Source organism: Trichomycterus rosablanca, chromosome 23 (genome assembly GCF_030014385.1).
Source record: "Trichomycterus rosablanca isolate fTriRos1 chromosome 23, fTriRos1.hap1, whole genome shotgun sequence".
NCBI lineage: Eukaryota > Metazoa > Chordata > Actinopteri > Siluriformes > Trichomycteridae > Trichomycterus > Trichomycterus rosablanca.
The window spans coordinates 4,304,701-4,376,789 of NC_086010.1; the positions used below are offsets into that span (position 1 = coordinate 4,304,701).

The following is a 72,089-nucleotide window of genomic DNA, read 5'->3' on the forward strand; positions in this document are numbered from 1 at the left end:
GGCTACTCTGGTTTTTTACATTAAAAAATATGCCAGTAAGTGCACTAGTTTTACTAAAATGCACCTTGGTGTGAGCAAATCAAGAAGTGTGTTGACCAGCAATGCACTGGCTATTTCAGCTGCCATATGAGTAACTGAGTGCCTTCATGGTTTGGTCACTACCATGATGTGAAAATGCATTTGATCCAAATCCTGTTGAGCAGAGCGTCAAAACAAACAGCCTGCAGTATAAGTTATTTGGGATAGAGGAAACAGTATTGCATAGGTCATCAAACCCCCTACTTACACTATAAAGAATCTCCACTGCATGGAGCCGTGTAAGAGTCAGAGGGTTCTTGCTGAAGGCCCTGCAAAAGCACAGGCATGTTACCACACTTGCTACTATTGTTACTATTAGAAATGTGTGCTTTTTGGGCAACAGGGAAAATGTTGATTATTATGTGATTCAAACGTGTGTTCTAATTTAGGCTTGTACTTCAGGCGATTTGTTCAGGCTTGAATTGGATAGATTTCAAAGCTAATGTAAACAACTTTCAAATAAATTTGAGCAAGGAATTAGGTAGTTGTTTACAGTTTTAACTTGGCTTTAGACGTAAGCTTTTAAAAAATTGTTATGGCTGAAGCCCTGTGATTGATTGGCGTCTTGTTCAGGGTATTCCTGCCTCGGACGCAGTCTTTCTAGATGGAATCAGACCCACTGCGACCCTGACCAGAATATAGCCATTAATAAAAATAAAATAAAATAAAAATAAAGAGTTAAATATATTGTTTAACTTGGTGTAAGATCTAGATTTAGTTAACACCTACAACAAACAGTTGCTTTTGAATTCTGCCACTGATTAGTTTATAATTAAAAAAGAAAGTAGTTCCTATACATTATATAATCAGATAAAGTGCTATTATTAGTCATGGCTTTTAATTTGTTTAATCATGGCAGCAGGATGTTTTATTGGTTAGTTTGAAAGTGACCTTTCATCTAAGGACAAAGAGCTTTAAATCATTTTGTTCTCGCTGCACGCGGAGGCTTCTGAGAACTAAAAAGGGCTGCACACTTGCGGAAATGAGCACAGCAACAACTGGGCCAGAGCGGCCATGAGATTGGAACAGGTGTGTTAGAGCTGAGCAACACTAACAATACCACACACACACACACTGTAGGAAACAGCAGTGGGACAGGTGGAGAAGGCAATAGAGGCTACAGCATGCCTCAGAATCAGGTTTCAGATCTACCATAGGGTCAGAGACCCTCGCAGCCTTGAGATGAAAAGATGATTTATGAACAGACATAGACAATTGATTATGTATGTTCACTTCTGGGATGCACAGTTGCAACAAAGTCCTTAAGGACCTGCTTTGATCCTCACTTTCAGTTACTATCTGTCAGATGTTTTGCATGTTCTTTCTTGTCCAGTTGTTTTGTTTTCTACACAGAAGTTGTACTAGCTGCTCTCTCTAGGTGTAAGCGTGCAAGTGAATGTGTGTGTTGCCCTTTTTAAGTGCCTTGTGTATTTCTGCCTTGTGCCCAGTGTTTTAGGTGGTGTCAAATTCACAGTGCCTCTGAAAATGATAAAGAATTAAAATCAGTAAAAAAGAACCAATAAAAGAATGCAGGAAAAGAGAACTACTGTACATTACTTTACATTACATTATATAATAAAAAGTAGGTACAACAAAACAAATAAAATATGATCAAGAATGATTGTATTGTGAGAAGAGTTTAAAGACAATGATGTTGCTAGCTATATGTTTTTAAAATAGACCAGGATGAATGTATCCTTGATGGGTACAGTATGTATTATGTAAATGATTGGCTTATTTGTTCAGTCTAACTGTAATGAAAATGCAGACAATAAAACAGCTGTATGTATATTTCTGCTTTGCATTTCTCCCAGTTTTTTCCCTAATTTGTCCCAAGTGTGTTCCAATTTTGTCCCGATGCACAGATGCCAGCACAAAGCAGTACACAAAAATGCATGCATTCATCCGCATGTAACACGTCAACACGCACAGAGTGAGAACACAAGAAAAAAACACTGTGAATCATGCAGCTGCAGCACCCCGCACCATTTAACATGCCTGTGACCTCACACGTCCGGGTCAGTGAATTTAAACGGTGAACAAAGACAAAGCTGGTCCCAGAATGTGAGTCCCCAATTATCTTTTGAATAATCTGCAGGACACAATACTGCAGGTGAGATGTTAGAGCAAGCTTTCAGTTAGCCATTAGCACTTACATACGTACTACAGACCTCAGTTGTTTAGCTTGCAAGATCCTAATGTGTATGATAAAATACAGCCATTAAATCTATAATGTAAAGTCTGTTGCTGTTATTACTACTCTAATATTAACAAGCTATGATAAATCAAAACTTTCACAGGCTGTAAGCTATAAGCACATTGGATGCAACGGAAAAGTATTCACCCAATCATCTGGAGGTTATGAGTTTGAGTCCAAATGATGCCACAAGCTGTTTGGTCTTTCTAGGCAGGAGGGATGGCATTCCTCAGGTGAACTCCAGTGAGTCTCTAGGTGCAGGAATCTATCCCTTGGTATTAATTGGCTTTAGCTTTTAAACTGGCAATTGTGGGCTTTGCATGTCTCAGAGGAAGCACATGCTAGCCTTTCTCTTACAGATTGGTTGCTGTTGTGTGCTGTAGGACATTCTTTTAATAAATGGTAATGATACCATTTGATTTTGGTCAAAACAAAATTGCTATATCTTCTTTATTATTATTATTAATAATAATAATAATAATAATATGTGTATATACATATATATGTAAACGACATGTTTTAAAGTATTTTAAAGTGGCATGATAATTCCCGAGAGCTGTCACAGAAGCAGCTATGAAAGTAACTAATTGTTTGAAATTGATTATACATACTACAAAAAATATGATCAGGTATTAAGAGAGGATTTCATTTTTCCTTTAACGATGTTCTGTAATCATTTGGTAAATAATTATGCAATTGTTGTGGTTAATTTCATTAACATTCTTGATATAACATTTTACCTGCTCCGGCAGCTCCATTGTTGATTATAGTGCTTTACGGAGCTTTACATGTTGTCAGTGGAAGGCAGGTCTGGATTGCAGTCAGGCCTGTCTAGCACCTACAGTACATTCTCTTACTACAGAGCAATGCTGTTGTATCACGTACAGAATGTAGCTTGGCATTGTTTTGCTGAAACAAGCAAGGATGTCCCCAAAACAGGTTGCTCCAAAATTCATATGTTTTAATGCATGTCTAAAGGATCAAAGGTTAAAATGTTAAAAATGTTATGGACTGTATATGGTGAAAAAACTTAAATAAGTCAAAAGAAAATGAATAAATTTAAATATAAAATATATATATTTTGTATTATGTTCTATTGAATACCTGAAAAAGGTAAATCACTGCTTTTGTATTTTATCTACGTCCCACTTTTAATAGGTCTGTAAAATAATGCTATTATTTTATAGGACAGCAAATCTGAAAACCTCAGGTTCAGCTAAATGGATTTTTATTGTATAGTTTGGTGACTAAGTCACTTCTCATTCATTTTGAATGATATTTCTTCTTTTCATCCATATACCACCTACTTTCTGCAGGCCTTATGACTAAGAGTTAGTGGGTCAAATGGGGCCTTGGGGCAAAGCAACCGCTGGGGCGAGTCACAACCCCCACAGGAGAATAACATGACGCAAGTGAAAACAGATGTGTCTAAAATTATATTAATATCCAATTTCATGTCCAAGAAACATGCACACTATAGTCATATTGGTGCTTCAGTAAAAGAAACCATACTGAAACATCATAATAATTCATTGAGGTAAATGTTTAATTCACAATTAATTCATATTTAGCTACTATATACAGTACTGTAAAAATCCATGTCATTACATGGTTTTGAATAATTAAAAAACATTATATTACACAAAAATGTCAAACCATGTTATTTATTACCTATATTAAAAAATAACCTATTATTTATATCCTTGCAAGAAGCACACTTTCACTTCAGCTTACAAAAAGATGACTTAAAGTTCTGCCCAAGACTTTTTTAACATAGAGTGACATTTATTATTCCCTTAATAAAGTTACCAGGTTCTGAGACAGCAAAACAATTCAATACCACACTATCACCATGTTTGGCTTTTGACTTAATGTTGTTACTGTGATATGCTGTATTTTCTTTTTGCTAGATCTAATAAGAATGTATTAAATGATTTAGGTGTTAAGTTGTTGCTTAGCCCTTACATTTTTTTCTACAGGTCAGCCACTCTTAAGTAGATTTTCCACATTTCTTTGTTTCCACTATTTGGTGATAACTGCTCTGTGATTTCTTAAGTTTCTATAGCTTTAGATATTTCTAAGCTCTTAAGTACTCTCCCTAAATTGCTGATGTCAGGGTTGCCTCCAGGGTTCAGGACTGGATCTTTGGCTCTGGTTTATCTATTTGAGGAATTTGCTATGTTCTTCCTGTGTCAACATTGGCTTCCTCTGAGCTTCAGTTTTCTCCCACTTTTCAAAAACATGCCAGTAAGTGGAGTGACTACTGTTAATTGGTATAATGGTACAAGATATCTAGATAGAATGTAATGTTGGTGCCTCAGACTAATCACAGACGTATCTGTAAGGTGTGTGGAATTTGTCTTGTTCTTATTAACCACATAAACTGCATAATTTTTGGGCCGTTACTACGTTGAAGTGTGTGTTCCAATCACAAGGAACAGTTGCAGAAATCTTTGAAACTCCAGGACTAACATAAATGTTCTGTAGCAGTGTATGTACACTTTTGACTTTAATAGGTTTTTTTCTCTAATTAATGTCTTTCACATATTTCTGTTCAACTACATACTGTAAAATCTACTGCTAATGCAATGTAAAGCACAAAACCAGAAATCTAAACGTATGTCAAAGCTCCAGCAGGTGGCAGAAATGTAGCACAGCTCATTGATATTGATGCTGTGGTGTTTAACTGGCTTTGGAAAATCTTCCTCCCAGGTTAATATTAAGGTTGGCTCATTTTGAGCAAAAAAAAAACTAAGGCTTTTCGTTTTTTTTTATTTTTTATTGTTTAGGTTTCTGGCAAGGCAATTTTTATCTGGAGAACAGTTGGAATTCCCATGTGGAAAGTTGAACACAAAGTGTGTGTTTGTCATTAATTATTGTTCAGTATCGTGTACCATGAAACACGAAATGGCATTTAGATTGGGTAAAGAGCTAGGAGGCTTTTCCACAAACACAAACATCTGTCCTATAGCACGTCAAGTGGCTTATTCATTTGCAGCTGATGCTAATTTGGGCCAGATTACTGTATGCTAAAAACAGCAATATCAGTCTGTATTCTGTACTCAAATCCATATACACCAGTAAATAATAGTAGCAATAAAACAAGGTATCTCAACAGAAAATTGTCATATCCATTAATAGTGGTGCCTTAAAAGTCAATGAATGCTGGTTTACCACAATGAGTCTATAAAAATTAGTCAACATCCTCTACAACCAGGACTTGTGGTGGTAACTGCGACTAATGCAGGAATAACTTAAAACGGTTAATAAAGAGTCTGAAAGGCAGATTTTAGAAAAGCCTTTTTAAGCAATTTAAAGCAATTGCTGTAAATAAGGAAATGACAAAGCAGAAGACAACATAAGCACATTCGTAGTCTGTAGATGACTGTAAAACCATGATATGGTCATATTTTACCTGCAAACAGAAGGTAAATATCCTCTTTTGCATATTTATGCAAAGTAGAAACAAAATAGAGTACTGAATGATTTTCCTTTTTTTTTTAATTTTGTCTTTATTTGGAAAAAAGTGTTCAATCTATTCATCTGTCTGTCTGTCTTTTGTAGAAAGAAGTCCACTGAAAAAATCCCTCTCTATTCCTGCCCAGCTGGCTTTTTAACAGTCAGCCAAAAAAGAGGACCCCTTATAGACAAACAGTGACCTCAATTCAATTTGTCTATTGATCTGAACACTACACACTGGGAAGTGCAGTCACGGTGCCTTGCCCTTGTGACTAGCATTCACGTTTAAAAGCAATAGCCGCAGGCCATCTTTATTAATCTATTTAACATACAGAACACACTTGTGTTGGTACCGTGCCCCTCTACCTCAGACTCACTATAGTACGTTCATGTCTTTCAGCAAATTGAAACCATGTCATAACAGATTGAGGTGCAGAGGTTAAACGTGAGTGACTGTTTAGTCAGGGCCAAATGCTGCAATCTGTTTGTTGGTGATAGTGGAGTCTGGAACTATTAGAACTAGGTGTGAATGATTTATAGGCAGAGATACAAGGTTTGGCATGTCAATTGTAGGCTTTCTTGGACTCTGTTCTGCTTAAAGAACCTTAATTCACCTGAATGAACAATTTATATGTTGGGTCGTATATGCTAGTGACAAATGGGCAAAGGTAAAAGATGCACTATATATATTATGATACACTATATATGTATTGATTAAATGCCCACCCAAACTCTACTGTACATATGTACAGTAAATGTGAATATAAACCATATGTACCACATGTGGTTTATATTCATAGCAAGATAACATTCATGGGACAGGCACGGGAGAGGTCACTGTGTCCGGCTGGGACTGACAGCTTTGAAATGAAAGCATAACTCATCCTCATATAAGCTGTCCTCAAAGACATAAGACAACCTGCATGATAGAAAAGTGGGGGTTGGAAAAGAACAAAACCGGTTACATGTCTCCAATTGGACTGAAATGACAAAAAATATAAACAGCGAACTTTAAAACTACAACTACTACTACTAACTCCACTGCTACTACCACTACAGCTGCCAATAATAATAATATCTAAATAAAATCTGCAAATGGCTATTTAATTCTTTAAGTCATCTCAGTTTTTTTGCAGTGTGCAATGTTCTCCTACTGTCCACACTGTCTTTTTCCAGGTTCTCTGATTTACCTCTCCACTACATACAAAATGGCAAAGGTTTACTCTAAAACATCTACTGACTGATTCATTATTTAATTAAGTCTGTTTTGATACTGAAATAAGTTTGACAGAGGACGAGGCTGTGTTTCAAACCAGTATTTGCTAATTAGTGGATGCTCCATATTAAGTGAGGAACAAGAAAACTCCACACACAAAGGACCAGGACCGCTCCACTCCAACAGTGCTACCCACTGCACCACTATGCCACCCTCTCCCATTTCCATTACTTTTTATTAGTTGTACCATATAACAGTATTTGTACTTTAACAGGCAAATACAAAATAAATCACTTGTCTGTTTAAGTTTCCTTGTTTAAGAAACTTTTGATCTTGAATAATTTTAGTTGTAACAAATAATTCCAGTAACAAAAACCAGAAACAGTTTAATGTTGTGAATGAAAACTTTTATTTCACTGATTCTTTTCTTTCAAACCTAAAATACAGAAAAAACTCTTATAGAAATATTCTGTGAACTAATATAACAGGTCGTGCTTTCTTAGGCCCCTGTGGTTTATACATCCAAGTGTTGCCTTTAAAAGCTGTAGTGCCATGTTACAACTGTGACAGCTGAACTTCAACAGACTCGAACAAAATGCTAGAAAAATTACAAAATACTGTTGCTTCATATAGCTTGGAGTTCTGTTCTTAAGAGCCGACTATATGTTTAGCTGAGGTCCCGACTGATATATTGTTTTGTGTTTTGCTTAATAACATAAAAAAAATATGGACTAAGACCTTTTTTGGCAACTATATTGTTTCTACCTACCTGTGCTAGTTTTTTGGTGGTAGCTGAAAAGAGCATAGAGAAAATGGGTTGACTGAAGTGCCTCTTTCATGTTTTAAATTCCTTCAGAGACCTAAAATAACACTGAGACGAATACAAACTTTTGTCACCAATACTGGCACACAGTTCTCATACCATTTTTGATTTGGCAATGGCTCTAAAGCTGGCTTACATATTCAGTCTCACTTGTCACTTTACTAACCAGCTTTAATGTTTCTCACATAAATGCAGTACAGCTGCACACTTTCTGAGTTCTTCAGTCTCTTTAGGATAAAAGTTCTCTTTAAACCCCACACAGACCAAATGTCTCAAAATCTCCTGGTAAAAAAGATGCCCACTTTGGTATCTGCTTTAATGGCTTCTGGTTTGTTTAAAAATCAGAAATGGACTCCGAAAATTACTTGTCAGTCAGCACTGATGCAAGCTCTCAGTCACGATCGTAAACATTACAGAGCGACTGCTGAACAGCTCTCGTGAGTTCCATTCCCAACCACAGACTTGACTGTTGGCTCATTTGAATGTCAAACAGATGCTGATGAGAACTAGAAGATGTTCTGCTAAGGATGAGGTCAAGGCCCGTTCTCATTGTAGTGAAGGGAAAGTGGCCGTTCTCTCTGGACGGGCATGTAGGGCCAGTTGTAGCTAGAACCAGAAAGCAGCATGTCCCTGAGCAGTGTCTCAATTGGTGTTTTGCCCACTAGGCGCACAAAGAAGAGCTGCTCGATGACGGGCGATGAGACGATGCGCAGTGACGGAAGCCGCAGCAGCAGTCGCCCGAAACGGTTGGGCTGGTTGGGGTACTGGTTTCTTACATACTCCTCAAGGGCACACTGAGACTTCTCCTGTATGCTCTCCACATGGGCAACATCTGACAGACCCATAGCATCTGAAAAAAGCCAAGAGGAATTGAAAATGAGGTTAGTACATACTTGGCACTTTTGAGAGCAGAGAAAGGACGGCTTAAAATTTAATTTAATTATTATTACAGACAATGAGTCATGATATAATTTAATGTAAACATCTTAAAGTTGCATATGAAATCTAGCTTCCTAAAAATGAACTGAACTCAGTATCTGGTTTATTACAATTTAAACAGTCAAAACATAGCCAAAAAGCCTTGTCAACAAAACAATAATAAAATATGTCTCCAACATCTCAGAACTGGTACTGTGAGAGCTCTATCCACAGGTATATCCATTACAAAATGACTACAATTAATAGAAGCATTCTTATAAAGTGAGGAATTCAGCTTAATTTAAAGAAGTCAGTCATTTGATTAGGCTATGCCAAATATAATACCATATTAATTTTTAAATAAACAACCTTCTGCATGGGTGTAAACATTATTAGGACTGTTTCTAATTTGCTCCCCCAGTGATGCATTTCTAATCTGAACTCCGTGACTGCTGAGTTTTAGTTCAGAGAAACAAAAGACATTTTGTTGATACTTCTGTGAAGATTACCCCACCCATTCCCAGCTACAGGAAATACATAACTCTCATGTATGTCCTTGTTGCAGTGGCTCACATAAAGATGCTGTAAGTAATTGTACGTAATATCTTGGAGGGAATGGGTAATGCATCAGACTCAATACAATACTGGTGCTGGAAAATGTGTGTGTGTGTGTGTGTGTGTATGTTTCTTCTGAGGTTAACTGTGTGATAGCAGGTTCGCTCTCATTTCCTTTGTGTTGTGCGGTAAGGGCACGCATGGACAAGCCCCTACCGCTACTACTCCAGGCAAAAGGTGGGGCCAACATTAGACCCCTGGCGGGAGGTTTGGGCCAATCGTGGTGGGGTGCAAAGCCCTCTGGGAAGGAGGCGACGGGTTATGTAGGTCAGGACTGGGCTGCATCAAATCCCTCTTACTGTAACCAAGCATGCATAATTCAGGCGTGTTGGTGGGAGTAGGGGGGAGGGGCGAGAGTCTGCCCAGCTGGTTTCAATAATAGATACAAGCATGAAGAACTGAAGAAACGAGCTCATGGCACATTAGGGAGTGTGTGTTTCTATTGTAGAACTAGGAAAGTGTGTGTTGTGGGAGTTGGGAATAGCAGGAAACAATGTGCTTGAAGAACAGATCATAAGTGGAGGTCTGGAAGATGAGCATGTGAGGTCCAGCTAGTGACCTATCGCTCTGTACTTGGATGACTTTGACTGGGTTTGGTGGATAATATGTACAGTATTCTGAGCAATGTCACATTTTCTCCACCCATGAAGAAATACACTAGATAATAAAAATCCCAGCTTGTGTGTTTTTCTTCAGTTAAGAATCAGTTTAGAATTCCTTACTGCTGCATAAACCTGAAACTTAATAATATACTTTATCAACTTCAACACATATGAATATAAACTGCACTTAATACCCGTGCCTGGGCCCTCGTATCGCACTAGAATAGGTTTAGCTTGTGTCCTGCCTGCAGTGTAAGGGTTATTCCCACCAAATACATTTACCAGTGCTGACTTGGACATACCTTTATTATGACAGATTCAATTAGTTGTTTATCACAGCTGTGAGTGTTTTACTGACTTCACATTTTACCACTGCAGTAAACCAAGTGTAACAGAGGAGGCTTTTCGAGTGCTTGTGTACAGTTACTATGCATCTTTAAATCTTAAGCACATTCTGTGCATCCTTGTATACAAGTCAGTGTGGTCTGATTAGCTGAAATAGAAATAAGCTTCATGCTAAGGATAAAATTTTTGCAAAAGGTTATTCAGTATTCAAGGCTCAGAAGTTAAGGTACCTGACCAGTAATCAGAAGGTTGCTGGTTAAAGCCCCACCACTGCCAAGTTGTCACAGTTGGGCCCCTGGGCAGGGTTCTCAACCCTCAATTGCTCAAATTGTTTTCAATGATAATTGTAAATCACTTTGGATAAAAGCGTCTGCTAAATGCAGAAAATGTAAGTGTAAGTAAAGCAGGCTTAATTATATTCAAAATGTAGTACATTTCATTCACAAAACTCAGTAGTATTTTTCAATACTTCTTGCAAGTGTTTCTCCTGCAACTCATGACCTTTAACTATGTTTGAATTTGAAGCAAAAACAGTGAGTTGCTTGCATTGACATTCCCCTACTAAAGGGGTCTTAAAATCCCTTAATCTTCAAAAGTACAACTGTAGCTTTAATTATTAAGTCAATCTGCTATAGCAGGTGATTCTTACCTGAAGTAAACAGCACAATGGATTTAAGGCAGGAGTACTCAGCAGTGTCCACCTGCAAGGCCTTCAGCTTCTCCACCTGCTCCTGAAAGACGCGGATATGGTCCATGAAGGCCACCACGCGCTCGGCCGACATAGGGGAGGCATGCAGGCCAGCAGCAGCCAGCAGGGGTGCTACATGTAGTGGCATGGAACACTGCGCAGCATTTAGCACAAACAGCTCGCTCCACGACATCCGCAACAGTGCCACCTAGAAGCCAACAACACAGTGATGAGGACATTTTCAATAATTTTTAAGAGTGAGATCAAGTTGTCAAGGCATCTCTGCCCTGCTATAGGCACAACAGATCTCCTCTAATACCATAACATAAAAAAGCACTATAAAACAATCCTGTGAGTCCATGAGAGTATTGTTTTGGATTCAAATGTATCAAAACTACAAATTCTCAATGGTACTCTGGTGAATTTACCTGGTCCATAAGTTGCAGGTCTGGAAAGAAGGGAATGTTCTTGGCCCACTCTACAGCGCTGAAAAGAAGACGAGCCGCTAACTCGCAGATATTCTCGATGCCCATCAGATTGTTTGACTGCATGCACTGAGCACCATAGCGGGACGTGGGGTATGGCTCCGCTCGCAGCAACAGTGAGATAAAGCCTGACAGGTAAGGCTGTCCATTGTAAGGGTCATTTCCATTGGCTAGGTACTGGCCTGGACTTGACTGAGAGCTGGACATGCGTCCTCGCTGGACAGCTGAAGATAAAAGCAGAAGAGAGCACAAATAATGTAAACAACTGGAAATACTAAAAGTATTGATATAGTTATTAAATAATGCATTCATACAACAATTGAGGTTTGATTTACTAGAAATTTATAGATATTTTCCGAAAGACAAAAACCTTATTTACGCTGTGGAAAAGATTTATCCAAATTATCCTGCTGCTGTATGGGGTTCTATAGGAGATAAAACTAAAAAAATTCCTCCTTTGCTCCATATCAATGAGTAATGAGTGAGCAAGTGCTTTCTAAAGTGGAATGGTTTTTCACACCTCCTCCTGACAAATGGATCAGCTGGAGGCCAAGGGCCAAACGGACCATTTTTGCCACCATACACTCAAAGGCCATTTGGAAAACACCTGTTCGGCCATGCCGCTGTCTAATAACTCCATCTACTGTTACATACAATGATCACGGACAGAACAGACAGAGAGGTGGAAGGAAAACCTGTCCCATTTGCTCCTAGAATAGAACAGCTGTGTCGCTTAAGGACTGCAAAGTATGGCAAGGGTCATGCCCTTCTGCCTAATCAAAGTAGAGATTAGTGTTAATTATCACGTTGCTTTCAGACGTCATGTTGAAAACAGATACTGTACTGTAGCAAACAGAAAAGTCCACCCTAGACAAACCTATTATATTTCTAGTGACAATAATAGATGTCAGGACGGATTTGTGAATTCTGGGGTGAAGCTCTAAAATAATTTTTGACCAGGTCATACTAACTTTAATTACACTGTTTATTGTCAAGATTATAATATATACATTGTCTATAAATTACATCAATAGTTTACATATGTGTTAAGTAAAGCATATGCACAAATGAGCAGCAACCCTGTTGAGTTGTACCAGCAGATAAATTAAGTCTTCTACAGGAGTCAGGCCTACTCAAGCCAATAATAGAAATGTGACATGGTACAAGAACCAGGGCAGTACAAATACCACTATGGAAGAGTCAGGGGACTGAGCACAACACTGCTAATGGCTCACGGCTGAATCAAACTGTAAAAAGGTTAAAGGATGAGTCTGGGGAAAAATAATGATGGATTCTGATCCTGCATAGGGCTAGAAAAGCAAGCCAGACATTAGGGAAGGCTCAGGGTTAAGCCTGACACTGGGGAAAGCTCAAGAACTGAGACAGATGGTCAGGAGGGTTTAGGGACCAGGTCTGACACTGGGAAGGGCTTAATGAATGTGCCTGACAATGGGCTGGAGACACTGGCGTGTCCAACACTGGGAGAGGTTCAGGGACTTTAGCCTGATTTCAGGTGAAGTTTAGAGGCTCATATCAAAAGTCCTGTAAAATAGGTGTCTAAATAGGCTTGCAGAGCCACATCAGGCTGACTTTATTGTCAAGAAAGCCAACATGAAAATGTGGGAAGATGGAATGGACATAAAAGTTTATAAAATACCAGAGATCAGATGTAAGGACTAATTCTGGTACAAATCAAAACTCTTCTCATACACTATATCATATATTTATTGGAGTGGTAGTGGATGCCACATCCCTGCACATTTTGATCCAACAAAACAATTTACAGTAAAGCTTTACACTGTGAACATTGTCTCAGACAGGAGATGGGAAATGCTTAGTAAGAGGTCAAAGGCTACAGTCCAGATAAAAAGGTGACGGAGTATGTGGGGAAAAATTGGCCTTGTTCCAGTTTCTGTGGGTGGCAAGTGGTGGCATGGAGCCAGCAATCTGAGCAAGACTCTTTACATAGGAAACTTCAAAGTGACAGGCAGATACTCTAAAATACTAAGTCAATCACCCCAGGCTTCTTCTACAATAGGTAGAAAGAACAGGGCTTTAAAAAGGTGAATCAGGTGGAAAATTTTAAATTCATGTCTGGACTGGAGCTGTGCAACACAACAGGGGGGCTTTTCCTGACCTTATAACCCTACATTAAAAACACATGTGAACACACTGGGGGTTGACAATGCAGCACATGATCTGCAGAACTGTTTATTTTACCAGTAGTCATCTGTTCTTTCCAGGTGACCTAAACCCTAACAAATTCCTGTAAATATGATGTCATTTCTGCTACAGATTCCACTGAACAAAGTTCAGTGAGTCATAATAGGAATGACCCTGAACACAGAAGTGTTGTCAGTTCACTGTTGCCTGATCCATGTCCTTGTGCTTTATTTGATGGCCATGTGAACAGTCAAATGAAGTAGGGGAAAAGGATGTCCGGTCTGTGCAGTTGAATACAAATTTGCCCTAGTGTTTAAGCTTTTATTCTAAATCAGAGCAGTACTGATGGCACATTTTTGTGAAAAATAGAAATATGCAATGCATGGGGCCTCAAGTCTGGGACAGAGAACCTTTGTGCCAAATAAGTTAAATGAGGTCAAATGGTAGTGAATCTGACTTTTGACACTTTGAATCCATTGATGACGTCTATCTCTGCAACATGAAGACACTTTGTGTGAACAGATTTTGGCCAACAGGCCTTTGCACATCCTATAATAGCAACCGCCACATGGTGTTCTAATGGAGCACTGATGAATTAATAAGGAAGTATGCAAAACACATTGTGGGAAGGTGGGGAAATCTCTAGCTATAGGTCAAGTGTCTTAGCAACTCGACTTCCCCATTTTTCTCTTGCTCCCACTCTGCCTTTTTTTCTGGTGTTCTATTTTTTCCAACCCTAAGTTCCACACAGTGAGTGAAGGATAATATGAAGGATTTCATATGAACTAGTGACAAAATAAGGAGGGTTAAGCTGATAATGTGGGCGCATTCTAAGAAACCGCTATTTGAGGCAAGATAATTAGGACACTGCCAAACACGCCTGAGCCTGGAGGAAATGTTTTAAGAAACATTCTAATAATGCCAGGAGTTCATATTATAAAAATTAAGGATAAAAAATGAGTAAGTCTTCCTCTGTTGAGCTAACTGCATGAGTAGCAAGGTGATATTAACCCAAACCCTGCTAAGAGCTGTCACATTTGGACTTTGTCTTAAACCTGTCTATTATTAATGTTTACCTTCCATTGACCTATATCTCACCTCTTGTTACGGGTCACAGGATGAGGCCTCTGTATGTGAGTGAATGCTGGAATTTCAGCACTAGCATGTGTACGTTGTTATTATTCGCATGCTGGCCTACCAAGATGTTTTTTTTTTTACACTGTTACACTTTTACACTTATATGCATTAGAGCACTTACTATGAGCTGAAAGAACTGTTGACTAGAGTCTCAATGGACATAACTGACAAGAAAATGTAAGACAGATCATGAGTAGAGCCTTTTGTATGGGAATGCCAAACTTCATCCCGTCTATATCTATATCCTTGCCTTAAAAAAGGTCATGCATGGCATTACATGCGGGACATTCCAGCAAACGAACACACACTTTGCTCAAGGCCACTGTCAGCCGGTCACACTTGCTCTTTCTCCATCACATGAGCCCTCTGTCAGACTAGAATGTCAGTCATGTCAAAGAGGAGCCTAAAGTGCGAAAACAGGTAGAGCAGTTGAGAAGCTTGGTGTTGTGCCAAAAGGGAAGCAAAGCTCACAAATCTGTCCTTTGACCTATTTTTGTTAAATCACACAATGTTCAAACCCATCCGGGGTTTTGTCCGTCTGTCCAAAGCTCTCTTATGTAAAAAACATATACAGTACATATAAAAAGCAGAAAATGGTGTTCCAGGAACAAGGTTAAACTGAGAGTATTTGTGAGGCATAATGAAGCCTGTGTCATGCTTCAGGCCCATTCATCAGCAAACACGTGATTTGTCAGTAGGAGTAGTGAGTGGGATTTCTGAACACTTCAGATTACAAAGAACTTACTGAATCGACTCGCTTCAGAAACAATCATAAACTTCACAATAATTCTGTCACGCCCTTTTGAGGATGGTCCTTCGGAGACAAGTGGCCTATTTGTACGTCTATTAATCATATCTATTGATGTAATCATATCTATTGATTTCAACAACTACACACGTCACTCAAGCAGTATTTTGAGACTCATCAAAGATATTTTATAACCTTTAAAGACATGTAAAGTTAGTCAAAATTATATGATCTTAGATTTTTTTAGGGTTACCACAATATGTTCAGTAAAATAAGTTTAATAAAAACTTTTTATGACAGTAGTTCAACAAATCAGTCATTTCTAATGTTGGTATTTAGGCCAGATTTGTTCCAGTCCATTGTGAGTAAAGTCTTTTCTAATAGATAATGATATGTATAAAATAGATAGACTTTTACACAGATTTATAGATAATTATTATATGTTAAGCATCTTAGCAGGTTTAACCACAGTTTTAAATATCATTCCTTTATTTACATAAAGGCCTATTAGTTCACATTCATGTGATGTAACTGGTGCATTTAGATGTATTTTAGTCAATATATATGTCCAGATTGGTAACTTAATATCACCATTGGAGCTGATACTGGCCTTACTGATCAGAATCAGTAATTTAACATATTTTCTGATTTCATACACAGACTTAATTTCTCAACATGTGGCTCATAAGCCTTTTGTGGCTTGTTATACATTAATGATCTGTGCCGCATACAAGACCGGATTTAGTTTACTGTTGTGACCCAGTGCTACCCAGTTAACAAGAAAAGTGGACAACTGTTCTCAAATGTCATTAAATAAAAAATTACAAACATAGTAAACATAGAACACAAACTATCTGAAAGCCTGTCCCTATCACATTTTGAATAACTTGCTTGATAAAAATGGACTTGGTTACTGTGAAGATGTCAGTATCAAATCAATCCTCTATCAGCAAACACTCTGAGCTCTAATATCTGTATTTTATGAGAAATAAACAAAAGCTGCAATCAGGATACCAAGTCAATTTACTTTTATATAATGCCTATAGATTAGCACAGAAATTAGAAATGCATGTATACAAGGTACTTCTCTGTTTCTCTTATCTATTTCTTGTAAGGCAACACTACATAGTTCAGAGGAAGCTTAACTAATTTATGAACACAGGACGGAGTGAGAAGAATATCTGTAAGCCAAAAGTTTACATACACACAAGTATATTTTCAGAAAACAATACAAGACAATACAATAAATCAATATGCGTTAATAGTCTAGTGCAAAATTTAAAAAAGCTTGACAATGTGATTGTCTAATAACAGCTGTATCAAATGTGGCTCTAATGCAGGTAACCAGACTCAGTTAAAATCAGTCCATTTATAGCAGTCAATTCTACTAATGAAATACAAGAAAAAATCCTGGCTGCACAAAGAAACAGACTAAGAACAACAACAAAAAAACAATATAGATGTCCACTCAGCATGACAAATTTAAATTAAATGTTAAAAGTTAAATCAGGACATCAGGAATGATTATTCCCTACTGCAGAACACTAAAAGAGCAACCACACAAACAGTACATCTACCATACTTACCCTATGTGATTTGTAATACACATAATACAACAAATGGTGTTTACTGGGTCACTTTGGATGCAGGCAAAGAGCAAAACAACCAAAAAACTTACTCCTTTATCAATGCTCTTCATATCCTGTGGGGATTAAGATCTGACCTGACAAAGTGACATTGTCCACTTTATTAGGACATAGTGGTTTTTCATTCCACTTTAACCCTACAAAGTGACATTTAGATTCACTTGATAGCCTCAGATAAGCTCGGATGTGTTTGATTTTTTTCGTGTATTTATATTTGATGATAGACAGGTAATAGATTGGTTTAATTCATATTGTTACATCTGGTTAATGCACACAATGAATAATTTACGTAAAGAAGTAGATTTACCCATTTTTTTCAATATAGTGCCATACATTTTTTAGTAATTTTATACTCAGACAGAAAGTTTCACAATTTATTCACATCATGGTTATTAAACTAATGTGAAAAGTTGGTATGGCAAGTGTTCATGTATTTGGTATATCTCTGATCATGGTATAAAAACAACTATTACAGTTCTGTTACTGTAAGACCTCAAAAAGAAGTGAGGACTATTTTAATGTCTCATTTTTTTGTAACCATAATATGACTATTTTGCAGTACTACACAAGCCAACCTTACTTAAAATATTATAATTAAACCCTATTAAACTACTGTATAATAAATATGAACAATTAATCAATATGTTAAATAGAACTGGCAAATATTTGCCATTATATTTATTTATTGGAGTAAATAGAGCTTTTTATTTCTTTTAGCCCACAAAACCCAAACCAAATACACTCGATATTGTCTCAAAATATTGTTGTTTCAGATATAAACTGCTGCATCACATGATTTCAATAAAAAAAGGAGTTACTTTTAAGTTACACCAACTACAACCAAAGTTGAATACAGTTTAGTGATCCTAACTGTCATCACGTCATTGAGAAGTCACAATTAGATAAAATAGCCAGCATTAAAATAATTATGCAGTAGAATTGGTTTGCAGTTTTTTATGGACACTTAAAATAACACAACAGAATAATTAGTTTAATTTAACTTTAGAACAAACTTTTACCCTGAAAATGCTTACACAACTGTTGAGATGGATTTAGCTATATACTTAAACACTACATTTATGTGTATTTAATTGTCACTTACAACAAAACTACAAGATTAATCTAGAGGTAAAATTACACACTAGCTTTAATTTGATTGTAATATATAATACTATTTTACTAATAAACTTTTTAGCCTATTTGGGTGAACAGCTGCAGAACGTAATTATGTACAGAATATTGTGTCTATTTACTATGAATGTTAAATTATACTTAAGAATTTTAAGATATGTATTGCAGATTAAATAGCTACACATCAACCTATATGGGACATAATGTTTTCTTAATTGCAATGACATTTTAAACAGAAGTTTGATTATCCTCAATAGTTAATGCAGCCTTGACGTTGTTTAAACCCATTTAGTTTACTTGATTACTTAGTAGCCGATAACAAACTAGATAATAACATCAGCAATTAATTGATCCCCACTATCATGGCATCATTAAAAGTAATCAAGTCGAACTCACCTTCTCTCCTCATGCCCACTTTAAGGCATTTCTTGAGGCGGCAGTACTGGCACTGGTTGCGGTGGTGCTGGTCCACAGGACAGTCCCGGTTCCCGCGGCAGCTGTAGGTCAGGTTGCGTCGCACAGAGCGCTTAAAAAAGCTCTTGCAGCCCTCACATGTGAACTGGCCGTAGTGTTTACCGCTCGATTTGTCCCCGCACACCATGCAGTCCACGTTGGTAAGCTTGTCTGCTCCCAGCGCGTCGGTCCCCGGCGTGGAGCCGGACGGGGTGGTAGGGGCTCCGCCGGGCTCCTGGCCGCACATCTGCAGCTGAGAGCTGGGGTCTGCTGCGATGCTTTCCTGCCACTGGTTTACTACCATTGCCATGCTATCCCGTAGCGTTGTGGGTTAAATGTTAAATCTGCTTGCGGGACCCCGTTACGCCGGAGATTGCAAATCCAACGCGTGCGTCCGTCGAGATTTTTGCTAGATTTAAAAATGATTCACCAACAAAAAAAAGTTTTTTCGTAAAAATAAATAAGCCCTTGTTTATTTTAATGATGAAGGTCGTAAAGTTTGTAATGTGCGCGCAACGGTGACATGATCAAAAGTCCAGAACGCGGCTCCTTAGCGCACAAACTAGACGCAAAGATGTGATCTGTCCAGAGTTTGTGTTGCATGCGCAAAAGTTTCTGTTCCAAGGCAAAGTCCAGTTTAAACTTTCACGCATTTCAGACGTTTAAAAAAAATGTCAGGAGAGATTTTATTCTTAACTCATTTTACAAAACAGCGCAAAACATGCATGCAAAACAAGCAGGTAATTAAACTCGCATGCGCGCTCCCCGTAGCAACGCGTTGAACGTCCTTAAACCTCTAAGTCTATAAAAGTTTCACGAACAATTCGTGAACCACAATACTGCAAACGTGGTAAAGTAGTAAAGTAATTCTGCGATAAGAAATCGAGGTTCTCGCTAAAGACGCGCTGCTCATCCGCCAGCTGTCAGTTCACCTCTCGTACTCCCGAGTTCGGCGAAAGTGACACTAAACAGCCGTAGCTGTCCAAGCCCCGCCCATTAAGTTTCAAATTAGGACATACTCGCCATATTAGGACATACGGCTCTCATTAGAGGCGTGGTCAAACTCCAAAACCGAGCACTTATTGGTTGTTGGTAGTGCATGTGTAGCTGGTGGCTTTCCTGTTAAAGTGATTCCATTAAGTAAACAGGCATCAAGTTAATTTAAAGTTTTTTTGTAATATAATATAAATTATCTTTATGCCTTAAATGTGTAGGATGAATACTGTTAATGCATAAAGTTTGTTTTCCTACTGTATAGGGCGGATACCACTATTGGGAAATGTATAGTGTAAAAATCACTCATGTGTTGGTTAAATAGGATGAATATGACTAATGGGAATATGTACAGCCAAATTTACTGTGTGAACATTATTGATTGGAAAATGCATGACGTGAATATTGCCAAGGAATAGGGTGAACATTTTAATTGTTACTGCTGGATATGGTAAATATGACTAATTTGAAAATGGATAGGTTGGATATTACAAAAGAATATTATTAATGCACTCATTCACTCATTTTTAGAATGAAGATTACTAGCCTACTGTGCATGGTGAACACTAATAAAATGAAAAATAAAACAAATATTATTAATGTTATACATTATTATTATTATATAGTAACTATTATTAATGTTATACATTATTATTAGTAGTAGTATATATATATATATATATATATAACCCAATAACGTTAAAACAGTGCAACATTTGTTGAATTTTTGTGCAATACTGGTCAGTGCAATCAATATCTGTTCTTCTGTTTAGGACTGTTTTTAATATATGTATAAACACTTTTCATATCTCTTTATTCCTGAAAGTTGCTGTAACATTGCAAATTTTTCCCAATGTGGGATAATAAAAGGCTATTTTATCTTACATTATCTTATGTTAGTATTGGTATTAATGAAATTACTGGCATGGAGGGTGTTTTTCTAGTGTAAACATCACTACTGTAAGGGTGAATATCACCACTGTATTGTCCCAAACTTATTTTGACTCACAAATAAAATCTGCCACCTTCCTATAGTGAAATACGAAAATGCTGTATTAAACTTCTACCCCTGTCAATAACATGGCGTTATTCCAAGCTGCCTGGTTGTGATATTTGCCACCTTAACGTAGTGATGCTGTTTCTTTAAGGTTTACACTGAACACTTGAGTGATCCACCGTGTATTAGTATAAGAGTAGAAAATCCTGCAGCATGTAGTTTGTAGTAAACATTTCAGACAGCGCGCGTGCTGCTCTAAACTCCATTTAAATGAGTGCGCGCGCTCTAACGGTTTCTTCTGAGGTAATCTGTGTAAAGGTGAAGGTCGCGCTGTCATTCCTCAACGTTTCGCTAAGTTTTTGCTTTATATTTTTATTTTTAAAGGTGTTTTCTTTAAATATGGACATCAGTTTAAATATAATGGTACGTCCCGTCGATGATACACATAATAAATGTTCTGTTTGCTTATGTAGATTTATGGTAAGACCAAATGGAGGTGACTGAACGTTTCATCATGGGAGTCTGAAGTCTGACAGGAGTTTAAACCTAAACATGTTTTGAAAGTGAGTTGTTTCTAACACATTTTGTGTTGCTTTTAACCACTGTATCTCACTGTGGCGTCTTTGGTTAATGTGTTCAGATTTAGTTTTTTGTTTGTTTTTTGTGTTTTCTTTTATAAAAAATAAACAAGCTAAAATATTAAATAAATAAATAAAAATCAAAAAAGACAAATTCAAATTCACATTTACCCATTTTTAACCACTTTAGGACATAGGACTGCAAGATGTAATATATAAATAGTTGGGTTTATCAACAGCAAATAATGTATATGCAATGCACCAATGTCTTATCTTATCTAAGCTATTATTAAATTATTATTATTATTATTATTGTGTTTAATTTACCTTTAGTAAAATAGTTTTAGTGTAGAAATCTTTCTTACTAAAATGAGCCGTCATTGGATCCAAACATATGTCCAGAACAACACAAAAATGGTTTACTGCATACAAAATGAAGCTTCTGCCATGACCATATCAGTTTCCAGATCTAAACAACATAGGAAACCTGTGGGGTGAGCTAAGAAGAAGAGTGCACAAGAGAGGATCTAGGATCCTGGACAATCTAGATAGATTTCGTTAGGAGGAGCGGTCTCAAATATCCTGCTTCATTGTTCAATCTTATAGGACTTTATAGAAGACTAAGTTTGGTTTTATTGGCTATGAGAGAAATACTACAAATAGTAAATGCATTGCATTTTTTTTCTAAGTAAATAATAAGTAATAATGAATAGATTCATAAAATGTGAAAACCTACCATTTAAATATGTGTTCTGGACTATTGTGGGCGTTATAGACACTGGGCTATAGCTTTGTATTTCATATTGCTATTGCTTTCAAACTGATGAAGCTTTCCTAGCACTTTATAAGTGAACAGTTGAACTTATTGCACTAGGTACAGCTTTGCTTTGACTAACTTATTAACTAATGTCAGTGTGCATTAAATTATGTACCAATGCTTACTTGGACATCCAACTATCACTGGATAGCACTTTACAGTTAGAAGTAAGGAATAGAGATAAATTACCAGACATTAATCAAAATAAACAACAAATCATGTGGAAAACTAAAAATAAAGGCCTAAGTTAAAGAGTAAGGGAAAATTGCTCCTGTTGAGTGCAATAGTGCCAGAGGCCATATTGTTGGCCTTTAGCTTGGTTTAATTGTAGTCACATGTAACCTTACCTGTTGTCCAATTAGCCCCTTGACTTGCATTAGGTCATTCTGCATGCTTTGGTTGTACTGACTAAGAGCATTATTTTGGCAGAATTTAGTGATTAAGTGTAGTTTTACTTAATGCATGTTTATTAAAAAAAAGTGTCAATAATCTTATATATTATAAATGAGATATTTGTCTATTGATTAGACATGGCAAACACCCAGAAACATGGAAATTGTTAAGAATAGAGAGACAACTCTTGCAACCAAATTCAGCGACATTATTGAAGAAAACTTCCTCCAGAACGCATGCAAACTAACACTGGGGTGACAGTACACCTTTCAACACGACAATGAGCTGAAGCATACAGCCAGAACAACCTGTAGTGGCTTTGAGATGAGTATCTTAATGTCCCCAAGTGGCCCCACCTGCCTAAACTTAAATCTCATTGAACATTTGTGCAGAGACCTGAAGGTTCACAGAAAAAGCTTGAGACAATCATATGTGCAGAAACATATCCAAGTAGATCTGCAGCTGTAATATGTGCTTAATAATAGGTACTGTACTGAATAAAGAAGATTTCGGTTTTTAATGTTTAACACATTTTTGAAAAACAAGTTTATGGGTGACTAAGTGTAGATTGATGGGTAAAATGGTATATCCATTTATATACATGCATGTACTAAAGCTTTATATATTTACTATTTTAATAGTATGCCTGAACTTTAAATATTGCCCCCACAGAGATTGATTTTGAGCATTTTGATAATGCTAAATTGTCATTAAAGAACTACATAATACAGCAGTATTGTATATGTTAATGTATAGTACAGCAAAATTCATTACAACTGTGTAATTTACATTGTCAGCTGTAACAGATCTTTATCAATTCAGCAGAATTCATTTTCTAGTAAGGCGTAATTAGGGTCTTAAGAATTTAGCTTCAATTACAGAAGTCAGAAAGTTGTGAATGAGGTCACAGTTCACAGTAAATATTTCATGTCATAGCTAGCCTTGGCAATTTTAGCATGTGCTCCTCCTTTGTTTAACCGGGGTTGATTAAGAGGTTAAAAACAGAGAATTATGGCGTCCTTATCTGAGATTTATCTGTTCCAGTAGTGACCTCCTGTGGGATTGCTCACCCCAAGCCAGAAACCTCCAGATTTATTTAGTTATTTGTTTGTATATTCAGAAGGGTCTTGCATTAGGGTTAGGGGCCTACCCCTACTTTTTCCTGTTTATGCAGCCAAATCTTATTTTTCTGTGTGAGGAGTGGATATGACGTGAATGCTGATTCAGCTAAACTGCTAATTATCACTTTCCAACCTTTAAGCTTTAATCTTCCTAAAAAAAAACTTCCTAAACTTTCTTTTCTAGGTTTTCTATTTCTAGGTGTATGATAGAGAAAAGGAAAATTGTAAGATTAAGAGGAAAATAAAAATGTCAATGTAAAAACAAAACAATTATGAAATAAAATATATTTAATAAGTCCCAAATGTGTTTTACTGAGTTTTAACACATTTTGCAGCCATAAGATGAAACATAACATGCTGCAATGGAAAGAAAAGGGTTAAATGTTGTAACAACCTTGTAACACAGCACATATTGTTTTTTAACAGTTCAGTTTTGGTGAGTTTATGCACACTTTAGTCTTAGATTCATGTCACCTGTCTTAAAATGTATTATGTTGTCCATCTTTACTTGTTTTCATGCTCACCACGGATCTAAAAAATGGTTATTTAAGTCACCACAGCCTTTCTGTCTTCCATTCCATTCGTCAATTACTTTTCTCATTAACCAAGCAATGGCTGTAGAAGAAATTGTTGTAATAAATTAATTTTGGAACCAAATTTTGACTGGAAAGAATCTGGTCCAGTAAATATCATTTTCGTCTGATCAAACTTAGAATGCAGAATTTTTAAGAATAAAGTTTGCATAGTTCAGATGTAATTTAATTAAACAAATGTATGTCAGAATTGTATGCAAGTCAGTTTTAAAAAACCTGACCTAAATTGATTAATTAATTAAGGTCTTGTAGATTAAGCATTTTAATTGCATTTCACTGACCTGGTGACTCTCAAGTGCCCTTAACATGCTGTTGTAAATGCATGTGTCCATAGTTCTGGTAAAGGCGTGGACTCAGGGCATTTTCAGAACTAAACAGGGAGCAGTACAGCATGTGGCTAGCATGACCTAACATGTCTCTGAAGCTGGAGGGGGTTTTGACCTTTGCTCCAAGGCTCCAAAACTAGGAAGATGATAAAAAGGGCTTTGGATGAGAGGGTGGCTCCTAAACAAGAGCTTCTGTTTCTGCCAGTCTAGGAATGTCAGCTCCATAAATAGATGCCTTCACAGATTGAGAAAGAAAGGAGAAACAAGGTAGATGTTATTATTCTTTCTGAATAAAGTTACATGCTGAAGTGATCACATAAACTGTTTACAGGTCAGAGGTTTGCACAGAAGTCTAAAAAGTCTTTTTTCTTCACTTACTGTTCAGTCATTAATATAGTATTTACATTTTCAGCATTTAGCAGACGCTTTTATCCAAAGTGACTTACAGCACTGTGACAGTATACAGTCTAAGCAATTGAGGGTTAAGGGCCTTGCTCAAGGGCCCAGCAGTGGCAACCTGGCAGTAGTAAAGCTTGAACCAACAACCTTTCGATTACTAGTCCAGTACCTTAACCACCAGGCTACAACTGCCCTATTTAGATTTAATATTATTACAGCATAACACACTTTTCCTCGTGTAAACTTTTGAAACCACAAGCAAGCCACAAGAAGAAAGATGTGTCATCATAAATCAACAAGCAAGGCAACTGTGACCAATGATCTTAACAAGGCAAATACTGGGCTGTAACAGATTTGCTTTGCCATCCCTCACTCATCATAATGCAGTGTTTATGGGCATTTTTACCTGAGGACTTCGGTCATGCGATCAGGCTGTAAATTTTTCCAGCAGCTCTTCCCGAGGGGGAAAAACTTGTGACCGTGTGCTACAGCAGAGGTGAACAGTCATGGCACTATGAGTCACAGCTGCTGATAACCTTGTGTTTTTTCAATGGTTTTCAGTGGAAGTGCAAACAGCCCATGCGGCAAGCACTAGTACAAGCATAAAACATAGCATCAATACATCTTAAAAAGTGTACACCAAGAGATAAGGAGAACAGGAACAGGAAATCAGGAAGAACAGAAATACAATAGGAAAAATTTACTTTCAATACTAATTTAAGAAAATAATATTTTGTCTTGGCTGAGCTTTTTACATATGAATGATTGAAGACCACAAGGGCATTACTGTAAGATAAGCCATTTCAAATAATAACTACTATACAGGTTTGGCAAATATCAAAATGCATGTCTGGATATTTAAATAGAATAGAATACAAATGGATATTTGTATTCTATTACTGCCAGACCTCCTACTTAAATCAACACATAGAAATGACCAAAGCAATGGAATTGGTTTGGTCCGTTATAGAATGGGTATAAATGCATGCCATAATTAGTTCAAACCAAAAAATTTTCATGAATTTAATCTCTTCAGAAAGAGCTGCCAAATTTCCCGCAGTTAAATTCTCAGACGGTGGTCTTTAACATATTCTCCCTCCCACTCCCTCTCAATGGCAATAAAAATCTTCTGACCACCGGTTGACCTTTTGTTGGTTTTCTCCTATACCAATGCTCTTACTTTGGCCCTCTGTACTGCAAAGGCTGGTGGGGGCCAGCAGCTGTGGGAAGAGGAGGGGGCACGAGGTCAAAAGGGTCACAGTACTGGTAAAGTCATCATGGAGGCTCCAATGTGGGGCATGATTTTCTACCCTTCAAAAGCAGCCCTGACGTCCGCAGAGACCGACCCGATGGCCCTGTTGTTCCCAGGCGTTTGGGGGTCGCAATGGATGAGGGTTAATAAAGTGATACCAGGTGTCCACCAAAATGGGGGCCTCCTTTCCCACTAGGCAGCCCCTGTCCAGCTAGACGAGCATAAGCCAATCAGTTGATATAGCCTACAGCCATTCATCAGTTTACTGAATACTATGTGAAGACTTCTGAGTTGAGAAGAAGCTCTGCCATCATATCATGAAAACAATGCACTTAAAGACAAAGGAACAAAGTGCCATATTACAGAACACAAGCTTTCAAGTAAATATTGTAACAGCTTTACTGGGCGGCTGAATGCTGTGTGTGGGGGAGTTGTTAGGTCCAAAATAATTGGAGAAAAACTTAAACAGCTGTGGTGATCAAATGTGTCAAATGAAAATCAGTCTAAGAATAGCAGATTGCAGGAAAAAAACTGTTGGATAATTACAAAGAGACAAATACGGTCAGAGAATGGTCCACTACTGATTTAGCAGTGCCAAGTGGGGTAACCACTATGAAAGGCTCCACCCAAAACACCTCCCCACAAAAAAAAAATCCAATTAAGAAGAAGCCCCAATTAATGCTAATAAACATCACTGACAAGCAAGAGGCCATTAGTCCAGCTAATCCGGGGTTACATTTTCGCCTTGGAATCCTGCTGGCCAATTCTCACCCCAATCTTGGATAGGACATGTTGTTAAAAAGACCAGCATCAAAGCCTGGCACTTCCACAGAGTGTCCTATTAGTTAGTGAGCTAGACCCTAACACAATTGCCCTAATTCCTGGCAGGTTTTGGTAACAGGCCAGTGACTCATCAACAGTTTGTTTGGGTCTTTAACGACCCATAGCCATGTAATGAGCAGATGGCCAATAAAAGAGGCCGAAGACGTGATACTGTAAAACAGCTCATTATGCAGGCTGAACACTGGCAGTGTGTATCCGACTGTGGATGTAAAGTAAAAGGAAAGAAATCACGGACAGTTTGTGTTTGGATGTACAAAGCATATATGATAACAGTAAAAATCTTAATTTTTCAGATACTATCTCTAGTCTAGTCTAGTGAAGCTGTTAGTTACTTTCCAGTGGTGAGGAGAAAGCTTTTTAAAACTACTTTTTTTAAAAATTATAATTTTTTTTGACAAATTTAGCAAATGAGTAGTTGTCATATTGTGTATTTCGTGTCTTGAAGCACTTTTGACTTAAGGTAACTGTCCTGTTTATGAAGCGTATACAGTTGCATAATTATGTCATTTTTGCTGCTGTCCCCAAAACTACATTAAACAAATATTATGTCAAATTAGCAGTTGATTTACTTGTGCATTTGCTCAGTGAATGGCACATTATCAGGATACAAATTCACAACCTGCAAAACACAGCAAGTTAGATTATTTCTAATTTGATGTTGATTAGTAACACATAGTTGATTTAGCCATGCAGTCTGCCTTTAAGATTTCACACTGTGAAAGATTGGGTCATTCTCAGAAGCTCAGTGAATTTGAGTGTGGTGCTGTAATAGGATGCCACTGTTGCAACAAGTCAGTTCATGAAATGTCTGAGTGGTATTACTGAAAATTGGATGTGTTTAGGAACCACAGCAACTCAGCCATAAAGTGGGAGACCACAAAAGGTTACAGAGCAGGTTGTTGAGTGCTAAGATGCATACTGCATTAAATTGCAAACCTAATCTAGCATTAACATCAGCAGAAAAACTGTCCACCGGGAACTACATGCAAACCTTACATCACCAATGGATGAAGTTGTGAAAAGCACAGTATTACTGGACTCTGGAGCAGAGGACAAGTGTTTTGTAGAGTGACAAATCACAGATCTCTGTCTGGCAGTCTGAGAGATGGGAATGCCAGGAGAACCTTACCTGCCTGACTGCACTGTGCCAGCTGTAAATTTGGTGGAGGAGGGATAATGCTACAGTATTCTTTTTATAGGGGTTAGCCTAGGTTACTTAGTTCCTGGTAAAGGAAATCTTAATGCTTCAGCAAACTGAGATATTTTGGACAATTGTTTGTTTCCAACTTTGTAGCAACAGTTTGGGGAAGGCCCTTTACTGTTCAGCAACAACAAGGCATCCTCAAAAAGGTAACAGCTTTGCAGATGGCCACAGACAGTTACTCTCTCCGTATCCTTTCTGACTGATTTGTCTCTAGTTTTGCATTTGTGTCCTTGTCACTGCTGGTATCAAGAGGGGTACCTGCAGCCCGTTTAGGCTGCACAGGTAGTTCAATTCTTTCAAGATGGCAAATCCATATGTACCATCGGAAAAAGGTTTGAAGAGCATGGGGGAGATACCAGGACACAAGCCGTTACACACAGAGAGCTGGACAGGGCTGTAGAAAGGCATCAACCCAGAACTAGGACTGCTATCTGCTCGTATGTGTGAGGAGGAACAGGAGGCACTGCCAGAGCCCTTTAAAATAACTGCCATAGAACACAGCACTGTGCCAAAAACGGTGCACCGTCACAGAACACCAGAACTGGAGGCTTTTTGGAGTGTGTTACAAGCATCAAATGCAAAATGTGTTAATATTTACAAAATTCCATGAAGTTGCCCAGTGAAAACATTGAAAATCTTCTTTTTGTCAATTAAATAAAAAATTCAAGAGAAATAACAAATCACAGTTTCTTCTGTTTATTGCATTTTACAGAATGTCCAAACTTTTCTGGTATATTGATTAACAAAAATAATATTGATCTAATACTAGTTCATCTTTTTTACTCCTTTAGTGAACCTTGAAAGCCTTTATATTTTGTTGGCTGGGCTGCAGTTGCAAAGCTTTGTAAACTCCTAGTCTAATGCACATTACAGAACATATCTGAGATGTCAGTTCAGTGTAAAGTAGAAAATAAATTATAAAACTACAGCAACAATACATAGGTCAGGCCACCTCTCTAAATTTAACCAAGAAACTAGTTGGTTAGAATTAACAGCAACTGTCGTTGTTGTGTCAAGCCATTTGTAGCACAAATGGAATTATGACCATATGGAAAGGCTGCCTGAAAAGTCAAGCAAAAACAAAACATTATTTATTTAATGAGGCGACCAGTAAATATGTTTGTATATTAAACACATGTTGTAGTACTATCAACAATTGGTATAAAATTCTTTGGAATCACCAGCATTCATTATGATAATTTAAGAGCTGAGTTCAGAATTACAGCAGCAATTTGCACATACAAGATGAGGAGGAAACTTAGTAAATGCTGCTGATACTTAGTACTTTAGAATAGAAGAACAAAAGCAATTTCTCATTGCATATGATGAGTGGCAATGGTTTACACAGTTTCAGTCTGTCAATCTTTGCACGAAATTTTTTCTAAACAGGGTGACAACAAATGTCCTTAAATACATTACACCTACTATCATTTAGAAAAATCATTTCTCTACTAAAATTATAGTTGTGATATAAGTAGTTAGAGTTAAGATATAACGTTGTAGGTAATGATGCAGCCAATATGTTGTACTTTAAGTGAAACCTCAGAAGTCTCCTGAGTAAACAGGACTAGCACTAAGGGGATGCCTTAAACAAAAAGCTGTTGGGACAAGCTCACACATACACAGGCACCTATTCCTTTAGGGCAGATCCCTCCCCTCCCCCAGTCCCGAAATCTGATCTGTCGGCATGCAGCTTGGAATTCTTCAATCGCCCTGACATTTGACCTCTGGCCTTTTTGGCAGCACAGAGAAGAGAAGATGAAGTGTCCAAGCCTCTTTTTTTCTAACACAAAAAAATCTCCTGTTCTTGTGAACCCTCCCTCCCACACACGCACGCACACAAACTCTCTCTGGACAGCCGCTACCCATGTACACCCCGGTTCCTGTGAGACTCACAACATAATTACTCATAATATCTGGCTAATAGTCTGTGACATCAAGGGAGCACTTTAAAGTATTGTTCCCATTCTTCTATTCAGCTACCCACAGCCTAGTGCAACTTAAAAGTCCAAACCGTTTTATGAAACATTTGCCTTTACTGATTGTGCATTCTGGCTGCTCTGTCATTTTTTTTTATTTTTATTGCAGGATTACAATGTTATATGTGTTCAAGCAGACTGAAAAGGCCTGTTGTACATGTTCAGAGCAGTTCCTGCCCAACTACTGTGCACATCTTTTTTAATTCCATTCATGTACTTGACAACACTTTGACTGTTGAGAAAGTGTCAAGCTACTTGATATACTGCGTCATAGCATCATGGTGGCCTTTTTCTTCTTTCTGTGGCTTTTCTCTGTATCGCTTGGAATTATTACGGTCAGGACCTTCTTCGTATTTTAGATGGAATCTGACAGAATTTGGCATCTATGAGCGCTATTATATTGTATCATTGCAGTGTCATACATGGTCTCTTTTTAAGAATATTTCAGAAGTGCATTAAGAATTTTGAGAAATTATTAAAAAAAGGTCTCTGGGTAAATAAACCTGGTAAACCTCTGAGACCGCCATGTGGTTTGACTTATTCTCTCATTTAGGGAGGTCCTTTCAACCCAGGTACCACAGTATGGTGGATCCTCAACTGTGGCAAATCAATGAAGGAAAAGCCCCATGATCCGCTTCCCCAAAACCCTGACCGCGTCTAATTAAATGGAGCCAATTTCTACGCCTGTGTTAACGGAGCCGCAGTCTGAATGGAGTCTTAAAGGCTAACTGCAGTGTGCCGTCACTCCAGCAGCCCTGAGGCAAATAAAGAAATTACCCACAAACTGATCCTTATGACCATGCTCTTTAAAACTGGAAACACAGAAAGCTTTTCCCATCAAGTCCCAGCTTGCTGCTTAATTCTAATTAGGGCTATGTTGGGCCCTACGCCTTCCCAGAAACATACTCTGGACAGGGCATGAAGAAATTACCTAAATTGTAAAGGGTGTGTAAGTGGGAGCCTACCGCATGACCTCCAACAATAGGAGCATCATGTCCACACCTAACGCCATCCCAGGGGAATCCTGGGAAAGAACTGAGGAAAGGGTAAGCCTCCGCATCTGCCTCCCGCCTGGAGCGAGAGCATCATGGCATTCCTTCACCTAAGAGAGAGAGTAGGGCAGCTTTATGAAGCCATCCATCACCGCATCAATGGTGTGGCGGCCCAAAACAGCCACCCTAGGAGCCTCTGAATGAGAGGAGGAGGAGCAGTGGGCCACAGTGGCCTGGCCCTGCTGCTAATGCTGTGATCTTTTACTCTAGCTTGTGAAGAGGTGGTGGGGAAAGTGATTAGCCTCCCTCCCTATACAGCCCTCCTCTAACAGCCGGTGGAGAGCAGTGCATTTTAACAGTCTTCTATTTGCTGTTCTTTAAAACGAGTAGAGAAAACTACTCCAGGCTGTCAGATTCAACACTTTCAATACACATAATCTTTAGCTGCTGATACATGTTTGACTTTCACAGACGTGTTTGTCTTTAGCAGCTTTAATTACAGCAAAAACATTATCAAAAAAGGTGAGACATTTATTACAATTTAGAGTAGCAGGAAAGAAAAAGTTTTTTTACTTATGTGCTTTTGCATTTCGTCCCGTCTTGTACTCATTAACAAAGTCTGTGTAACACTTACTTAGTCCTCAATTTGTCATTCAGTTACTCATCTACTAAAGGTTCTCATTAATGATAAACGCTGAAAGGACACAAGACTCAGCTGCCCCTTTATTCAGACTGAAGCTGCTGTATAAGCACAGCCGTTTAGAATAGGACTTTGATGACCTAAGGTTCTTCTTTTGAATAAGAACATGAGTCCTGGTGTTTGGGATCTGACTCAGCTTGGCCTTTATTGTGCTCCTTAACTCATCAGTGTTTCAGCACTGAGCGAAAGTCCTCTAATGGAGTCACTAATTGGACAAATAGGTTTATGGGCTAATCAGGTAGGGCTGGAGAGTGTTGTCACATACCGCTGTGAGTTCTAAGATTCCCACAAGAGACTGATTAGGAGACCTTTTCTTGACCTAAGCAAGTCATTATAAAACATCAAAATGTGATTTGATTTATGTATTTTGGTTATGTCTTATTAAAATGTTATATAAATTAAATTATTCTTGACTTGATCATTAACTTATCTCAAAAAGGATCAACCGAGTTAATATTCAGACACAAGGCCTAGGTCTAAGAGACGAAAAGTGAGAAAAGTGGACAAAAGGTGAGTTAAACACTAACATGGGTTTAACCTAACCAATACTTTTACAAAGGAAACCTATTCACATATTTACTTTGCTTCTAAAGACACTTCTAAAAACGTTTTGTCATTAAAGTTCACGTCAGATAAGGAATTGATGTTTAGATTGTTTGCAGTGCAGACTTTTCTGTACTGCACTCTGCATTAGTCTTATTATAGTTTTAACATTTTTTATTTCAGTTGACTTTTCACTCTTTACATATTCACCTACACTATATAAACAAAAACATCATTAAATAAAATTCATTTTCACAGTAAAGAGATTTATTTCTACTGGACTGTACTTAAAAACATTTTCTGTGAATTAATTCTGTATTACTTTGTGTTGCACCAAACTTTTAGTTTAGATTTAATTTTATTATTTAATGATTGTAAATGTACTGTTAGTTTTCACTTAGTTAATAAAAAAAACATACACTTTAGAAAAATGTGCTGTTGTTAAATTGCTTGTTGGTTTTCTTGTCTGCAGGTTGGACCTTTTGCATACAATATTATACCCTAATGTACAGTTCTGTGGAAAAATCTAGGCACCCGTGGTAAATGACAAATGCATTAATTATCTCTGCAGCAAATAATTTCATATTATTTCTGTGAATGGCATGTAGGCCCATGATGGATTGGTGTTCTGTCCAGGGTGTGTTGCTGCATTGCGCCCAGTGATCCAGACCGACCAATAAGGAAAAGAAAGTGGTAAGACATGAAAATAAAATGGAAAAAAAAACTGCTTTACTTTTAGCTTACATTGCTTGCTCCTTATAAGAACATTTACGTTCTGAATAACTATTATATACATACATTATATACATTTTTTTCATTACGTTTTTTGTTTAACATTTTTACGACTATTACAACCATTAATGTTTATAATCTGAAGTGCTGTTGATTTTTTTTTAAAGTAACTCATGTTACCAGTCACTAAAATATCGTAAGTCAGGGGTCCTGCATGGTGGCACAACTGATCTTTTAGTTGATTTGAGAGATTTTTTAATCTGATAGTTACAATTTCTGGAATTTCTCATGGTGTTATCAGCAATCACTGAGTAAAAGTAAATCTGTAATCATTCAAGTCATTATTCAAAGATCAAAGCAAGCAATACACATTCACCAACAGGTCACATCTGTAGAATGTACTAGTGTTTATTTTTTTAAAAGAGCTACAATCATTTCGGCCTCTTCTCAAATAGGACCATCGTTATATTTTTATTGTGAGGTGACCTTTCTATCCTTTCGATTTGTCACTTTATCCTTTAACAATAGAAGAGTTAAAGTGCAACATTCAATGCCTTAGAGAGAGACTTAAAAGTGAAACTATGAATTCTCGCGAAAAAGCATTTTTAAAACAAGAGAGCTGATTTCCCCCCAGGATGGTGTGTCTCAGAAAGCTTCTAAAAACCAGTTCTGGATGAGCTGTCAAGAAATAAAGAACAACAAGAGATGAACATAAAATAAAAGCCCAAAAGAGGTCTTGGCCCCCTGCCAGGGCCCATCCCCACTGCTGACTGCTGTTTCAATCATCCCCCTCCTTCCAGTCTTTCAGCCAGGGACAATGCAGCAAGCCATGTTATTTAAGGCCCTAAAGAGCTGGCCCTCCTCACTGACCTGCGACAATGGTCACCCCACCAAGTCCTTTCTTCATTTAACCTTCCTAATGACAGGTTTCATCCTCTTTCTCCACAGTTAAAGGAGGAGTAGATTCTACCCACCATCTTTCTCCGACTTCTTCTTTTCACGCCTCCTCTCTGCTTTCCCCCCAAAATAATGCAGCCTCATCCTCAGCTATCCTGACAGGTCCTGCACTAAAAATGACTTTGTCGTTACTTCCTGATTTTGCCCCGTTAGAGATTTTTTTCTGACCCACACTGCTGCTATCCAACAGAGTTTGTGTCATGCAATTTTAATGCATTCAGGAAGAAAACAATGCCACTGTTTGGAATTAAGCTCTGTCTGCAATGGAAAAAAATGCAGTGTGTTAAAAATTTAGCAAAAACTTACTTGACTTAATATCAGCTTAACATTGTCAGTGTTGTGCTCTTTCTGATCTCTAAAATCCTAAAAGCCTTACTCAGCACTTTCTGCGTCATCCTGGCACTCATTGAAGCAATTAAGCAAACATAGTTGACATCTGACATGTGGGGTCGACTCTTTTATCTGCCCTCAGGTATAGAATGATGCCCTCTCTCCACAGAGAGTTTCTTGTGAGATGATACAGTAAGCAGGTACAAACACAACAGAACAAATAAATGTCTGCCCACTGTTGCCACCAGCGGGCAAACAGTGTAACACGGGTTAGAGGTTTTAGCTGAGAGGAAGAGAAGATCACACAGAGACGGGAGATATGGTCCAGAGAGGATTCCAGCAGTGGAAAGGGGGAGTGGGGGGATTTTACGGTTGACCTTCTCTTTTGCGCTCTCGTGAGTCTCTTCACCTCATGTCGATTCTCTTGACCCACTTGGCCATGCTGGAGCAAGGCACTTAATGTAGAAAGATGTCATTCCACAGCACGCTCTCACAGCTGGCTACTCAGGGTTAGTTTAGCAAATATGTTCTCACCATGGAAAAGATAAGGAGAAAAAAGGTCAGGTTAAAAATTACAGCAACAACTGAGTGCAGGATAGTGTTTGACCTATACAAATTTAAGAAATCATTAACTTAGCCGTCTTGCAATTTCTACAACTGTGCTTTTTGTTTTAAATGAATGACAAAGTTTTTTGTTTGTATATTTAGCTTAGTCAAAAATATATGACAACATAGATTATTAATGTTGAAAGTTTTATAATATTTAACTTTGTAACATTACCTTCTAATTGCTTTTTAGTAGTTAGGATTTCCTATAACTGGTCATTTCTGTGTGCCCATATAGTTCTGCTCATTACAAAGAATATAAAACAGTGGTGTCTTTGCCAAGATTGACAAAAAAAAAAGTAAATTTGTTTAAATAATCATGTGACCTAAGAACCACCAAAAAAGTCTACTATGAGTTAAAAGCTGAACACGGTTGACACTGTCCACAGTTACCAAACTTTACAAAGCTCAGAGCTACTGTGCAAGCCTCTGATTGTTTAATAATTGTCCTGCAAACATGTAATCCTAAATCCTAAAGGTTTTAATGTTCCAATTTTAGAAGAGAGGCTTTTTAAACAGCAGTTACTTTTTTTTGCAATGTAAAGCTTGTTTGACAGTGGACGGAGGACAATGCCCACAGCAGTTCTTAATGCCTGGAATCAGAAAAGCAAACTACAATTAATTTTGCTTTTGCTGAAAGACACAAATGCAAAACAAACTAAATTCAGCCAGCATCAGTATTAAGTAAAATTAATCCTTAATATAGTAAATTCATTACATTATTAAATAGACTTTTGTTCTTCAAAACACATGCTATGGAATTAAAAAATATATAATTTCTAACAATCCATATTCTTACAACTTTTATATTATCCTTTACTGTCATCTTTAAATGGCATAATTACTGGTTCTGGCTGGAGGGAAGAGTGCCGTCAATCAGCGCTTGGTGTGAACAACACACACTTAAGAGTAAACTGTTAAAGATCCATTTCTGCTGCAAGACATTTTATGCTCAAATAAGCCCAAACAAAGAAAGTGTGAGCATGAGAAGGTGTGTACAGAAGGAAGTGGATGAGTTGGGGTTTGTGTGTATGTGCACCTCTGAGAACCTTGTTGGTGTGTTTAGTAAACAGTCCATGCCTGACCCCAGTCATCCCCGATAGAAGTGTGAATACATCCAAACCACAGAACTAATGGAGCATAGCAGTGTGGTGCCTGGTTACTGTTACGTGAATGCAGTGGAGGAAGCGCAGTGCAGATGCCTGGGGGAAATAAAAGGGGCAATGTTGCTAATTTAAAGTGTAGCATAGGATTTCATGGACTACAAGCTTTGTTCAGATAGCAGAGGGCCAAAGGCAGATGATGATCACTTTGCACAAACATTGACATTTGTACTGGGAAAAGGATTGGGTAGGACAGTAAAATTACCAACCCATGATGATTCCCAGAAATAAAAAGCTTACGTGAAATTACATTAAAATACCAACCCTTTTCATGTAAGCAAACAAAATCTGTTTGCTCACTCAGCCAGGGGTCATTGCATCACCCTCAGCTCAGGGTCAGCATTCTACAAACCATCAGTTAGACAGCAGCTACAAGAGAAGTGCTTTAAATTTCTCTCATTAAAAATTTAACTAAACACATGTATTACAGGGCCTGTTGTGCTAAAATTTTGTGAAACATGGATTTAAAGGTTTTATCTGCTGAAAGAACTGTAAATCAGATCACCTAAAAGGTATATTTGTGTTTGGTGAAGTTTATAACATAAGAACATATCTTTGCTTTTGTTATATATTGAATTTTCCAACTGACAGTGAAACTAATTGTGTCATAAGAACATAAGTTTATAACATAAGAACATATCTTTGCTTTTGTTATATATTGAATTTTCCAACTGACAGTGAAACTAATTGTGTCATATGTACAAATCTATAGGAATCTTAACATGTAAAAACATCTTACCAAAGTCTTGATCCTGCTAGGTTAGCTGAAGATTGGTGGCGTAGACCAGTTTAAAGGCTTCGCCTCAGATTTTAGATTAGGATTCTCACTGGGACACTTAAGGACATTTTAAAGCTTGCCGGTATACTGTAGTAGGGTTTTGTTTTTTCAAACATTTTGCTGGCATTAAAATCTCCACATCCTTTAAAACCACACTATTCTATTTTTATATTTGTGTAGTTTTTTTTTAAGGAAAATACTAAAAACCTTAGATAATCTAAGATAAGATAAGATTCCTTTAATGAGCCCCATGGGAAAAATTGAGTGTTACAGCAGCTCCAGCACAGAGTAGATACAGTTAGAGTAAATAAAATAGGGTAGAATAAAATAAACATATTTACTATATAATGGTAATTACTGTTATAGAGCAGTATGACACACATACATATAGGAAAACACTATACAGTATATACACATATGTGTGTAGTATGTAATGCAGAGATAATTCACATTACATACTACCTTTAAAATCTAGTTAGTCTAGAAAAATAATTTTGTCATATCTCAGTTAGATTTACATTTACATGTTTTAGATGTTTCCACTTTCTAAGTGTTTGTTAACAGCAGTGATAGTGAAAATTAAAGCCGTAGTTAAGCAGAAATAATAATAAATTTTGCCAGCCAACTGGCTAATACATATCTGGGGTGTGATACATATTTTTGTAAAATATAAAAGCTTATCATTAACTTCAAAGTAAAACTCTGTAATTATCAGCATAACTTCTAGCTGTTTGGTACAATTCCACTATCTTTCACTGGGTGACTGGGATTGTCCTAAGCTGCAATCATCCCGCTCAGGGTTAGGGTAGGTCAGATGTCACCCAGAAAAAATGTAAGGCAGGCAGGAATACATTCTTAACAGGGTGCCAATCCATCACAGGGTATCACACTCCTACATTCCCATTTATTCACGCACTGATACCTAGCAGCAATTTAAAAGAGCCAATCCACCGTCTGCACGTTTTTTGAAGAGTGGGAGAAAAAATGGGTATTGAGAATAACAGGGCATCACACACTGATTAACTCATTCACATGTATCTAGAGGCAAATACGAATAGCTAATACACATATTGGCATGTGGGCTGAACACAGAACACCAAACACTATGGGAAAAAGTATGGGTTTCTAGTGCATACTAGTATACAACACATCAACTTTTCCACTGTGCAACTGTTTACATGTACACTCACTAAATGTTATTAATTAATAAAATTTTATTAATTTTAGCTCAAGTACAAAACTTCTCTGAACCATTTTGTAGGATCCAAACTCTGCAGCTAGTCCTCATTAGTCCGACTTCAGATGATCTATTTAGACAGAGAGCGCCTATTTCAAATCAGTCAGTTCAACAAGCAGCATGCCTGATCCTTAATCACACTAAAAAGACTAAAAGCATAAAAATGCTATAAACCCTAAGGCGACCTCTCCTTTCTTCAGCTGCAATGTTTTATTTGCCTCCTAATCACCGTATTAAGGCTTCTTTCGTTGGTCTCCTATCCTCTCAAAGGCCTCATTTCAAAGGCCTAATGAAAATAAACTGGAGGGCCCCTGACGCTTTATTTTGCTAAAGAACACAGCGGCCGTGGGTTCAGGGTAAGGTGGAGAAACAGGGGGCATCTGGAACAAAGACCAGAAGAGTGTGAGGTCAAATGGCCTGGTGTCCGCACCATCTCCGGCAGACGCAGCATGGGAGAACGATGACGCTTATATAATCAGAGATCCGTTTTTGTCCCGGTGGTGTAGGATAGAATATATCACATGGCCTGACAGAGCAACAATAGATCGAGCTTTTGTCTGCACCAAAGTAAAGCGCTTTGGACTCTTTTCAGCGGACCATGCATCTGGACTACAGAAGATTAAGCTTTGGTTTGCAAGCCAGATTTCAGGGGGTGACCTCTGACCTCTCTTGCTCAGGGGACAGCACCCACGCACTCGCTGCAAAAACGGGAGGGATACAGGTGAAACAGGGATGAATGTGCTTTTAAACTTTATTATACTGACTCCTACTGATTGGAGAAAGGTGTGTTTTAAGCCCTGCTGATCTGCAAAGATACATCTGGTTGGTAGAAGTTTAGAGCTAAAGGTACTGCAGAGGGGTACCTAAGAGAAAAGGAAAAGCCTAACTTTTAAGGGTATATGCTATTTTAAAACTAATTTTAATGTGAATATTACAACAAATATACTGTATGAACTATATGGCAAAAATGTTAGGACGGGTATCCACAGACATTTGGCTATAAAGTGTACACATGATATATCATGTACACATGATAGTACTGTACTGTATATTTGTCATTTGAATAATGAACTAATGTGGTTTGATTCCCTGACTGGGCGGCCAGGGTCCATTCTGTGAGAGGTGTGCATGTTCTCCCTGTGTCCATGTGGGTTTCCTCTGGGTGCTCTGGTTTGCTCCAACAAGTCCAAAGACATGCACTCAGGCCAACTGGAGTTGCTAAAATTGCCCTTAGTGTAAATGTGTGTGTGTGTGTGTGTGTCTGCCTTGTGATGGACTGCTGACCTGTCCAGGGTGTTTCCTGCCTTTCGCCTAATAAATCAGACCCACTGTGACCCTGACCAGGATAAAGTGGTGGTTAAACAGACAATGAATGAATGACTGAATAATGAACTCATTAGTTCAGGTCAGGTTTGCGGTGGGTCAGAATCACTTTCAGAAATTTCTGAAACACTGGAGACAAAGCAGGAAAACACCCTGGACGAGGCCCTAATTCATCAATGAACATCACATACTAATCAGTTTAATAGTTTAGTGTTCCAATGGCATGTTTTAGATGATGTCAATTCAAATAAGTGATTATTGGATTTATTTGATAACAGATTTAAAGAACCAGCAATGCAGTTAAAATTTTTACAAACCACTTCCATCACTCCAGGTAAGAGTCGCAGTGGGTCGTGCACAACTCAGAACTCCTGGGTACAAAGCAGTTCTAAACCAGGCATTAATTCATAACAGGGCATCACACACTCAACTATTCACATACACATTTATTCATTTACACCTAAGGGCTGTTTTCAGCAATCAGTCCACCTTCTGCATGTTCTTGGAAAGTCAAAAGAAACCATTAAACCCAATCACACACAAGTAAGACGTGCAAACTACAAAAATACGATGAGTGCAGACATGGATCAAACCTTGGTCCCAAGGACAAAAGTTGCTGCACCACCATCTCGCCTCAACATTACACTCCCAAACAAGGTAACATTGTGACATGTGCCTCTCCCATCATCCACCTGTGTGGACTTTGCTCCTAATCCTTGCTGATCCCCTCTCTGCTTTGAATACTTGGACCACTGAGTGTAACTAATTCTTCCACACAAGGATATTGTCTTGCCCCCTTTAGCCTTTGTCTTCCTCTTCAGGCCTCTCATTCAGCAGCTACGTTCGTTAGGTGAACAGCCGGACCAAAAGAAATCCTTCTAATGAAAAGGACTTAATGAGCTGTTTCCATCACCTCAAATCCATTTGTGTTCTTTGATTCCAAAATGAAAAAACAGATAAACACCCAGACTAATGAATATCCCCCTGCTGAATTCTCCTGTAACAACTCTTTGTTAGCTTCGCAGGACGGTAATTATTATTTATTTACAATTATCAATTCACACCACCACTTAATCTCTCCATAAAACACAACAGGACCACTTTCATTCTAATTCTAATGTCAGTCCCTTGCAGAAGCCATTTGTGACAACTGCTTTTGCAATTAAGAGCATAATCCCAGTAATTGGAGTTTATGATTGCAGCAAATGTTAAACCCATCACCACACCACAGTACACAAACAGCACATGTGACCGAGGAGAGTTACAGACGTCAGATCCATGGAGACGGCCGGACCCTAGAGGGGCTTTTTACAGACAGCCATTTGGTGCTCTTAACAAACTCCCCCACGTCTCTAACCTATTGACTCCTGAACCTGGAGGGGTCAGTGGCGTTGTGGAGACGAGGTCCAACAGCACGGCCTATAAATCAGGCCACTCACGAGAACGCCACGGCGGGCAGAATCCCAGCCCTGGCACCATCATTCAGCCTGCTCTGACGCATCACTGCCTGGGTTCCCACCAAATGGCATCATTTAATGTATGTGAAACATAGAAAACATACAGAGAGCATGCCCTCAGTTACAACCATCCTGAAGTACACGAAATAAATTACAGCATTTAAAACATAAAATTTGTTCTTGATTTAATGATTAAAAACAAAAGTGCACCAGTGTCGTAACATTATCCTGTTCATCCCAAAGTCATTTTTCCAAGCTCAGACTGAACCTGAGCTACATCAAGCATAAGCGACTGGCTGTATTGATTAGGTATTGGCCTTTTAATGCACCAGAGCTGATATATGGAGGCAATTTATATATACACTTATAAATAAATAAGTGCTATTCCTTTAGTACAGCATTAGTTCCTAACATAAACCTACAGTGTATCACAAAAGTGAGTACACCCCTCACATTTCTGCAAATATTTCATTATATCTTTTCATGGGACAACACTATAGACATGAAACTTGGATATAACTTAGAGTAGTCAGTGTACAACTTGTATAGCAGTGTAGATTTACTGTCTTCTGAAAATAACTCAACACACAGCCATTAAGGTCTAAATAGCTGGCAACATAAGTGAGTACACCCCACAGTGAACATGTCCAAATTGTGCCCAAATGTGTCGTTGTCCCTCCCTGGTGTCATGTGTCAAGGTCCCAGGTGTAAATGGGGAGCAGGGCTGTTAAATTTGGTGTTTTGGGTACAATTCTCTCATACTGACCACTGGATATTCAACATGGCACCTCATGGCAAAGAACTCTCTGAGGATGTGAGAAATAGAATTGTTGCTCTCCACAAAGATGGCCTGGGCTATAAGAAGATTGCTAACACCCTGAAACTGAGCTACAGCATGGTGGCCAAGGTCATACAGCGGTTTTCCAGGACAGGTTCCACTCGGAACAGGCTTCGCCAGGGTCGACCAAAGAAGTTGAGTCCACGTGTTTGGCGTCATATCCAGAGGTTGGCTTTAAAAAATAGACACATGAGTGCTGCCAGCATTGCTGCAGAGGTTGAAGACGTGGGAGGTCAGCCTGTCAGTGCTCAGACCATACGCCGCACACTGCATCAACTCGGTCTGCATGGTCGTCATCCCAGAAGGAAGCTGACGCACAAGAAAGCCCGCAAACAGTTTGCTGAAGACAAGCAGTCCAAGAACATGGATTACTGGAATGCCCTGTGGTCTGACGAGACCAAGATAAACTTGTTTGGCTCAGATGGTGTCCAGCATGTGTGGCGGCGCCCTGGTGAGAAGTACCAAGACAACTGTATCTTGCCTACAGTCAAGCATGGTGGTGGTAGCATCATGGTCTTGGGCTGCATGAGTGTTGCTGGCACTGGGGAGCTGCAGTTCATTGAGGGAAACATGAATTCCAACATGTACTGTGACATTCTGAAACAGAGCATGATCCCCTACCTTCGAAAACTGGGCCTCATGGCAGTTTTCCAACAGGATAACGACCCCAAACACAACCTCCAAGATTACAACTGCCTTGCTGAGGAAGCTGAAGGTAAAGGTGATGGACTAAACCCAATTGAGCACCTGTGGCGCATCCTCAAGTGGAAGGTGGAGGAGTTCAAGGTGTCTAACATCCACCAGCTCCGTGATGTCATCATGGAGGAGTGGAAGAGGATTCCAGTAGCAACCTGTGCAGCTCTGGTGAATTCCATGCCCAGGAGGGTTAAGGCAGTGCTAATAATGGTGGTCACACAAAATATTGACACTTTGGGCACAATTTGGACATGTTCACTGTGGGGTGTACTCACTTATGTTGCCAGCTATTTAGACATTAATGGCTGTGTGTTGAGTTATTTTCAGAAGACAGTAAATCTACACTGCTATACAAGTTGTACACTGACTACTCTAAGTTATATCCAAGTTTCATGTCTATAGTGTTGTCCCATGAAAAGATATAATAAAATATTTGCAGAAATGTGAGGGGTGTACTCACTTTTGTGATACACTGTATGGCTACACGGTTCTTGGTCGTATAAGTCCACCTGTGCATAGAGCTCTGGTTTCTGTCACCCAGATGGATCGTAGTAATGCACCTGGATGCAAAATTAAGCTTTTTTGGAGGGGTGGGGGTTGTGTGGAAGAAAGGTTGTGCTTGTCATTCACTGCTTTGACCTGTGTCAGCTTAGCCCCAGGCTCTGGACGAGGCCATAAAATGGTCACAATGCTGTTTTTCTAGCCAAACTAAAATAGCAGTTATTTGTCAGCCAAGGAAGACGAGTTTCACACAACCTTCAGCAGAGACAATTTTTTGTTTGGGGTCATTAATGTAAAGTTTTTAAAGCATTATTTAGAAGCTATTTTTACTAATGTAATACTTTGTAGTAGTGATTAGTAACTAAACCAGTGGTAGATATTTTGAGATTAATTGTGGCTTTTATTTTTTATTTAATACACTACCTGATAAACATTAATAGCTTTCTGTTCTAGAGGCATTAAGAACTTTTCCTGTTCTTAGTGTAAAGAACTTGGTAAAAGATAAAAACACTTAACTAAATAACCAAGAGAACTAAGAGAAAAATGTTCAAGTATTAAAAATAAACTTGCAATCTATAAAAATCTGGACATTAATATTTCCTTATTACTAATACATGTTTGCAGGAGCCAGAAACAGACAGCTGAAAACAACAGTGAATAAAAGGGGATAACAAATGGTATTTGTATCATTTACATTTTCAGCATTTAGCAGACACTTTTATCCAAAGCAACTTACAGTACTGTGGTATTATGTTGTCTAAGCAATTGAGGGTTAAGGGCCTTGCTCAAGGGCCCAACAGTGGCAACCTGGCAGTGGTGGGGCTTGCACCAGCGACCTTTCAATTACTAATCCAGTACCTTAACCGCTAGGCTACAACTGCCCTATCATTATGTATAATTATGTATTCCTCTTATAATCAAACTGTACTTATAATAAAACATAGAATTTTAATGTTTTTGTCATTAGTTTCTTTAAGACCAGCTGAATTAAATCGTTTCATTTGTGAACTTAAGATTGTGAACTTAAAATTTTATTTAAAATCTTAGCACTTAAATTCAACACGGAACTGGTTTAGAAAGTTAATGTCAAACACATTGTCATAAATGTCTACAGAATCTCATCTCACAGGTGACATTTCAGACTGGAGAACTTCTTTTCAAGCAGGTTTTGTAACAAGCAGGACACAACAGACGTTTATTAACCAACAAGGACAGGACGAGTCAGGTGTGCGCTGGTATTTCAGCACATTTAGCGCAAATCTGCACATTAGTTCAGACTGGTGCTGTGGGAAATCAAATCACGTTTGTACGTTGTTGTTTTATTTGACTATCAATTTATAGATTCGTAGATATCTAATACACATCTGTTGCACAAATGTATTTAAGCATTTAATTGTATTTTTTATGTTTGTTTTTGCTACTTACATTTAAAAATTCTAAAATGTCATTTCTGCACTGTGCGAACACGGATCTGCTCAGTAGATAAAAAAAGTCTCTTCACATCTCAATCTAAACTTCAGGTCCATCAGTGTGTAATGTAAACAGTTATTGCCCCCTAATGGAGAAACGCCTGCCAGCAAGCTTATTGATACTTATCCATCCTTTGCTGAAAGACATGTAACATAACAGTCAGCAAGGAGTTTAATTTACTTTAAATTAATTTAATTTACTTCAGGTTTTACACATTGGTTACGTTCGTGACATAAACGGTAGTAATTTGTTACACAAGATTCATCAATTCACAAGTTTAATGTCAAACAGTCATGGACAATTTTATATCTCCAATTCACCTCACCTGTATGTTTTTGGACTGTGGGAGGACACCGGAGCAGACACAAGGAGAACGTGCCAAGACCACTCAGAAAGGACCCGGACCCCCAACAGCTATTAAAAATGTCAAGTCTCCCACATCATGACAGTTGAATTAAGATAAAATGGACCACTGACAAATCATACTAAAAAATAAGTCTGATGAAAGTAAGCTGTACAAAATAAATGGCCAAAATTAATTGGACACCTGACCATGAACACATTTTTAGTAATTATATTAAATGTAAACTTATAGTTTAGCAGTGAAATACATCCTGCTTTGTCTGACAATCAAAATGTGACATTAAGATTACTAACCTCAGATCTATTTTTAAGAAAGTCTGAAAATAACTCAGTTTTACACAGTTGGTGAGCTTACTGCACTTTTAATGTTTTAAATATCACTTTAACTCAAGTTGTATATCAACTTACAAATACAAACATTTATACTACTATACTTCATAATCACAGATGCAATCAAATAATATTTTTGATTAATTCAGAATAACTAATGTAATTCCATTCCTGTGCACTGCAAACAGTTAATGCTCAAGCAACACAAACATTTTCTCTACCACACTTTTAAAATAATGTTTTTTCAACTTCAGTCGATCCCAGCTTTGAGCTTTTCAGCCATGGTGCTGTCATGTTTTGAGCCTCCTAGGCACGGCGGGCTCTTGGCCAGTGTGGGGTTGCTGCTCCACTGCTGTGGCGTCTTGGCCTGGATGGCAAGGGCATGAACACTGGTACTTAGTTCATGGCTCAAGGCCTCATTGACCAGGCGGTGGCGTTGCAACAGGGACTGACCATCAAAACGAGAGCTTACCACCAGCACCCTGAAATGAGACTCTGAGCCCGGCGGCACAGCATGCATGTGGCTCTCGTTCAGCACCTCCAGGTACTCGGGTTCAAAAGCCTGAGTGAGTTTAGAGCGGATGGAGGCCTCGATAGGCCGGTCAGCATCAGCTGCCATTAAATGGGCAGAACGTTTGGATAAAGCAAGTGCGAAGGAACAGGGACGGAGAACGTGGCGAGCATAAGCCAGCATCGGGGAAGCAGCAGCAAGGTGGTGGCCACAGCTGGCCTGCAAGCATAAATAAAATAAGAATATTATTATTATAACTCCAAAATAAGACAGAAGACAGTCATTCTAAATGTGGTGCCAGCAACAAATTGGAATTGTTTACAAGACCAAAATTAGTAAATGAATATTTTCAATATGCCAAAATTACTAAATAAAATACTTCTATGCCTGAAATTTGCATGCTAGGAAGCAATAAAGAAATTCAGTACCTATATCATAAACATTATATTAGGTACAGACTGTGGTATTTTGTAGTATAGATTAAGAGTGTGGTTTTATGAAGTATATATTAAGAGTGTGGTAATATGTAGTACTGACTGAGACAGTGTGGTAGTATATAGTATTGATTGAGACAGTGTGGTAGTATGTAGTATTGATTGAGACAGTGTTGTAGTATGTAGTATTGATTGAGACAGTGTGGTAGTATGTAGTATTGATTGAGACAGTGTTGTAGTATGTAGTATAGATTGAGACAGTGGGGTAGTATGTAGTATTGATTGAGACAGTGTGGTAGTATGTAGTATTGATTGAGACAGTGTGGTAGTATGTAGTATTGATTGAGACAGTGTTGTAGTATGTAGTATAGATTGAGAAAGTGGGGTAGTATGTAGTATAGATTGAGACAGTGTGGTAGTATGTAGTATAGATTGAGACAGTGTGGTAGTATGTAGTATTGATTGAGACAGTGGGGTAGTATGTAGTATAGATTGAGACAGTGGGGTAGTATGTAGTGTATATTGAGATAGTGTGATAATATGTAGCATAAATTAACAGTGTGGTAGTATGTAGTATAGACTGAGACAGTGTGGTAGTATGTAGTATAGGTGTAGTATAAATTGAGACAGTGTGGTAATTTGTAGTATAGATTGAGAAAGTGTGGTAGTATGTAGTATAGGTTGAGAGAGTGTGGTATGTAATATGTAGTATAAGTTGAGAGAGTGTGGTAGGTAATATGTAGCATAGATTGAGACAGTGTTGTAGTATGTAGTATTGATTGAGACAGTGTGGTAGTATGTAGTATTGATTGAGACAGTGTGGTAGTATGTAGTATAGATTGAGACAGTGTGGTAGTATGTAGTATAGATTGAGAAAGTGTGGTAGCAGGGCTCTAGACTAACGTTTTGCACTGGTTGCACTGGTGCACCTAACTTTTTTTCTTAGGTGCACCAGCACAAAAGTTAGGTGCACCCAAATTTTCGACCGCATCGCATTTAACACCGCAGTTTTACAGGTTCACTTTTTTTTTTTTTTTTTTTTTAAATCACTGTCCATACAGGCAATATTGACTTGGAAATAACTAACAATCTGGTCAACATGGCCTCGTCTGATGATCTGTTTGCTGCTGCCTGACAATGAAGGGCAGTGGGGAGAGGGGGACACTTGGGCAGTGCATTTATCGCGGCATGTAATGTGTTTTATAGATGCATTGGGCTTTTTCAGCCTTTCAATTCGAAATGTATTAGAACCAGTCACAAATATACTATTGCCGGCCACTGTCTTCTTTACAGTTAATTATAGTATTACAGACTAATTATAGCACACTTATGCAGTGCATTATATTATCGGCTTTACTGAATCTTTTACACAGATTCCCAAAATCGCTTGCGGTGCACTCACTGCGTATTTTGACTACATGTATTGTAATATATTTTGGTCTTTTAGTTATTTTTATATTTTACTTAACGAAAATATTGTCGTGTTTTTACTTTCACTATCGCGGCACTTTACCGCTAGCATTAGCCCCTTGCTACTGTAGAGGCTCGGCTCACCTAGCCGCTGTCCGGTGGGGATGCTGCGGGTCTTTTGCTGTGCGGTGGTGGAGGTGTGGGAATAAAGGCACACGGCAGGGTAGAGTCACTTTAACTGTTTAGTCAGGACTTAAGTGAGCGTTACAACACTTTACACCGCCGAGCTCCAGAACCCGAACTTCCATTCTGGGGACATCCGGCGAGTCTCATAGACAAAACTAAACTTACGGCAGAACGTCCGAACGCACCTGGTGCTGCATTCTGATTGGCTGAGCTGAATGTCGCTCACATATCACCGCTACAATATTGTCCCGCCCTTCACTATCTCTGATTGGTTTAGACCATGATATTGGCCTAATGTGTGTCTGTTGTTTTTTTTTTCCCTCGGACGCCTGGTCGCACCGGTGCGACCTGAGATTTTTTTTAGTCGCACCATTGAGAAATTAGGTCGCATGTGCGACCAAATTGGTCGCACTCTAGAGCCCTGGGTAGTATGTAGTATTGATTGAGACAGTGTGGTAGTATGTAGTATTGATTGAGACAGTGTGGTAGTATGTAGTATAGATTGAGACAGTGTGGTAGTATGTAGTATTGATTGAGACAGTGTGGTAGTATGTAGTATTGATTGAGACAGTGTGGTAGTATGTAGTATAGATTGAGACAGTGTGGTAGTATGTAGTATTGATTGAGACAGTGTGGTAGTATGTAGTATAGATTGAGACAGTGTGGTAGTATGTAGTATTGATTGAGACAGTGTGGTAGTATGTAGTATTGATTGAGACAGTGTTGTAGTATGTAGTATTGATTGAGACAGTGTGGTAGTATGTAGTATTGATTGAGACAGTGTTGTAGTATGTAGTATAGATTGAGACAGTGTTGTAGTATGTAGTATTGATTGAGACAGTGTGGTAGTATGTAGTATTGATTGAGACAGTGTGGTAGTATGTAGTATTGATTGAGAGTGTTGTAGTATGTAGTATTGATTGAGACAGTGTGGTAGTATGTAGTATTGATTGAGACAGTGTGGTAGTATGTAGTATTGATTGAGAGTGTTGTAGTATGTAGTATTGATTGAGACAGTGTGGTAGTATGTAGTATTGATTGAGACAGTGTTGTAGTATGTAGTATTGATTGAGACAGTGTGGTAGTATGTAGTATTAATTGAGACAGTGTGGTAGTATGTAGTATTAATTGAGACAGTGTGGTAGTATGTAGTATAGATTGAGACAGTGTTGTAGTATGTAGTATTGATTGAGACAGTGTGGTAGTATGTAGTATTAATTGAGACAGTGTGGTAGTATGTAGTATTAATTGAGACAGTGTGGTAGTATGTAGTATAGATTGAGACAGTGTTGTAGTATGTAGTATTGATTGAGACAGTGTGGTAGTATGTAGTATTGATTGAGACAGTGTTGTAGTATGTAGTATTGATTGAGACAGTGTGGTAGTATGTAGTATAGATTGAGACAGTGTTGTAGTATGTAGTATTGATTGAGACAGTGTGGTAGTATGTAGTATAGATTGAGACAGTGTTGTAGTATGTAGTATTGATTGAGACAGTGTGGTAGTATGTAGTATAGATTGAGAGAGTGTGGTAGTATGTAGTATAGATTGAGACAGTGCGGTAGTATGTAGTATAGATTGAGACAGTGTTGTAGTATGTAGTATTGATTGAGACAGTGTGGTAGTATGTAGTATTGATTGAGACAGTGTGGTAGTATGTAGTATTGATTGAGAGTGTTGTAGTATGTAGTATTGATTGAGACAGTGTGGTAGTATGTAGTATTGATTGAGACAGTGTTGTAGTATGTAGTATTGATTGAGACAGTGTGGTAGTATGTAGTATTGATTGAGACAGTGTGGTAGTATGTAGTATTAATTGAGACAGTGTGGTAGTATGTAGTATAGATTGAGACAGTGTTGTAGTATGTAGTATTGATTGAGACAGTGTGGTAGTATGTAGTATTAATTGAGACAGTGTGGTAGTATGTAGTATTAATTGAGACAGTGTGGTAGTATGTAGTATAGATTGAGACAGTGTTGTAGTATGTAGTATTGATTGAGACAGTGTGGTAGTATGTAGTATTGATTGAGACAGTGTTGTAGTATGTAGTATTGATTGAGACAGTGTGGTAGTATGTAGTATTGATTGAGACAGTGTGGTAGTATGTAGTATTGATTGAGACAGTGTGGTAGTATGTAGTATTGATTGAGACAGTGTTGTAGTATGTAGTATTGATTGAGACAGTGTGGTAGTATGTAGTATTGATTGAGACAGTGTGGTAGTATGTAGTATTGATTGAGAGTGTTGTAGTATGTAGTATAGATTGAGACAGTGTGGTAGTATGTAGTATAGATTGAGAGTGTGGTAGTATGTAGTATAGATTGAGACAGTGTGGTAGTATGTAGTATTGATTGAGACAGTGTGGTAGTATGTAGTATAGATTGAGACAGTGTTGTATTATGTAGTATAGATTGAGACAGTGTGGTAGTATGTAGTATTGATTGAGACAGTGTGGTAGGTAGTATGTTGTATAGGTTGAGACAGTGTTGTATTATGTAGTATAGATTGAGACAGTGTGGTAGTATGTAGTATAGATTGAGACAGTGTGGTAGGTAGTATGTTGTATAGGTTGAGACAGTGTGGTAGTATGTAGTATAGGTTGAGACAGTGTTGTAGTATGTAGTATAGATTGAGACAGTGTGGTAGTATGTAGTATAGATTGAGAGTGTTGTAGTATGTAGTATAGATTGAGACAGTGTGGTAGTATGTAGTATAGATTGAGACAGTGTGGTAGTATGTAGTATTGATTGAGACAGTGTGGTAGTATGTAGTATTGATTGAGACAGTGTGGTAGTATGTAGTATAGATTGAGACAGTGTGGTAGTATGTAGTATAGATTGAGACAGTGTGGTAGTATGTAGTATTGATTGAGACAGTGTGGTAGTATGTAGTATTGATTGAGACAGTGTGGTAGTATGTAGTATAGATTGAGACAGTGTGGTAGTATGTAGTATTGATTGAGACAGTGTGGTAGTATGTAGTATAGATTGAGACAGTGTGGTAGTATGTAGTATAGATTGAGACAGTGTGGTAGTATGTAGTATAGATTGAGACAGTGTGGTAGTATGTAGTATAGATTGAGACAGTGTGGTAGTATGTAGTATAGGTTGAGACAGTGTGGTAGTATGTAGTATAGATTGAGACAGTGTGGTAGTATGTAGTATAGGTTGAGACAGTGTGGTAGTATGTAGTATAGATTGAGACAGTGTGGTAGTATGTAGTATTGATTGAGACAGTGTGGTAGTATGTAGTATTGATTGAGACAGTGTGGTAGTATGTAGTATAGATTGAGACAGTGTGGTAGTATGTAGTATAGATTGAGACAGTGTGGTAGTATGTAGTATAGATTGAGACAGTGTGGTAGTATGTAGTATAGATTGAGACAGTGTGGTAGTATGTAGTATTGATTGAGACAGTGTGGTAGTATGTAGTATAGGTTGAGACAGTGGGTAGTATGTAGTATAGATTGAGACAGTGTGGTAGTATGTAGTATAGATTGAGACAGTGTGGTAGTATGTAGTATAGATTGAGACAGTGTGGTAGTATGTAGTATAGATTGAGACAGTGTGGTAGTATGTAGTATTGATTGAGACAGTGTGGTAGTATGTAGTATAGATTGAGACAGTGTGGTAGTATGTAGTATAGATTGAGACAGTGTGGTAGTATGTAATATAGATTGAGACAGTGTGGTAGTATGTAGTATTGATTGAGACAGTGTGGTAGTATGTAGTATAGATTGAGACAGTGTGGTAGTATGTAGTATTGATTGAGACAGTGTGGTAGTATGTAGTATTGATTGAGACAGTGTGGTAGTATGTAGTATTGATTGAGACAGTGTGGTAGTATGTAGTATAGATTGAGACAGTGTGGTAGTATGTAGTATAGATTGAGACAGTGTGGTAGTATGTAGTATTGATTGAGACAGTGTGGTAGTATGTAGTATTGATTGAGACAGTGTGGTAGTATGTAGTATTGATTGAGACAGTGTGGTAGTATGTAGTATTGATTGAGACAGTGTGGTAGTATGTAGTATTGATTGAGACAGTGTGGTAGTATGTAGTATTGATTGAGACAGTGTGGTAGTATGTAGTATTGATTGAGACAGTGTGGTAGTATGTAGTATTGATTGAGACAGTGTGGTAGTATGTAGTATAGATTGAGACAGTGTGGTAGTATGTAGTATAGATTGAGACAGTGTGGTAGTATGTAGTATTGATTGAGACAGTGTGGTAGTATGTAGTATTGATTGAGACAGTGTGGTAGTATGTAGTATAGATTGAGACAGTGTGGTAGTATGTAGTATAGATTGAGACAGTGTGGTAGTATGTAGTATAGATTGAGACAGTGTGGTAGTATGTAGTATAGATTGAGACAGTGTGGTAGTATGTAGTATAGATTGAGACAGTGTGGTAGTATGTAGTATAGGTTGAGACAGTGGGTAGTATGTAGTATAGGTTGAGACAGTGTGGTAGTATGTAGTATAGATTGAGACAGTGTGGTAGTATGTAGTATTGATTGAGACAGTGTGGTAGTATGTAGTATTGATTGAGACAGTGTGGTAGTATGTAGTATTGATTGAGACAGTGTGGTAGTATGTAGTATAGATTGAGACAGTGTGGTAGTATGTAGTATAGATTGAGACAGTGTGGTAGTATGTAGTATAGATTGAGACAGTGTGGTAGTATGTAGTATAGATTGAGACAGTGTGGTAGTATGTAGTATAGATTGAGAGAGTGTGGTAGTATGTAGTATAGATTGAGACAGTGTGGTAGTATGTAGTATAGATTGAGACAGTGTGGTAGTATGTAGTATAGGTTGAGACAGTGGGTAGTATGTAGTATAGATTGAGAGAGTGTGGTAGTATGTAGTATTGATTGAGACAGTGTGGTAGTATGTAGTATAGATTGAGACAGTGTGGTAGTATGTAGTATAGATTGAGACAGTGTGGTAGTATGTAGTATTGATTGAGACAGTGTGGTAGTATGTAGTATAGGTTGAGACAGTGGGTAGTATGTAGTATAGATTGAGACAGTGTGGTAGTATGTAGTATAGATTGAGAGTGTTGTAGTATGTAGTATAGATTGAGACAGTGTGGTAGTATGTAGTATTGATTGAGACAGTGTGGTAGTATGTAGTATAGATTGAGACAGTGTGGTAGTATGTAGTATAGATTGAGACAGTGTGGTAGTATGTAGTATAGGTTGAGACAGTGGGTAGTATGTAGTATAGATTGAGACAGTGTGGTAGTATGTAGTATAGATTGAGACAGTGGGTAGTATGTAGTATAGATTGAGACAGTGTGGTAGTATGTAGTATAGATTGAGACAGTGTGGTAGTATGTAGTATAGATTGAGACAGTGTTGTAGTATGTTGTATTGATTGAGACAGTGTGGTAGTATGTAGTATAGATTGAGACAGTGTGGTAGTATGTAGTATAGATTGAGACAGTGTGGTAGTATGTAGTATTGATTGAGATAGTGTGGTAGTATGTAGTATAGATTGAGACAGTGTGGTAGTATGTAGTATAGATTGAGACAGTGTGGTAGTATGTAGTATTGATTGAGACAGTGTGGTAGTATGTAGTATAGATTGAGACAGTGTGGTAGTATGTAGTATAGATTGAGACAGTGTGGTAGTATGTAGTATTGATTGAGAGTGTGGTAGTATGTAGTATAGATTGAGACAGTGTGGTAGTATGTAGTATAGATTGAGACAGTGTGGTAGTATGTAGTATTGATTGAGACAGTGTGGTAGTATGTAGTATTGATTGAGACAGTGTGGTAGTATGTAGTATAGATTGAGACAGTGTGGTAGTATGTAGTATTGATTGAGACAGTGTGGTAGTATGTAGTATAGATTGAGACAGTGTGGTAGTATGTAGTATAGATTGAGACAGTGTGGTAGTATGTAGTATAGATTGAGACAGTGTGGTAGTATGTAGTATTGATTGAGACAGTGTGGTAGTATGTAGTATAGATTGAGACAGTGTGGTAGTATGTAGTATAGATTGAGACAGTGTGGTAGTATGTAGTATTGATTGAGATAGTTTCTGCCTCTCCTGCTTTATATACTATTTATATACAACTTAAGTGTTATTTATATTTATTATAAAGGTGAACTGAATGAAATTCTGTGACCTAAATGTTACCGTATGTAATATTAAATAATGTAAACAAGCCAACAGTTAGCTGATATAACAGTGCCCCCAGGCAGATAATAACAGTGAAGCAAACACTAAACTTATATTAATACAGACATGAAAAACGAGTAATAAATAAATTAATAATTTAACTTTCTTACCTGACTTTTATTGAATCTGTTTTAACGGAGACTCCGCTGAATGTTCTTCTTCTTCTTCTTCTGTGATTTTTATTGGCAGTTTGCATTCTCTGTGCATTACCGCCATCCACTGGACTGATGTGTGATCACTTTAGGACTTCATGTTAATAAAGAAACAATAAGATTTATAGTCTCCTTGTGATTTGAGTTTCTTTAAGGAATTTCATGACCGCTTTGCTTGTGGATTCTGTTTCTAGATTTAATAAGTTATTCAGTGTTAACGGTTTCTTTATTGCCTTCTTTAATTCTTCTCTTTCTTTGGAATAATATCTGCATATAAGTAATACATGTTTTACAGTTTCTACCTCATTACAGTATGGGCACATCCCAGTGTCGTGTTTTCCTAAAATGTATAGGCCGCTGTTTAAACCTGTGTGCCCTATTCTTAGTCTAGTAATCCATGTTTCCTCCTGCCGTGAGAATGAGATGTTTTTCCTATTTGTTACCTTTTGCTGGATATTATACAAGTGTCTCCCTTTTCCTTCTTTACTCCATTTTTCCTGCCATACTTTTTGAATACCTTCTTTAATTATTGTTTTAAATTCTAATTTACTTAGTGGGATCTGTACTTCTACCTGTTCTGATTGTGTTGCTTCTTTTGCCAGCTTATCTACCCTTTCATTTCCCTCAATACCTATGTGTGCTGGAATCCAGGTGAACTGTAACTGTACATTTTGTTGATTTATTATGTAAATCATCTGATGTGCTTCATCAACCAAATCTTGTCTACTTGTGGATTTACCGGTTTGTATGCTTGTTAGAGCGGACATTGAGTCTGAACAAATTACTGTTTTATGGGGTTTAGCTTCTTCTACCCAGTGTAGTGCTAATATAATGGCCATCATCTCTGCAGTGAATATTGAGATGTGATCTGTGGTTCTCTTTTTTATTGTTCTGTTGTATTTGGGTACGCTGAATGTTCTTCTTTGTTTCCGTGTTTTTCACTTAAACAGCTCACACTGCCGCCTAGCGGTTATTATACAGAAACTGTCCAAATTTACCCTGCAGCCTGATAAACTTGCAGTAATACACGTTTGAAGTTTTTATATTTTCTGCATATTTCCACTTGATTTTATTTAATTTTTTTGTTACTTTTAGATTATTAAACGACCGTTTTTTTAAAGCAATGAGAAATAAGGTGTTCACTATTGCTGTGTAGAGACGAGAAACAGGTGGATTGTAGTGTATAATGAGTGGACTGAATGCAGTTAAACAAAAACCCAAATTTAGTCACAAATACTGAATGTATCGAGAAAAAGAACTGAGGTAAGATAGCATTTATATTGCCATTCACTATGATTAATCCACCTTTTTACCCAGAAAACAGATTAAATGTCTTATAAACGCTAACAGAAAGGACTGATAGGCAGACAGAAAGTTCACTAATATAGTATAAACACAAAGTTTACTGTTATAGTATAAATAACAAAGTTTAGTGTTAACTTTATCCAAAGCACTATAAGCTTATCCTAATAACCTGTTCCTTATAAAACAGTCAAAAGATGTTGATTATTTAGGCCTAAAACATAAAAAGGAAATAAGAGGGTTATTTGAATGTCTAAAAGCTTTTTATTATGTCAACAAAGGTGGCAAAAGTACAAAAATCTGATTAACTGAATATGAATTCAGCCATTAACCTTTATCTCTAACACTTACAACTTTTTGTTGTTGTTTGTCTAAACTGTATAGGTTTCTAAGTTCTAGATCTATAATTGTTCACAGGTAAGAATTCCAGTACTGTAAAATTATTAACTGTAAAATCCAGCAGTGAAGCCCCATTAATCATTTTCAAGATGCTGAAGTTGCTCATCACAGCTGATATTAAGAAGTGTGCTGATACAGAAATCATGTTTGTTCTAATTCAATTATAAAACCAATTAATTTATTTATTTATTCATTTATTTTTAGTAACTGCTTCATCCTTATAAGGTTCATGTTGGGTATTAAGAGTGAACATATATTTTGATGATTAAAACAGTAACAAACACAGAATATATAAATTATATGTAAATAATTACAAAGCCAATCATTTCATTTCAATGACATTGGTTTATTTTTCATACATATGTCTGGATTTAATCAAATTTTAGGATTAATTCCTAATCCCAGCACGACTCAAAAAGTCATTCACACACTTTAATACAGAACCATTTTGGTGTAACATCTCCATATTAAATGATAACATCTTCAGGTTATTATAATCATTCTCATGTACAAAAAATAAAATGAAGCACAAAATGAACAACATACAATAGCACTCGATTTCTCATGTTCAGCAGTTTTTTTTTTTGTTTTTTTTATTGTTGCACATATTTATACTTTTACATACAAACTACTACAACCTCTACAGCACAGTACAATGATCAGGTGATAAATTCTATCACATTTAAATTATGGCAATACATTTTCATGAACAAATGCATCAAAAGACCTGTTATATCTGTAGAACAATAGACATTGGCCTTCTATATATTTCTATAGACATTATTTTCTTTTAATTACAACACATCTGTTTGCATGTGGCCAGTTTATTTTTAGTGTGCTTTCTTTTCCCAATAATTTGGGGGCAGAGCAAAAAACGCATTAGTCACTTATTGCTTAGATTTTTGCACATAACTGACCGTGACTAAGTGAACGAGTTCAGAAATACAAAAGACCCTGTAACAAAAGACATTAAAAACAATAAATTGTACAACCAGAAACAACCTGAATAGTTCACAAATTCCAGGACTGCTTTTACATACAAATAATTCATAGCTTCACTGAGATCAGTTACTGTATTTAATTTCACAGCATACAACAGCAATATTGACACTTTGTTTAGAGGACAACACAACAAAAACGTGACACTTCAAAGATACATAGCTGTACAGGAACATGTTTTAGTGAGGAAACGGATGACGCACTTGGAAAGTCAAAATCCAATTAGGCAGTGATGATAAAGCTCTGTTTAAACTATTATAAATGACTAATGATTCAGATGAACTGATCATAGATTATAAAACACAAATAGTTTATGTTTCGTAATAAAATATTTTATAATACAAGTTCATAATGGAATATTTTGTGGCATCTTTTTCCAACTTTAGGCTTTTAGGTAATTTACTGGTTTATTACACTAGCTCACTGCTCACATCTCAATCGAGGTTCACATCTCAGTGGTGCTATTAACCAGTCAGGAGTCTATATGCGTGTGGGGGGGGCATTTCCTAAAAATTGCCATTAATACCTCAGTTACATAACACACGATGAGGTTGTTTTAAGTGTTGGTGGATATCCTCTTTTTGTTTTAATGTTTTTCACTGGCCAGAACCAGCTCGTGTGAATAATAATAAAAAGAATATCAGAATATATGAATTTAGGATTCATTTTGATAGTACTGTAAGAATGCTGTTTAAATGCTATTCATTTGTATATGAATGCCATTAAAAGAAAAAAATACACCGTTAAATATTTTAGGTGCCATATGCTTCATTTAGTCATCTACAAAAATCAGATACACTATTAAGTGAGGAATCTGAATAAATGCATGCAAATAAACCCATGCTTTTAGCGTTTTACCAATTATTTGCATAGGTAATTCATTTTAATTATGTATTATTGTTTAAATAAAATATAAAAACAAACAAAAAAACATTACATTACATATAAGCAATGTTAGACACTAAAAAGATTTAATTGTGTACCAGTGTGTTCTAATCCTGGCAGTGCATATTCAAAGTGAAGGGGAAACAAGTTGGGACTTTACATGGGACAGCAAGTATTCAACGAAATCTAACAAAAATTAATAAGCAAATTTAAACAACCAAAACATTTACAGATATAATAAAGTTATTACAGGCACTCACACACAGTTTTATGAAAAAGTCTGGGCAACCCTGTAGATAATACATGTTTTATTTTTTAAGTAAAATAACTTAAAACGTCCAAATATGTTAAAGTGTTACTCTTTCTTAGACAATTAACAAATCATGACATTTGACCAGGTGTGTCCAAGATTTGTAGCTACTGCTAATGTTTGTGCTGTCTGTGGTGGCTCATATTTAACAAACTTATTTAATATTGTAATGTTATACCACCAGTTAAATTAAAAGTCGCATGAATTCTAATTTGGCTTCTCAGACCAGGCTCACACTGTCCGGATAAAACTTGAGGATTTTATGTAATTTCTGCATCATAAATAAGATATTCTGGTCACATATGGGGCACAAAGAAAAACAATAGGATTTAGGATAATAGGATACCTCCAGTGTAACCGTGGCCTAGATGATCCTGAATTGAGGCGTATTTAGCAAAATATTTAAGGTACTGCTGAGTTGCTGCTGAAACTTGGTACAGTGAACTGAAATGTCAGATTGTGCTTCAGGTCATTCGCGTCGACTTCCAGAACTACTTTAATAAATTGTACAGGCTTAGTGTAAAGACGCATACTTTTATTTTGTAATCTGTGTTTGTCGTTCTGAGTGCATCTACAATATGGCTGCTATCCTACAAAATGGCAGTAAAGAAGAGCGTCACCTGCAAACAGAAGCTTTTGAGGCCAGGAATCTTGTTCGCTTTTATTTTTTACTAAAGAACCTGTGTAACTGATGGAAAGGCAGTCATTATAATTAGATCTGGTTAAAAGTACTCTATTAAAAATCATGAACTCGTTTTATATTTTTGTGCTCTTTGCTGTCTGTGATGCCCCCAATTTCAATTTGGTCTCCGTTCTGCATCAGATTTATCCGTCCTTTCATTAATGTCCATCATTTAAAGTAAGACCTTAATTAAAATGTCTTGGTGTTTCACTGTCATAAGTCTGAATGTGACGTTACAATACAATAAAAACTTCACCCTGCACGTGGCACTACACACACCCAACGTAAAAAATACTATAAAATCAAACTCTCATATAAATAAATAAATAAATACAGTTCTTCAACACTCGACATTTTACATGCAAGCACACACACACACACATCTGTAAACACACATGTACTGTACATCCACACACCTCTATCATTGTAAGCACAGGAAAGATCAGACGTGTGAATGAGCGGGATGTGTAGATTGCATTTCTAGGTTCTCTTCTCTCTGGTTTCTGAACATCTGGAGTTAAAAATACCCTAATAAACCGATATATTTATATATAATTATTTATATATACAGACACTGAGTGGAACCTATCTAAGACATTATGGTACTACTGTATGTCACCAAAAGCAAAAAAGGTAACTTTAGTTTTTTCTCTTATATATATATATTTATATATATATTTATAATAAATATTAGCTAGTGTTTGAACAGACAGACTAAACTGTATATTTATATACAGTACAGAATTTACATTATTTTCAAAATAAACCTATTGGATTCTGATAGTCTAACCAATCTTGCTTGGCTTGTGCTTGATATCATTTGTATTTTTTGTCTTTATTTAAAAAAAAAAGACATGCTGATCCAATATATTATCTTTCACTGTTCTTTCAGTGAGAAAAGAATTTGTGCAGGAGAGAAACGAAGGGTGGATTGAGGGTAATAAGTGTTTTGACAACTGTCGATACAAATGTATACAAATACACGGTTATTAACAGAAGACAGATATCATGGTCTGTCTTATTGTGTCATATTTTACATCCTCTAAAAAATCAGATGTGAGACAGAAGACGGGAACAAGATGGGTAGCACTCATTTCTGTATACTGATGCTGTAGCGTAGTGAATGCTCCATTTTGGTGATACGGTCCTTTACTGTAATAATATGAGCTGTTTAAATTCATGACTACTGCACTGGGTAGCTTATGCTAAGGCTGAGTGCTCTCTCTTTCTGTAAGGTGTGATTACCACTGGATAATATTTGTTTATAAGACTCTTACTGTTTTTAACTCCCCTTCCCCTAGATCTAATTGTTTTATTATTTAAGAAGCTTGTAGTACCTAAGATGTTGCATTAACCTTTCTTTTAGGACTGCTGACAACACGTCCCATCTAAGCTGTGATAGTCAAGGGATCAGAGTTTTATTGATTTTATTTGATGTTGGTTGGGCTCTGATTAGCCTTTGTTTTCTTGAAGATGAAGAGACAGTTGTTATTCTCCAGGTGAGTCAAAGAAACTTTTTAGTTCCATACATATGCTAATGTATTTCTGACAACTACAATAACCAGCATAAGCACCACACTAGAGCAAACACTGACTGTGCAGAGAAATCAACCCACCCATGAGCCGCTATAATGCCTCAGATGAAGATTAAAGGGAAAACTCATCACTGATCTCATTCAAACTACAAATAAACCTGGAATGTGTCTGAAATGGCAGTTGGACACACACACACATACACACACATACACACACAAACACACACTCACACACACACAAATGTTTATCCTGTAAGGATGCTGAGAAAATGAATCAACTGAGCTTTGTTGTAAAGTTAACAATAATTCTCTTGAACCAAGCGATTGTAAGATTCAGATCGATAATGGATTAGAAATATCTAACCCGTGTCAATAAGACTTGTCACTGTGCTGTGTTTAATAAACAGAGGGGACGTTGTACAATGAGGGAAACTGTGTGACACTCAGTAACAGGGGGTTTGGGGTTACATGGCAGGGGGACTCTCCCTATCTAATGCTGGCACTTTTCTGACATCAAGGCCGCACTACTGAAGCACCTGACCCCTTGTCTCTGGGAGCTTTAGCGCCAGGAAGCTGCCAGCCGCCAGTGCACCCGAAGCAAACAATATGGGCACAGCTTTGGTGATGCCCACAAAGGACTGGAAGATGCTGATGCCCAGCACCGCAGCAAGCTTACACAGAGCATTCAGGAACCCAAAGGCTGTAGTTCTGTGGGAAACACAATTTAAACCTTTAATGAACACAATAAACAAATGCAATGCTACAGCATTTTATGTAATCTGTATATACTGCATGTGTACTGATTACCACAGACAAGAATTTTGATATTTTTCTGTACTGTGCTGGACTTAATACTCATTTCTGGAGTGGATATTGTAGCTTAATTACTATCATTACTACTATGAATGTCCATAAGCCTGGCAGTTCCAAGGATGAATTTAAAATTATGGTTGATCTTGCTTTAAGTCCATCAAAACTATCTACGAAAAAGTCCTTAACATCTGAAGAAACTGCTGATTTCTTTTTAAGAAAACATATTTCTTCTTCAGTGCTTTTATTTTTGTAAAGGCCTATGGTGTTTAAGTTCATAATTGTTCAATATTTTGACTGAATATAATTTGAGCAATTGAGGGTTTAGGGCCTTGCTCAGGGGCCCAAGAGTAGCAACTTGGTGACAGTGGGGCTTGAACCGGCAACCATCTAAATTCTAGGCCAGTTTAAACGCTGAGCAACCACTGTCCTTTATTATTAATAGTTTATAGACTTGTATGGTTTGATTTGGTGGAAAAATGTTGCAATATTAAGACTGACATGTTAATGCTTATTGAATGTTCCGCTACATGGGGGCGCAGTGTGGTAGACTGCGGCAGGCACCGTGTACATAAAACAGCTTTACACCAGTAATAGCCCGAAATGAGAGGAGAGCTGAAGATTCCTGACATTTTGAAAGAATTTGCGGATATTCCCCTAAAGAATGATGACAAGAATGAACTGCAAAGAGGAGGAGGCACTGCAGTGGCTATGCAGCAAAAACAGCAGTTTAGTAACTCAAGAGAACATCATGGTGTATACATGCTTCTTCTATAAACAAGGTTATTAAATAAAATAACACTAATTCCTAATAAAAATAGTCTAGGCTCTCCAAACCCAGTCATTTCCCACTCTATGACTTTTATTATTAATAATTATTTATACTAACATTTTATAATAATGTTTTATAAAAAAGGAAACGTATCCTACCTCTTATCAGACGGGTACAGTTCTACCGTAAGTACGTCCAGGGCATTCCAGGATGCAATGCTGATGCCCCCAAACAGACAGAGCAGAGCGATCATGGCTGACTCGCTGTTCCCAAACGACAGGAAGAAACAGCTGACACAGGAGATCACGCTGGACCCGGCTGCAGAAGAGCACAATGTTAGCATTTGCTCTTAGAAACAACAACTGGTGCAAACATGCAGCATGTATGCATGGTTCTCTGTTTTACCCAGCATCCTCAAGCGTCCGATCTTGTCCATAAGCAAAGCAGAGACAATGTTGCCAGGAAGGACTGCCAGCGTGCCCAGGAAACTAACAAAGTAGATCATGTAGGCGTTGTTGTCGTCGCTGGTGTCCAGCAGGCAGCCCTCCTTGTTATGCAGGAAGGTGCTGTTGATGAGACGGCTGTTGACCAGCCGGTACTTAAACAAATCTGAAAAGACAGATAAAATTGCAGGTGTAGGTTATCTGTACAGTGATCTGTTTCTGATACTTATTCATTCGTTAATTTGTTCATCCTGGTCAAGCTCATGGTAGGTCCAGGAACACCTGGTAAGACTGGGCAAAGCAGGAATACATTCTGCACAGTGTAACACACACACTTTTAATATACTTGCTTACTTTTAACAGTTAATGTACTTTCTGTATGTTTTGGAGGCAAGTGAAGCCTTACGCATAGACAAGAAACTCCTCACAGATGGTTACTAAAGGGATCAAACCAGGTCCACCAGGCCATGGTAAATACAGTATATAAATAAAGTAGTATAGTTTATACATGTGTGTGTGTGTGTTTACATTTTTCCATTTTACCATTGCTTTATCCTAGTCAGTGTCACAATGGGTCCAGTTTCCACAAAATCAGCGGGTGCAATGCAGTAACACACCCTGGACAGGACGGCAATATATTGTGTTTAATCTCGTCCCTTATTTTTCTTCTGTGCCTTGTAACTTAGATGTTCAGGAGCAGAAGTTTATACTACAGTTTATCATCAGGAGTTTAGCCAATAGCATGCTCTTTATGTGACATGTAAAACATGCTAGCACACCAGAGCTGACATTTCAAACTCGTCGGTTTAAAACTCAGCTCTGCCATCCAGCAGGCTGGGCGGCTACATGAACAACGATTGGCTGTTGTTCATACATGGTGGGAGCCGGACAGGGACCTCATAACTGAGGCAATTTTGACCTCTGCTGATTGATGGCGCCTGCAGTTGAGGAATAATGTGGACAGGGTGTGGCTCTCCGTGCACAAGTCTGATCCGTGAAAAGATGCAGTCGTTACTGCGCACGTGTCGGAGGGGGGCGTGTGTCAGTTGCGAGGCTCTTCAGACAGCAGTGGAGGGTTGTATCGGTAGAGGTGAAGCGTAACGCAATCAGGGTAATTGGATACGACTAAATTAGGGGAGAAAATTGGAGGAAAAATTGGAGAAAAAAAATTTCTTTTTCAGATTTATATGAAGATTAGAATGGTTTCAAACAGTCAGGTTCAGAAAAAATAATGTAACGTTTGTTTGTCGTTAATAATGCGACTTTATTCACTGCTTTTGAAAATGCAAAACCTTGACATTATCACACACTCGAGTGAACAGATCTTCAGACAGTGTTGCTAGGATACCTAAAACCATGTTTAACCGTTCCACTGAATGAGGTCATTTTGACTGATGGAAATTCGCCGGCTGACCACCCTCCATTTCACAATTAAATGTCTCCGCTCAGGTAAGTAAAGCAAACAGGATTTAGAAAATGGTGCAGAATATGGACAGAAGGATGTCTCCAGAGATGCAGATGCGGCTCTGTTCTCACCTGTGTTATAGAAGAGGGTGGAGATAAACGTGCAGTTCTTGAAGAAGGTGTTGGTAGAGGTGATATCCTCAAAATAGCACTCTTCAAACAGAGAGTCTTCAAACACCATGGATTTCATCTTCAGACTCAGAAACCTGCACCAGAGTCGGACAGAAGTCTTATTGTATTCAGAAATGCATGTTTATGTGTAAGGGTAACATTATATAACAGACAAGTGACAAATAGAATCTGTAAAAAAACAAGTGGAATTTAAACATATAGAATACAGATGCTTCTAGACCGATGCACCAGATCATTAATAAACATTAATAATATTTTTTCCTCCAATATAGTTAAAGAACCAGTTGTGGCAGCTTGTGGTGGCCATTCATGTGTTTTAAAACCACCTAGGACTTGTATGAAGTGCTTACTTGTTGTTGAAGTATTCTCCCTGCCGGTGGATCTGGTTCTCCAGGGTAAAGTTGAAGGTCACATGCTCTATTTTCTCCTTGATGAAGACTTTGGTGCGTGCGTTGTACTCCTGCTTCTGCAGGTACTTAATCATGTCAGGGAACCACACGGTCAGTCCATAATAGCTTAGAAAAAGAACAAATCACCATGAAAAGGATTTAATTAAAGGCTAATCACTGAGTAGCAGCATTCTAAGAAACACAGATTGGTTTAACTTATTAACTATTTTAATAAATAGCCAAAAATGCAAACGAGGCTAACAGTGATTGAAATTTAGCAGGGCAATTAAAATCATGGAAAAACAGTGGACTTATTAGCATAATGGGAACTCTCCCTGCTAGCTTTGATTCATTGTTAGCAACATCAAGGCTTTTGTTTCTTAAATGCTCCTATTTGTAACATTGGGTTCAACAATTTGAAACAACATTTAATAAGAAAATTTTTACCTGAATGACATGGTGAACCAAACAGCCATCATCATGTAGGTGACGCGACGATATTCAGGATTAAAAATGGTAAGGAAGTTACTCCACACCTGCAGGGGTACAATTTAAAGAAACGGAATATGTTTAAAGACTTCTCACAAGTTTAATATTTGTGTTACTAGTCTAGTAAACTAGTCTTGTTAATTATGGTTAGCGTTTGTATAAAAAAGTAAGTGGACTAATAACTGGCTGCCTAACTAAATTTAGTTCCAGTTTTTTTCTTGTCAGTATAAGAGGCAAATATGTCTAGAAAATACAGTCTAGTAATAAATAAATAAATAAATAAAAAACTGAGGTTAGTCTGGTGTACCTGATTAAAGAGACTCATGAGCTTGAGCTTCCAGCGCTGGTGCCAAGCTGTAGTGTCATCTCCCATATCCACCAACTCATCCATCTGCTTCACTGTCTTAATGGTGGTCACCTGGAGATTTAGCAGTAAACAAATGAGCATGTGGTCATATAGTATCAATAAACACTGATGCTGCTTCTCTTTGTCTTTAAAACAGTTAATCAGTATCAATAATACAATACTGTAAAGGTTTGCTTCAGTTACATGCTACCTAAACATTAGTAATTAGTAATTTTATAAGTCAACTTTAGTTATTTTATAAGTTTATAAGTTCACACTAATAAAGAGCACTGATTTAATCTAAGCTTGAGGTAATAAACCTCTTTGTCAGAGCCTCCACCACCCACATCAATTCCACATCAATCACAACGTAACAGTATCCAAGGAAACACAGAAACCTCAGTGTTAAACAGATGTTTAAAACCACATTATGCACAATTTAATCGCACTACAAAAACACTTGATTTCCAAGACTAACAATAAACATAACATTTGTTTATAATAACAAATACAATAACATTTTGACAAGGCTATAAATAATATATTCTTTAAACAGTACTAAAAATGCCATTTATTAGTTTAAGTCAATTTTAAATACATTTGATTTGGTGGTACTTACAGAGAAGACCCTCTCAGGGTAACCCTTAGCCCTCATGTTAGTGTCATGGACTTGTTTCAGGATCATCCAAGCTTCATCATGTTTCCCATTCTGTCAAAAGATTTACACTACTTGAAACACAAGCACTATACCTGAAGTGTATATATTTTATATAAATTGCTACATTCCTACATTCTTTCATTCCAAATGTGTAAAAACAAACTGTTTACTTAATTAAAAAGTATCTGATACTAGTCACATTAACATTAAAGTGAGGTTAGAAATGTGTGTTGAGTCACTGACCTCCAGGTAGAAGCGTGGGCTCTCAGGCATGGTGTTAAGAGCAGCAATGGCAGCCACCGCCGGGAATGCACACACCAGCACAAACACTCTCCAGCTGTGGAACTGGTAGGCTGAGCCCATCTGGAAGCTCCAACCTGGAACAAAATTTAAAAAAAGGGCTTCCTGCTAAGGCCAGCATGATATCCATTTTTATAAAATGTCTTTTCATGTTCTTGTTTTCTTGTTTTTATTTCTAGCTTAATGTTGTTGATAAGTGGCAGTGAAATTGCCATATTGCCACAATAAGCTCAAACCATAGCCAAATACTTTAAATTATTAATTTCCTGAAAGAATAAAGGTAATCTACAACATTAACAACACTCACAACATTAACTTTCAGCCTGCAGGGGAGTCATCAGCCATGGGAATATCACCATAGTCGGAGGGAGCAGAATATTAATGCAGATGTTAATGATAGTAATAATATGACTCTAATTGTTATTGTTGTGGAGGAAGATTGTAACAGACGGGGCAGAAACATTTCTCGATGTAGAATGTAATGATCATTTTAAAAACTGTTATTCACACTGTAGAGGGAGTCGATGCTAATAGTGATGGTGGGGCTGTTAGTTTGATGGTTTCGCGAAGCCACTTATACTCAAATCTACCCCAGGAGTCTTTTTTGGCCAGTCCAATGTTTTTAGCTGGCCAACCAAATGAATGGTTGGTTTTATGAAAATATTCTTCTATTTAAACTATCCTTAACTCATGTGACAATTCTTACTTATCTAACCCACAGCACATCCATGACCGGCTTTACAGACAAGCCAACAGAATTTAGTAATAGTATTATTATTATATTTTTAAAAAATTGTACTAGTACTTGAAGGGTTTGACATAAACCTCATGAGGGAAGATGATGATGGTAAAGTGTTTCATAGTTACCACAGGAGAGAAAGATGGTTATGATAAGGAGTTAAATTATTGGTGGATAACAGTGATGATATATAGGTTGTAAAAGTTACCATAGTGAGGAATGATGGCCCAGGCCATAGCAGAAGCGTATATTCCCCCGATCATCCAGAACATGCAGAGCCAGCTCAAATGTTCACCACGTTTCTCCTGAGCCAAGAACTCTGAGTAGTATGAGAAGACTATGGGAATAGAGCCACCAATCCTACAATTATAAGAAAAATTAGAACAAAGAGACGAACAGAATAAGTGATTAAAATCAGATTAACATCACATCATGTATTAATAAACAGTATTTTTAATGTTGTTAAACTGAGTGCTCATTTTATATAATAATTCTCAAATTAATATTTAAAATCAACATGTAAGAATAAAGTTCTTGTTGTTTTATTAAAATAACCAATATTTATGAAAGTAAATCTAAAACCAATAATGACTACATAAAATCTGTGCATTTATTACAATTATTATGCACTAATGTACCAGTCTGCTTAATTTCAGGTGCCCTGTCTGGAAAAGTGACTCAAGCATCTTTATTATTGGCTTACTAATACTACAGTAGGTAATAGTGCTTTTATTCTTGGTTCCATGCTTCCAAAGTAGAACTGAACCAAAATGACTGTATAATACAATAATAATGAAATTAATAAGTAGTTTTACCCAACACCAGATAGCAGACGGCAGAGCAGGAAGGAACTGTATCCTTGCACGAAGGAGGAGAAGAAAGCAAAGACACTGTTTATGGAGAGAGAGATGAGCAGAGTCTGTCTACGACCGATCCGATCAGCCAGACCTCCCCACACGAAGGCACCCACCATCATGCCCAGGTAAACAATCAGACCTACAAGTCAGAAACAGAATAAGATGAACAACTCTAACATGCATTTAAACAATAAACATTTGTACAGAAACTTACCAAAACATTTACTCTGCCTGCAAATTTTGGAACTTCATTTATTGGCCTAAAAGTGTTAATCTGCTTTACAAACAACCACCTCACCTTACAAATAACCACCTATGCTGTAGGATCATCCAACATTGCTTTGTTTTTCCTTCTTGTTAAATTCATCTGAAATATGGCTGTGCATATACGAGGCTCAACCGCCCCCTGATTGTGTGATTTGAGGTGTGAAACAAGCAATGAGTCACGCTGATGGATTAGGCACACTGATGTACTGTCACCGTCTCTAACTCTCACTGTCTACCTCACCAGTTAAATGCTCTATTGATTATCAGGCTGCTTCAGAATCGCTCACATTTATCAGACTGATGCTGCAGGCAGGTCATTTTGCCATGTCAGCTTCTGTAAAACAGTAGGACACTTTTCCGTAGACGTCATTTGCATTATTGATTGCATGGCCAGCAGCAATGACTTATGGATAAATATGTCTGGAGAGCCGAAAGATTGCAACAGCATTTTGGTCCAGGCCAGAAATATATTTCAAATAAATAATTGTACTAAATTAAGTACATCATACATTTATAGTTCTGTAATGTAAATTATATACGTTTCTATGTTTACAATAGAGTTGATGCTGTTAGGAAAATATCCATGTGTATTTTTAACCTGTTCATTCTACATAGTGGGGCACCTTTTGGAACAGCAAGAGCTAGAGGGAGCATTGTGAAGGTGACTTGGACTTTGCAACTGGGAATTTGTGTGGCACAGCAGCTCAGTTGACAAAATCATCAATATTTCACCTTGGCTACATAACAGAAAAAGAGCCAGTAATGACAAGAGCAGAGATAACCATCACCGCAATGCAGCACAGGATTTTCTCTAAACCAAAAATCTACAGGGATGCTGTTACAGGACACTGTCCATGGTGCTGATTTGAGAACGAAATACCTTCTGTTAGTGGTCGGATATCCTAAAAGGACACAGCCACATACACACAGAAATGTACTGTAAAGGGCAATGATAGCTTAGTGGTTGAGGGACTGTACTAGAAATCAGAAAGCTGCGGGTTCAAACCCCACCACCACCAAGCTGCCAAAGTTGGCACCTGAGCAAGAACTTTAACTCTTAATAGATTGAATTGTATTCAGTCATGACTGTAAGTTATGTATAGTCATGTCATGTCATGCCATAAACTGTAAGCTAAATGCCATAAATATAAATAATAGGCGTATAGTATAGAACTATATAATGGTAGTACCTAGGGCTGGGCGATATGGATCAAAAATAATATCTCGATATTTTTTCGCTGAACGGCGATATACGATATATATCTCGATATTTTTTTGTCCCATAAGGTAATAACAAAAAGACACTTCTGAGACAAAGCTACATGTTCCAAATTTTTTACAGCCACTTTTATTAAAATTCATGCTGGGGAAGCTTCACACAAGAACAATTTTTACTTAAAAAAAAAAAAAACGTTCCCTCAACGTTCCTTCACGAACGTTCCCCCAATGTTCCCCCCGAACGTTCCCTCAACGTTCCTTCACAAACGTTTCCACACAAACGTTCCCTCAATGTTCCCCCCGAACGTTCCCTCAACGTTCCCCCCGACCGTTCCCTTAACGTTCCTTCACGAACGTTTCCACACAAACGTTCCCTCAATGTCCCCCCCGAACGTTCCCTCAACGTTCCTTCACAAACGTTCCCCCAACGTTCCCCCACGAACGTTCCCTCAATGTTCCTTCATGAACGTTTCCACACAAACATTCCCTCAATGTTCCCCCCGAACGTTCCCTCAATGTTCCCCCACGAACGTTCCCTCAACATTCCCCCTCAACGTTTCCTCAACGTACACGAAAGGTACACGGAGCTGGAACCTTTTGTCTGGACTTGTTTTCGGAATTCTCTACAGAATACATTATTCCACTGCTCATCTGATACTTTGAATCCGAACCATCTCCAAATAATTGAGCCATTATTATTCTTTTTACTAAGCAGCTCCTCCACCGTCTCCATGCTATCATGGGAGTTTTACTTACAGAAATGTGTTCTGAGGGCAGAAAGAATTGGCGGTGGGGAGGGAGGGGCGAGTTGTGTTCAGTGAGGGAGAGAGGCGGGGCAGGTGAACATGCGCAGAGACTAACTGGGAGAAGAGAAAGACGAACTGTCGGAACGCAACATCTATATCGATATAGATGATATTGTCTTATCTTATATCGCGTATGAAAATATATCGATATTTTATAAAATCTCGATATATCGCCCAGCCCTAGTAGTACCTTTATGTTGCATGGCCTGCAGTTAAAGAAGCCTTGGTGTCAAGCTTTGTCTCTTATACACTGAACTACTGTCATAACCTTCCATCTGGATTGATATCAGTTTACATATTTGAACTGGCGTGTGTTCAGGTGGTGCAGTAGTCTAAGGAGCATTTGTGAGGTCTTAGAGGACTTAAGGAGTTAAGGTCATGCCACTGGAGTCTGAGCACGCCTCCACAGCAAACCTGACAACCCATGTCTTTATTGGCCTCGCTATGTGTACACTGGCACAGTCATCCTAGAAAAGGAACGTGCCTTCCCGAAACTGTTTAGTGGCATTTTATTTATTGTATATAATTCTTATTATACGTCTGTTAACAATGGGTAGGGCTGAAACACTTTTCCTCAATAAACAGCAAACATATCCATATGCTGGGTTGCATATGCTTCATGTTACACACTTTCACAGTGATGTCATTGGACCACTCAATACAAGCGAAGCTGACGTGCAGTTATGATGGTACGGGAGGAGCTACAGGCATCAACGTGTCATGTCTCGTCAGAGGAGGTGGAGCGAGTGAGAGCCTGGAGACAGTTGAGCTTCCTATCACTAAAAAAAGGAAAGGAAGGACAGAGTGAGGACCAGAGGGAGAGTGAGGAGAGAGTGAAAGAGAGAGAGAACTGAGAGTGGGGGAAGTGCAAGAGAGGAACGCTGTGCAGTCTGAGTCTGGTGTGCTGAGAAACAGCAAGGCTTCAGGGATGAGGGCACACGCAAGAGCGAAACAGTGGGAGAAAAAGATGGAGAGAGCAGGGGTGTCAGCCTATTTATAGTGCATTCTCTTCCCTCTTCCCACTGACTGCCATTCTCTCCATCATTCTTTCTGAGGAGAGCTCAGTTAACTGTGCCAGCTTCCCCCGTATCTGTAACATCCAAATGTACCAAGGTTCATTTCCCAAAAATAAAACAGAACACAAATTGTTGAAGGCACCGTGCCACCTCCACTTCGCCGAGTCCTTTTCTGGCTGTGCCACACTAATTAGGTTTAATTTTGGAAAGGGCAAGGATGATAAATTCTCTGACTGCAATCACGACCACTAAGGTGCCACAAAAACCTTGGAACAAGAAAATAAATGGCCAACCTGGTTTGATCCTTGTACCACACACTATCTGTGAAAAATTTTGCAGGTTTTCACATTTTTACCATTTCGCACACCCACCTTTTTACACATACACACATTCACACTCGCACATGCCACACATCCATACACCACACCCAGCCATTTACACATTTTTCTCCCCACAAATCTACCACCAATCTAACACATTCACCTAATCACACATCCATATATATATATACACACACATCAACCAATCCCACATATCCTCACATCTACACGTCTACCTATCCACACATTCAGCCATCCACCAATCATGCACATCCATGCGCTTCTTTCTGATTGGAGTGTCATGTGACCACCGGCACTGCTGCTCTGAGTGTGTGTACCCCAGTGGAGGGCAGAATCAGGCAGCAGCCAATGAAAACACTCCAGCTTGAGTCAGGACTGTTGTGTAATCAGCACTGAGCAACGGCAACAGTTCATATTCTCCCCTTTTCATTTAATTTTGAATCTTTGCAGTTACTGATTTCTGAGATTTTCAAAATACACAGATCAACAAAAAATTTGAGTGGGAACATTAATGAAAACAGCACATTTCAAATGAAGCAATAAATAAAATGTACTCAGTGATTTCCCAAACTGAATGCATTTCCATTTGCTAATTTTATTTAAATGTTTATGAGAAGAAACATTATGGTTCATGTCTAAATTTGTTAGTAAATTGACGACATTAACGATCCAGTCGTCTTCTCTCCCTCTCACAGCAGCAGCAGCAGCAACGTTGCTTTGTGTGAACCTTTTCCTATTCTGCTGGTTAATTATAGCTGAAACTGCGTCATCACGCTGTAGAGGAAAGCTCGGTCTGCTCCACTGTTTGTTCTTCCTCAATGGATCTGACAG

At 37.9% G+C, this 72,089-nt stretch overlaps 3 protein-coding genes and 1 long non-coding RNA gene across 4 annotated transcripts in view; 1 reads left to right on the plus strand and 3 right to left on the minus strand.

Annotated features, from left to right (window-relative positions):
- Window positions 1–7,335: 7,335 nt before the first annotated feature.
- Window positions 7,336–19,592, minus strand: nr2f5 (nuclear receptor subfamily 2, group F, member 5). The gene is made up of 4 exons (XM_062985327.1): window positions 18,648–19,592; window positions 11,370–11,650; window positions 10,903–11,149; window positions 7,336–8,623 (listed from the first exon to the last, which is right to left on the minus strand). The coding sequence occupies exons 1-4, from the start codon at window positions 19,012–19,014 to the stop codon at window positions 8,307–8,309; spliced, it is 1,212 nt and encodes a 403-aa protein (XP_062841397.1). The 5' UTR covers window positions 19,015–19,592; the 3' UTR covers window positions 7,336–8,306.
- Window positions 19,593–21,000: 1,408 nt separating this feature from the next.
- Window positions 21,001–28,900, plus strand: LOC134301307 (uncharacterized). Its single transcript, XR_010007434.1, has 4 exons — window positions 21,001–21,078; window positions 21,168–21,257; window positions 24,728–24,789; window positions 28,311–28,900. It is a non-coding gene; the product is annotated as an uncharacterized LOC134301307 (long non-coding RNA).
- A 16,331-nt stretch (window positions 28,901–45,231) lies between these two features.
- bola1 (bolA family member 1) lies at window positions 45,232–54,127 on the minus strand. Its single transcript, XM_062985883.1, has 2 exons — window positions 54,058–54,127; window positions 45,232–45,945 (listed from the first exon to the last, which is right to left on the minus strand). Exon 2 carries the CDS (start codon window positions 45,907–45,909, stop codon window positions 45,466–45,468), a length of 444 nt encoding a protein of 147 aa, XP_062841953.1. The 5' UTR covers window positions 45,910–45,945; window positions 54,058–54,127; the 3' UTR covers window positions 45,232–45,465.
- A 6,461-nt stretch (window positions 54,128–60,588) lies between these two features.
- The window catches only part of sv2a (synaptic vesicle glycoprotein 2A), a 27,112-nt gene continuing 15,611 nt past the window's right edge, over window positions 60,589–72,089 (minus strand). Inside the window, exons 3-13 of the mRNA XM_062985362.1 lie at window positions 67,569–67,749; window positions 66,962–67,113; window positions 65,958–66,091; window positions 65,676–65,765; window positions 65,018–65,128; window positions 64,669–64,757; window positions 64,183–64,347; window positions 63,773–63,906; window positions 62,199–62,402; window positions 61,952–62,111; window positions 60,589–60,919 (exon numbers count right to left, since the gene is read on the minus strand). Coding sequence (XP_062841432.1) covers window positions 60,736–60,919; window positions 61,952–62,111; window positions 62,199–62,402; window positions 63,773–63,906; window positions 64,183–64,347; window positions 64,669–64,757; window positions 65,018–65,128; window positions 65,676–65,765; window positions 65,958–66,091; window positions 66,962–67,113; window positions 67,569–67,749 — 1,604 coding nt within the window. The 3' untranslated portion in view covers window positions 60,589–60,735. The remainder of the gene's footprint in view (window positions 60,920–61,951; window positions 62,112–62,198; window positions 62,403–63,772; window positions 63,907–64,182; window positions 64,348–64,668; window positions 64,758–65,017; window positions 65,129–65,675; window positions 65,766–65,957; window positions 66,092–66,961; window positions 67,114–67,568; window positions 67,750–72,089) is intronic.

Bases quoted from the DNA above. Each gene is read 5' to 3' on its own strand.
- nr2f5 (XM_062985327.1), bottom strand. From the start codon at position 19,014: ATGGCAATGGTAGTAAACCAGTGGCAGGAAAGCATCGCAGCAGACCCC. The intron at 11,651-18,647 runs GTGAGTTCGACT...TTTTATCTTCAG, and splicing joins AGTGGGCATGAGGAGAGAAG to CTGTCCAGCGAGGACGCATG. The intron at 11,150-11,369 runs GTAAATTCACCA...GTTGGCTTCTAG, and splicing joins ACCTGCAACTTATGGACCAG to GTGGCACTGTTGCGGATGTC.
- bola1 (XM_062985883.1), bottom strand. From the start codon at position 45,909: ATGCTGGCTTATGCTCGCCACGTTCTCCGTCCCTGTTCCTTCGCACTT.